General features: G+C 45.2%; 1 protein-coding gene across 1 annotated transcript; it reads left to right on the forward strand.

The window, feature by feature from the left end:
• Positions 1 to 8,894: 8,894 nt before the first annotated feature.
• LOC104305590 (zinc finger protein 131) lies at positions 8,895 to 33,087 on the forward strand. The gene is given in 7 exon segments (XM_009906454.2): positions 8,895 to 8,975; positions 10,974 to 11,075; positions 15,884 to 16,028; positions 17,129 to 17,486; positions 17,589 to 17,811; positions 29,243 to 29,373; positions 31,888 to 33,087. Coding segments are annotated over 5 exon segments (1,482 nt in total). The 5' UTR covers positions 8,895 to 8,975; positions 10,974 to 11,075; positions 15,884 to 15,894; the 3' UTR covers positions 32,524 to 33,087.
• The last annotated feature ends 39,002 nt before the right edge of the window (positions 33,088 to 72,089 follow it).

The raw sequence follows: 72,089 nt of genomic DNA on the forward strand, positions 1-72,089 counted from the left end.
GGCTTTCGCACAGGCCACACTGGACTGTTGAAAGGTGAATGAGTTTTGCTGATGACTTCCTGACTCTCCAACTGACGAATCAGATTCTGAATGGGCAACAAAGAGTCACGGTTGGTTCTGTATTGTCTGTGATGCACAGTCCGAGAAGCAACCGGCAATTTAATGTCCTGAATCTTGTGTTGTCCCACAACTGCAGATTCATCAGAAAGCTCAGGTCTAGCAGACAGTTTCAGTTTTTGTCCATCAATTTCTACAGAAGCTACTCCAAAAGCCCATTTGTAACCTTTAGGGTCCTTGAAACGCCCTTCTCTCAGAAAATCAATTCCCAAAATACAAGGTGCATCAGGTCCGGTCACAACTGTATGCTTCTTCCACTGTTTACCAGTTAAACTTATATTAACCTCCACCTTACTTAACTCTTGAGATCCAGCAGTGACTCCCAGAATAGTTATAGACTCTGATCCCTGATAATTTGATGGCATTATGGTGCACTGAGCTCCTGTGTCAACCAAGGCCCTGTACTTCTGAAAGTGTGAAGTGCCAGGCCACTGGATGTACACATCCCAATAGATTCTGTTATCTGTATTACCCCTCTCCTCCCCCTGGCGGGAGGCAGGGCACCCCTAGTTATGGGGAACATGTCCACAGGTGCAACGAGCACACTGTGCAGTGTTAGAACTGGAGCCACTGTTGGAGCTATTAGAGTTGTCCTGGGGAACTGTAGAAGTAACAGCTACCCTTCTGGTATTGCTACCTCGGGTTCTGCCACTTTGCAGTTCTCTCAGTCTCCTGAAAAGATTAGAAGTTGGTTGACCATCCCACCTGTTCATGTTCTCACCAAACTGATCACGCAGGGTAATCCAAATAGTCCTACGTGATTGCCTTGGTGGTCTGTTTTGGTTTGGCCTGTTTTGGAATGACCTCCTTGGAGGACGTCTATTCCTCACAGCTGAAACCTGCACCCACCTGGAGGAAGAATTGGAATTATCTCTTTGTGCCAATTGGGATATGGTATTTTTAAATTCATCCTTCAGCTCTTTCATGCAATTCTCCAGTTTTCCAGAGAGTTTCAATGGCTGAAACCAAAGAAACACGTGTCATGCTATCATCCAATTGTCTCAATTGATCAGTGAATTGGCCAACTGTAGGAGGAGCTCCACCATAATTTCTTGCTACAATTCTGCTTGCCAGAATGTTTGCATAATTAGAAGGTGCAAGCTTGATGAGCTTTTTAGCAAGACCATTTCCTACAGGATTCAGAGATTCATGTTCACCATAGAGTATCTCTCTAACAGCAAATTCTCTCAGACGCTTAATTCCCTCATCTATGGTAGTCCAGGGCTTAGGATTCCAGGGAAGATTATCTCGGGAAGGGTATCTCATGAGAACCGCCATTAGAAGGCGTATCCACCAATTAACCTTACTGAGAGCCTTGCCTAGATGTCTATCTATTCCATTATCCTTCGAGAGAGTTCCTAGCTGGGCTGCTGACTTGTCTCCAACAATTAGAGCTGGAGCACCTGTATCATAACATCTACCAAGCCAAGCGAGAACTGGCTCCTTATCTGCTCTGAGATAGTCTTTTCTTACATTTCGTAATTCCTCACGTGGTGAAGAGCAGTCGGTTATGTCATCTTGTTGCTCCTCTTCCTTTGCCTCCTCTTCCTCAACTTGTTGTCCAAACAACCTTTCTGTCACTCTCTCAAGGATCCCTTTAAGCTGAGAAGCACCACCACTAGCTGCTGTCCTACCAAGAGATGCATCTCGATCCTCTGATGATCTCAATAACTCAGCTATATTTTTAAGACAAATTTTCTCTTCCTCCCCAGCAGAAGAACCTTGCTGTGCATCCCCGTCAACTCCTGAATCAGCTTTAGTCTTACCCCTCCTTGTTGTTAAAACTGCTACTTGCTTTACTGGAGCTGTGTTTGGGTTTCCAGCTGCCTTATTATCAGAAGCTGATAAGCTTTGAGACAGATTAGCTGCTTTGGAGGACGCTTCTGCTCCTGCCATGGAAGAAGGAGGAAATGACTTTGCCTCGTTAATGGTGGCTGCCGGGGACACGGGAGCCGCCATGTTTGGGGCAACTGCAGCCCCTGGCTGCTTGCCAGAATCATCAACACTGCCATTCAGAGCTGCCTTGCCGATTGACTTTTTAGCTTTATCTTTAACTGACACAGATTCCCCATTATCATCCTCACTGGATGTTCCTGAAACAGAGCCAGGGTGGTGTTTTCGTCTCTTTGCCCTCCGTTTAATAACAAAACATGCCTTAGAAACTTTTCTCTCCCGGTACAGTGTTACCAGCAAATACACATTACTTATCACCAGCAGCAGGATTACACACATCGAGAAAATCAGCTTTGGATCCCAGCCATCACTTAAAATTACCCTTTCACCGAGCGGAATCTTAAACTCCTTTATCTCAATAGGGAGTGTTCTAGATGTTACATTCCTGTATCTTTTCACCCAAAAGAATTTCAGGCACCGATCATACAGGAGTTGCATCTTGTACTTAAACCACAAATATAATTTTTGCATTATATATTTACCTATCTGATCGATAATCATACCCAGGCAATACTTGTAGATCAATACACCAAAGACCGAGAAGAACAGACGCTCTAAAAGCCAAAATACCTTCATGTTTGCTCGTCTGACTCAAGCTAGCAATAAATCAAACTAATTTGTCACCAAGCCCCGAGTTGGGCAGCCAATAATGTGGTAGGTTGAGAGAGGGCTTAGCTCTCCCTCCTCCTCAGAGTAAGAAACCACAACTAGCCCAATCGAAGAGCAAGCTATATATTTACAAGCATATATGGAAAGCAGGTTATATATAACACAATATATACAGGTATTTACAATATATACGCAGAAATACACAGCAAAGACAAATAACGCAACGAAAATCCCTCCCCGAGGGAGGGATCCCCTCCTTGGAACCCCCTCTCTCCCCCCCCTTCCTCCCTTTCTCCCCAAAAAGGGGTTAGAGAGAGAGAAAGGCAAGTTACTAAGGAGAAGAGTTGTTAGCAAGCTTCAAAAGCCCATGCAGGATTAGTGTTTGCTTATTTGAAGGCCAACTCCAGCAGTTCGCAGAAGAAGCAGGCAGGGAGAACAGGCTGAAACACCAAACTCCCCCAACTCCCAAACCAAACTGAACTGAGGAAAAAAAATTTCCAACTGCTCTACAATCTAAAGCTGCATTTTTGTTTATCAACCAATGAAATTCATTTAGAATATCAGAATGTTTTGGTTCTATTACCGAAAACATTAGCCAGTGTGTTCCAGCAGTGTTTGTTCTTAAAGGCACAGCCTCAAACGACCACACACCCTCAGCAAGTTTGCTGATGACACACTATCACAGTATCACAGTATCACAGTATCACCAAGGTTGGAAGAGACCTCAAAGATCATTGAGTCCAACCTGTCACCACAGACCTCATGACTAGACCATGGCACCAAGTGCCACGTCCAATCCCCTCTTGAACACCTCCAGGGATGGTGTCTCCACCACCTTCCTGGGCAGCACATTCCAATGGAGAACGACTCTCTCAGTGAAAAACTTTCTCCTCACCTCGAGCCTAAACTTCCCCTGGCGCAGCTTGAGACTGTGTCCTCTTGTTCTGGTGCTGGTTGCTAGAGAGAAGAGACTAAGACACCAAGCTGTGTGGTGCAGCAGACATGCTGGAGGGAAGGGATGCCATCCAGAGGGACCTTGACAGGCTGGAGAGGTGGGCACAAGCCAACCTCATGAGGTTCAACAAGATCAAGTGCAGGGTCCTGCAGCTGGGTCAAGGCAATCCCAGGCACAAATCCAGGCTGGGCAGTGACTGGCTGGAAAGCAGCCCTGAGGAGAGAGACTTGGGGGTGCTGGTGGAGGAGAAGCTCAACATGAGTTCTCAATGTGCACTTGCAGCCTGGAAAGCCAATCAAGGGGCCTACAAGAAGGCTGGGGAGGGACTTCTTAGGGTGTCAGGTAGTGATAGGACTAGGGGGAATGGAATGAAGCTGGAGGTGGGGAGATTCAGGCTGGATGTGAGGAGGAAGTTCTTCACCATGAGAGTGGTGAAGCCCTGGAATGGGTTGTCCAGGGAGGTGGTTGGGGCCCCGTCCCTGGAGGTGTTTAAGACCAGGCTGGACGAGGGTCTGGCCAGCCTGATCTAGTGTGGGGTATCCCTGCCCATCGCAGGGGGGTTGGAACTACATGATCCTTGTGGTCCCTTCCAATCCTGACTGATACTATGATACTACTATGAAAATCTACACTTTACAATGTAATGCAATGAATATGTACAAAATATACAGTATTTACAATATTATAGAAATATTTACAATTAGAAAACAACACGAAAACTCCTCTGGTCAAGAGCCCCGGCAAAGCCGTTCCACTGCCCCTCCACCCCCTGTCCTTAGAGAGAAAGGAGTGGAGAGAGAAGCAGTGGGTTAGACTTATCCAAGGTCAGCCAAAGCACACAAGTTACATCTCCTGAGCAAAGCAAAACCAGCCGAGATCAGAAGAGAAGAGAAAAAGGCAAGAATTGTTATGGTACAGCTCGTCTTATTCCAGATATTTACCCAATGAATTTGTTTAGAATAACTTTTTATTTTCCTTTTTACACCCAATAGTGAATTATTTCTATTTTTCTACTTTTCTGCTCGAAATCTGTAATTAAAGTTTAAAGGCATAGTCTAAAACCACCACATGGAGTAACCATATTATAACATGCCAGTAACCAACACAGCAATGGCATAGCTTTAATCCATTCCCTTGACATGATAAGCACCATCACAGGGTGCACGTAGAATACAACTGCACATTGGCCCCAGCCAACCCCTGGTAAGCAAATGCATCAACATAGCAAACATACCATGGGGAAAAAAACAAACATACAGAAAACTCTTTTAACAAGCCTTAATTAAACCCTCTCATTATCTTGCTTCTTGTTATCTCAACCCTTTTTGTTAACAAGTCTCATTATCTTAACCCTTTTGCTGCATGTTGGGACACCAAAAATGGACCTTTCTCAGTTAACACAGTCCACTCCCATAAGCCCTCCCTCACACAAAAATCCCCCTGGGTTGAGATAAGGAGTTTAATGAGATGATGTAACACACAATTATCTTAGCCTGTTTTTCAGTAAAACACCAAAAGTAGAGGCGGCAGCAGGTGCCAGCAACTCCCTTTCCACCCCCCAACCTTCAGCCAGCCCAGTGGAAAAGCCCAACATCCCAAAACCAGAAACTGGAAGCAGCAACTGGAAACAGGAAGCCTTTCATGTTACAGTCTGAATTTTGAGCCCTATGATACCTTGCTCCAGCTAGCACTTTCATTTCAAAGCTGGCATGATGTCAGTATGTGGTTAGTACACATAAGGAACAACAGGCTTGTGCTCAGGACTTTCCAATTGCACATGTTGCATCAGAAGATAGCACCTGCTATCTAGTTTCATCTAGCACCCTGAAGATAACTGTTTATTTGCCACACCAGAATTTTCCATCTGTATATTCAGTGTTTGATTCAATACTAGCTGCTCTCTTGACTTTCTTCCTTTCATCCATACTAAGTGTAGTAATATAATGAAGGATATGTCTCCAATTCCTTTACTACTCATTCAAACCTAATCACTGTCTTCTCTCAGAAACCATATGCTCTTCAAAGTGAGTTAGACTGTGAAAAGGAAAAAAAGTTTCAATGTAAGTGTGACTTTGAAATGTCTTTGCTTTTTTTGTGGCATTCTCATCGTGAGAGCCATGTTAATGTGGGAATTGAAGATGAGTGCTGCTGCACAGATCTGACATTGTTTTGCCTGGAATGTTTTCATTTAAGCACTTGGACTCTCCAGAGATTCTTTTACATAAGCAGCACACTAACATCTGTGTCTTGTCCACAGGCACAGAATTCTGCTAAATCTCTTCAGGTTTGAGAACCTCTGCAAATCCTACTCTTAGCTATGTTTGTTGTATAAATAAGGGTGGAAGAGCCATCAGATTACAAGCCTACATGTCTCTTTCAAAAGGTTGGCAAAGAGGGGAGAAGTCTAAGAAGACTGGGTGCATAAGCAGCTCATTGCTCTTGAGTGTGACAACATATTAAACTCTTATATACTCAGAAGCTGAAAAATGCTGCTTTATTACATCTTTATTTAAAGGAATTAAACATTTTGTGTTCACTAAATGCAAAATGTGACTTAAGCATGAAATTTTTTGAAACCATTCTTTCACCAAGTGGATTGGTAACTTTATAAAGATACTGACATTATTTGTCTTGGATTCACCAAGGGCATATCATGCTTGGCAAAACTGCATTCTATGACAAAGTAACCTGCTCAGTTGATGCAGGATGAGTGGTGGACATTTTCTACCTGAATTTCTTCAAGGCTTTTGGTATGCTTTTTCACAGCCTCCTCCTGGAGAAACTTATATCTTAAAGTTCTAGACAAGTGGTATATGTGGTAGATGGGGAGCTGTTTGACAGGCTGTACCCAGAGGAGGATGGCAAATAGCTCTTTTTCAAACTGGCAACCTGTCACAAGTGGGTTCCCTTGGGGATTGTTATTGGGCCCAATGCTGTTTAATATCTTCATAAGTGATCTGTATGGTGGGATCAAAGTTTGCTGATGATATCAAACTGAGTGGGGAAGTGGGCACTTCAGAAGGGAGAGCCACCTTGCAGGATGGAAGAGTGGGCTAACAAGAACTTTTATGAAGTTCAACAAGGACAGGTTTAAGGTCTTGCAACTGGGAAAACATAATCCAGGAGTGCAGCACAGACCAGGATCTACCTGGCTAGGAAGCAGCTCTGTAGGACCTGGGGTTCCTGGTGGATAACAAGATCAATATGAGTGAACAGTGTGCTGCTGCTGCAGTAAAGAAAGCCAACAGGATGCTGGGTTGCATCAACAAGGACATCACCAGTAGAGACAAAGACTCAGTGCTTGTCAGGCCACACTTGGAATACTGTGTTCAGTTTTGGTCCCCACTGTACAAAAAAGATGTGGACAGGCTGGAGAGGGTCCAGAGAAGGGCCACAAAGATGATCCAAGGACTGGAAGCCTGCCATATGAGGAAAGGCTGAGAGAACTGGGTTTGTTCAGCCTTGAGAAAAGAAACCTTAGGGGAGACCTTTTCACCATGTTCCAGTATCTAAAGGGTGGCTTCTACTTTTTACAAGGAGTCATATAGAAAAGATAAGGAGTAATGCATACAAGTTACTCCTGAGAAGATTCCAATAAGACACAAATGTGGTGGTGAGAGTAAGTTCAGTTCTCCCCACACACACAAAGAAACCACGGCTAACTCAGTCGGAGGAGCAGAAATGGATAAGAGTTATATTTACAAGCAGGATGAAATGCAGATGGATATATACACAATATACAGTATTTACAATATATACAGAAATATACAGCAAAGAATGTAATACAGAACAAAACTCCTTCCTCCATCCAGGAGGGTCCCCCCCCCCCGTACCCCCTCTCTCCCCCTACCTCCCTTTTTTCCCAAAAAGGGTTAGAGAGAGAGAAAAGGTAATTATTAAGGAGGAAATTTTGTTAGCTCAAAGCATATGCAAGAATTAGTTTCTTATCTGTTCAAGGTCAACTCCATCCAGCACAGCTGTTGCTCAGAGAGAGACTGAAAAAGACAGGCTGAAAAAGACAGAACTGACTGAGACTCAAACTGAACTAAAACTTAAAGTTGCATTCTACCTATCTACCAATGAAATTCATTTATAATATCTTGTTTTCATTATTTCACCAAAATGTTCAGCCAGACTGTTCCAGCAACTGTCCCTTTCTTAAAGGCACAGCCTAAAACAGTCACACACAAGGAAAATTTTTCACAATGAGAACAACCAGATACTGGAATAATCTCTCCAGGGAACTGGTGATATGTGAGCTGGCACAGGCAAGATGCAGGAACAACTGCAAAGCCACAGATGAAATGCAAAGAGTAGATATTCTCATTACTTCATGAACTGAGGGATCTCCACAGCAACGTTCAGATGGAGGTATACAAACAAGGACACAGGCATTGTGGAGCTCAGTCCTTGATAGAGAGCAAAAACCCTTTCAAACATTCTGCTTTCTTCTGTATATCAAGGATTCTTGCAGGCATAGTTTTCCACTGTGCTTAGATCTTCCCCACAGCAGGGTAGGAATCTCAAGCATGTTCAATAAGCTGCCTCCAAGTCCTTCACAGACCTATATTATCTAAACATAGATGTTTTATGTACTTGTCAAGCACACAAACTAAGCAACAATTAGTATATGTGGGTTTTAATATCCCAGGTGCAAGTCATTTCAGTGTGTTTACAATCTTCCTCACCATTTTTCCATTATTTTCCTACAGGTGGATTCCCCAACATTGGACACTTCTAAGATTCAGCTGGACAGGGTGTTGGGTCATCTTGTCTAGACCATGCTTTTTCCAAGAAAGGTTGGACCAGATGATCCTTGAGGTCCATTCCAACCTGGTATTCTATGATTATGCTGCTGAGGTGGTGTAGAATAGTTAGCTATGGAGATGTTACATCCCTGCAGTATTTGCTTTGAAGGAGGTGGGTCCCTGCTGAATCTGCAGAATAAAGAAATGCACTTACACACTTTGACTATTTGTTTTTTTCCATATGTATGAATAAGGCCACACTTCATGAACCCTAACATTTACCTGCCAGCTAAAATTGGGTAAACCTGTTACCAAGACAGTGTGGTATTTCTATTGGGTTTATAGTCCCTGAAAAGTGCTAATTAGTTTGTGTACTAACCTGACTGCACGTATGCTGACTGCACATGTTACTGAGTAGTACAATATTCTTAGTGTCCTACCACATCTTTTGCAGAGTAGTCCTTTTGCTACGGAATCTGAGAAAATGATGGAATGTATCCAGGAATTCCCTGAACACTATAAAGTTATTTTGGATAGACTGAATGAACAACGTGAGCAGGACCAGTTTACGGATATCACTCTAATTGTCGATGGTATGTGCAAGCCTGAGAAGCAGTTGGTATACAGAGAATTCTGAAAGCTGTGCTGGGAAGCTGTTGAGTTTGTCATGGGTCAGCTGTCAAACTGGGGTGCTAACAAATTCTTGGTTCTGTATTAGTGTGTGAGTTGCTTGCAGAGTTTAATTTAAAATCTTGGGCTGAACAGAGTCTCCAGCAGTGATTAATAATTTTGCTTCTGCTTTTCCAAACAAAGGGCTAAATGTTTTCAGGTAGAAGCCCACTTTGAAACTGTTGTATATGTTTAACATGTTGTCTATGGATTTCCAAAACATTGTAAAAATATATATCTTTCCCTAACTTGAGCTGACTGTTTGCATGCAGTGAACTTATACAAATATTGATGGATTGTTTCGTTTGATTGGGTTTTTTTAAACAAAATCAAAAAAAGACCCCAAAAAAACCCAAACTCAGCTTGAAATAAGATTACCTTCTTACTTCTCTGGTATCTGCCTGCTATTTTAATATTTATTTAAACCAGGGTAGAGCTATTCTCTCTCTTTTACATTTTCCTTTTTCTGTGTGCTCTAAAGATGGAAGATGGAGATATAAGTGTTTATTATTTCATTAGAAAATCATAGAATCAGTAAGATTGGAAAATACCTCAGAGATCATTGAGTCCAACCTGTCACCCAACACCTCATGACTAACTAAGCCATGGCTTCAACTGCCATGTCCAGTCCTCTCTTGAACACCTCCAGGGATGGTGACTCCACCACCTCCCTGGGCAGGACATTCCAATGGCCAGCAACTCTTTATGTAAAGAACTTTCTCCTCACCTCAAGCCTAAACTTCCCCTGGTGCAGCTTGAGACTGTGTCCTCTTGTTCTGGTGCTGGTTGCCTGGGAGAAGAGACCAACCCCCACCTGTCTACAACCTCCCTTCAGGTAGTTGTAGAGAGCAATAAGGTCTCCTTTGAGCCTTCTCTTCTCCAGGCTAAACAACCCCATCTCCCTTAGCCTCTCCTCATAGGGCTTGTGCTCGAGACCTCTCACTAGCCTCGTTGCGCTTCTCTGGACAGGTTCAAGTGTCTCAATATCCTTCTTAAATTGAGGTAGTGTCTAATTGATCGCCTAAGATCGCTTCTTATCCCAAACATGTCTTAGAACGTATGAGCTCTTCAAGGAAGATAGGCAGTGTCTCATTGGATGGACCTAGCTAATGGAGTACCACCTGATCCTTAAAAGGATAGCAAGAACTCACTTGAAGGAAAAGTGTCTTACAGAGTCTGGATTAGAGACAATTACGCAAATTAAGAAAAAAATTACTCTTCTGGAATTGACGGTAGTTTCACTGACAACACTTGCACAAAATTTATCCTGAATGTTTTTTCCTGCTCTAGTATTACTGAATCCACGTGTTGAGCTCAAAATTGGATTGTTTGGGGGTGGGTTTTTTTTGGTGTGTGTAACCATGTAGTTCTAATCCATGTTGCTTCTCTTACCTCTATTCCATGGCGCATTATGAACATTCATGCCTACACCAGGGAGAAGCCAACACAATGATGGGAAATAGTCTAAAAAACAGGAGGAACAGAGCAGATCTACTTCTGTTCTGTGGGGGTCTTTATGCTGACAGACGTAATGATAAAATGCATCTGTATGTAAGAACACAAATCCAAACAGAGCCTGGATAAAACCTGAGAGCTGAGCCCAAGGCATGCAGGAAAAAGTTTGCAGAGGAGCTTCCCATAACATAAATATCCAAAAAGTTAAATACACTGGAGTGAGTTCTCCAGCTGATTGAGTTGCAGAGCTTCAGCAAGGTCAGTGATGTCAGCAAGGGTCTACATGAGAGGGGACAGGCTAGCTGAAGTAGTATCCCATGTTACAGAGAGACATACTAAGCGACTATATGCTGCTGGAATAGATTTGTAGACTGGGTGGTTATGCAGCTGTTCTCTGCATCTGTACTTATTCTGCACTATGAGTATGGAAGGTGTTATCCTAAGCCAATTTTTTTCCCTCTTTGTAGGTCACCATTTCAAAGCTCATAAGGCTGTTCTTGCTGCCTGTAGCCAGTTCTTCTACAAATTCTTCCAAGATTTCACCCAGGAGCCCTTGGTGGAGATTGAAGGTAGCCCAATTCATGTAAATAGAAATCTTCAGAGTTGTGTGCCCAAGCTCAAAATGAATGTAGTAGCCTTGGTATGGGTTTAAATGCATGCTTGGTCATATTGATTAGTTTTCTACATCTCAGCTCTTGAGTTGTTCTGAGATAATGTCATGGTTTAACCCTGGCCAGCAACTAGGCAGCCAGGCTCATTCTTTCCCTACCAGTGGGATGGGGAGAGAATCTGAAGGGTAAAAGTGAGAAAGAAACTCATGGGTTGAGATTAAAAGAGTTCAAAAATTAAAAAGAAATGGTTTTTTATTATTATTGTAATGGTAAGGAAAAGAGAAAAAAATAACAGAGAAATAACAAAAAAAACAAGAAAGAAAAGCAATGCAGATGAAAACAGTTGCCTGTTGCCAACTGACTGATGCCCAGCCAGTCCCTGAGCAATGGCCCCTTGGCTCACCTCCACACCTGTCCCCCAGTTTTATTGCTGAGCATGATGTCATATGACATGGAATATGCCTTTGGTCAGTTGGGGTCAACTGTTCCAGCTGTGTCCTCTCTCAACTTCTTCTGCACCTCTCACCTATTCACTGACAGGGCAGCATGAGGAGCAAAAAAGCCCCTGACTCTGTGTAAGCACTGCTTGGCAATACAGGGATGTATTAGTTATTGCTCACACTATTTCAGCACAAATTCAAAACAGCCCCATACAAGCTACCATGAAGAACTTAACTCTGTCCCAGACAAAACCAATACAGGTAGCTATTGTCAGTGGAAGAAACTTCTCCTGAAGAAAAATTAAAAAAAGAAAAGAAAAGAAAAGAAAAGAAAAGAAAAGAAAAGAAAAGAAAAGAAAAGAAAAGAAAAGAAAAGAAAAGAAAAGAAAAGAAAAGAAAAGAAAAGAAAAGAAAAGAAAAGAAAAGAAAAGAAAAGAAAAGACCATGTTGGAGGAGACCTTCAAGATCATCGCGTCCAACCCATCAACTAATCCAACCCACCTAATCAACTAACCCATGGCACCAAGCACCCCATCAAGTCTCCTCCTGAACACCTCCAATGATGGTGACTCCACCACCTCCCCGGCAGCCCATTCCAATGGGCAATCACTCTCTCTGTGTAGAACTTCTTCCTAACCTCCAGCCTAAACCTCCCCTGGCGCAGCCTGAGACTGTGTCCTCTTGTTCTGGTGCTGGCTGCCTGGGAGAAGAGACCAACCTCTGCCTGTCTACAACCTCCCTTCAGATAGTTGTAGAGAGCAATAAGGTCATGGCTTGGCTGGGGTACAAGAACAGGATACTTACTTGTTAGTCGAGAAGCAATTTTCTGGAGCAATACTTCAGCTTCCACTAGCCTGCTGCTCAGAGGTCTCTTGAGAGAGAGATCACATTTTTATGTTTAAATTTATGGGTTTTTATTTTTCTATATAAACAGTTTTTTGTCCATCTTATATTTCCTTTTATCTTTGTTGTGGCATAGAATACAATCATAGAATCATTAAGGTTGAGAAAGACCTCTAAGACCATCAAGTCCAACTGTGAACTCACCACCACCCTGTCCACGAATGGAATGGAATGGAATGGAATGGAATGGACCAGACCTTCAAGATCATCGTGTCCAACCTATCATCCAACACCACCTAATCAACTAAACCATGCAACCAAGCACCCTATCAAGTCTCCTCCTGAACACCCCCAGCGACGGCGACCCCACCACCTCCTCAGGCAGCCCATTCCAATGGGCAATCACTCTCTCTGTGTAAAACTTCCTCCTAACCTCCAGCCTAAACCTCCCCTGGCACAGCCTGAGACTGTGTCCTCTTGTTCTGTCACAGGATGCCTGGGAGAAGAGACCAACCTCTGCCTGACTACAACCCCCCTTCAGGTAGTTGTAGAGAGCAATAAGGCCACCCCTGAGTCTCCTCTTCTCCAGGCTAAGCAACCCCAGCTCCCTCAGTCTCTCCTTATAGGGCTTGTGTTCCAAGCCCCTCACCAACTTTGTTGCCCTTCTCTGGACACCCTCCAGCAAGTCAACATCCTTCCTAAACTGAGGAGCCCAGAACTGGACACAGGACTCAAGGTGCGGCCTAACCAGTGCAGTGTACAGGGGCAGAATGACCTCCCTGCTCCTGCTGGCCCCACTGTTCCTGATGCAGGCCAGGATGCCGTTGGCCCTCCTGGCTGCCTGGGCACACTGCAGCCTCATGTTCAGCCTACCATCAACCAGCACCCCCAGGTCCCTCTCCACCTGGCTGCTCTCCAGCCACTCTGACCCCAGCCTGTAGCTCTGCATGGGGTTGTTGTGGCCAATGTGCAGAACCCGGCACTTGGATGTGTTCAATCTCATGCCGTTGGACTCTGCCCATCTGTCCAGCCTGTCAAGGTCCCTCTGCAAAGCTCCTCTCCCCTCCAGCAGATCAACACCTGCCCAAGTGCAACATCATGAAATACCACATCCTGAAATACCATGTCTACATGTTTTTTGATCACTTCCATGGATGGTGACTCCACCACTTCCCTCGGCAGACTGTTCCAATGGGTGACCACTCACTCAGTAAAGAAATTTTTCATAATAGTTAATCTAAACCTCCCCTGGTGCAACTTGAGGCCATTTCCTCTAGTCCTATTGCTAGTTACTTGGGAGAAGAGACTGACCCCCCACCTCATTAAAACCTTTCAGGTAGTTGTAGAGAGCAATGAGGTCTCCTCAGCCTCCTCTTCTCCAGACTAAACAACTCCAGTTCCCTCAGCCATTCCTCATCAGGCTTGTACTCCAAGCTCTTCACCAGTTTCGTTGCCATTCTCTGGACATGCTCCAGCACCTCAATGTCCTCCTTGTAGTGAGGGGCCTAAAACTGAACACAGTATTTGAGGTGCAGCCTCAGCAGTGCTGAGCAGAGGAGCAGAATCACTTCCCTACTGCTGGCCACACTATTTTTGATACAGGTCTTCTTGGCCTCCTGGGTACACTGCTGGCTCATGTTCAGCCAGTCGTCAACCAGTGCCTCCAGGTACTTTTCTTCTGGACCACTTTCCAGCCACTCTCCCCCAAGCTCATAGCATTGTGTGGGGTTGTTGTGACCCAAGTGCAGGGCCTGTCACTTGGCCTTGTTAAATGTCATAAAACTGACTTTGACCCATCGAGCCAGCCCCTCCAGATCCCTCTGTGGAGCCTTCCTACCTTCAAACAGATCAACACTCCCACCCAACTTGGTGTCACCTGCAGACTTACTGAGAGAGCACTCAATCCCCCTGTTCATATCAGTGATAAAGATGTTAAACAACATTGGCCCAAAAAGTGAGCCCTGGAGAACACCACTTGTGACTGGCCACTAACTGGGCTTCATTCACTAGAACTCTCTGATTTTGGCTGTCCAGTCACTTTTTTTACCCAGCAAAAATACACCTGTAATCCATGAGCTGCCAGCTGTGGGAGACAGTGTCAAAGGGTTTACTGAAGTCCAAGTAGGCAATATCCACAGCCTTTCCCTCATCCACTAAGTGAGTCACCTGGTCATGAAAAGAGATCACATTGGTCAAGCAAAACCTGCCTTTTATGAACTGTGCTGGCTGGGTCTGATCCCCTGGTTATCTTGCATGTGCCATGTCAGTGCACTGAAGAGGAACTGTTCTGTAATCTCCTGTACTGAGGTCAGGTTGACAGGCCTGTAGTTCTCTGGATCATCCTGGCTCTTGTAGATGGCCAGCACGTTGGCAAGCCTCCAGTTGTCTGGCATATTCCATGTTAACCAGGACTGATGATAAATGATGGAGAGTGACTTGGCAACCTTCTCTGCCAGCATCCCTGTGACCATTTGACGCTGTGCCTTTAAGGAAGGGGCACACTGGCTAAATGTTTATAAAATATTTTGGTAGTCTAAACGAATTTCATTGGTAGAATTGTGGGAGGTGAGATTGGACCCAGGGGAGCTGGGAACTTTCTCTCAGTCTTCCTTCCTTCGCTGTCCCTTTCGGCTGGATCTGCTTCTGGGCTTCTTGCCAAGAGATAAGAACTAACTCACTCCCTGTAACAGACCTGTCCGCTTCTTCCCCTGTCCTGCTAACCATCCTCGTCTCTTCTTCTACCTCTTTGGGGGAGAAGGGAGGTAGGGGGTGAAGGGGGGCACAGGGGGAAGCCCCCTCTGTGGGGGGTCTGGTTTCTGGTTGAGTTCATTTGCTGTATATTCCTGTACATATTGTAAAATACCTGTATTTGTTGTGTTACATATAATCTGTTTCCTTGTAAAATATAATCTCATTTCTCCGACTGGGTTTAGCCGTGGTCTCTTTCTCAGTGGGGGAGGGAAAGCAGAGCCTTTCCTTTCAAACCACCACAATCCCTCAATACTCTTGGGTGGATCCCGTCCAGCCCCATAGACTTGTAAGTGTCCAGGTGGTGTATCAGGTTGTTAACTGCTTCCTCCTGGATTATGGGGGATTTATTCTGCTCTCTGCCCCTGTCTTCCAGCTCAGGGGGCTGGATGCCCTGAGGATATAACTGGTTTGACTATTAAGGACTGAGGCAAAGGTGGCATTAAGTACCTCAACCTTTTCCTCCATGATGGCCATGTTCCTCCCCACATCCAATAAAGGGTGGAGATTCTCCTTGACTCTCTTCTTGCTGTTAATGTAGTTGTAAAAATATATTGGTATGACTCTGTAGTTGTTCTGGATTCACATGCTTCTATAGTAGATTTTTTTTAATTCCAGTATGAGCCTACCTCTTCATGAAACTGGCTGTAAAAGAATTGTGAGCAAAATGATGAGCAGACAAGTGTGCAAGACTGAGGAATTGCTAAAAAAGCAGTTTTTCTTGCTTGTGAACAGGTGTAAGTAACATGGCTTTTCGTCACCTAATTGAGTTCACCTATACAGCAAAACTAATGGTCCAAGGTGAGGAAGAAGCAAATGATGTTTGGAAAGCAGCTGAATATCTACAGATGTTAGAAGCAATCAAAGCACTTGAAATCAGGTAAATGCACAAGCCTCTTTTTCTTCCCAATGCTGAAACAGAGTTTTAAGAATCCTTTTATGAGAGCTGACTGCCAGTATTTTGCAGTGCTGTTCTTTATCCTGGAACCTCCTAGACTTGCGTGGGACCATGTACTCTTCTACTATAAGATATGGCTCAGAATTATAAAGGCTAAAAAAATTGAGTATCACATTCTTTGGGCTGGAACTCAATGACAAGTAACATGGTTGGTAAATGTTGCAGACATTGTAGGGCTGTGACTTTGTAGTAACTAATGCTACATCTCTTTTGTCTGATTGCCCACACCTGATTGAGAGCTAAGTGTACAGTGATGATGTCACATTAACAAGTTTGTGCTGGTGTTTTGATTTTATGCAGCTTTCTGTTTTCAAGAGAATAAGCAGTGATTTTAAAACCTGGTGCAAAATTAATCTCTTAAACTTCTTAAACAAATGTAATTGTTATAGTCTTTTTTGTATGGGATCAGTACTTAATAAAATGTTGCTGTGGCACCTTTTATCTGCCCATAAAATTAAACCAGAATACTCTTTCCACATCCTGGTGGCTTTTTTTGTTTCCTCAGCTGTTAGCTGTATGCTTACTTGAAGAAGGAGATGTTATAATAATCATTGTGTGAAGTCACAGCTGTAGTGTTTTCTGACAAGCTGTAAGCACTGCAGGCAATTGCACATACTCCAAAACTTAAGAGGTGAAAAGCATAGGAAGAACATGAATCTTATTTCTGAGTAGACAGTCCAAAGAACTTCCTTTGGGGAATTTTTCTTTCCAAGTACAGAGTTTTGCAAGTTTCTTAAGCCTATATCATTAGGCTAACTGGCCTTTCTTCTTGATGTGTATATCATTCAAGTGGAGCTGTTTAAAACACTTTAGTAACCTTAATTCAAAGGCTCCACAATTTTAACCATGCTATTTTACAGCTCTAAGAAGTATAGATTAAGGATAAATTACCTTCTGAAATGCATGCAGGTTATGTGGTCATTCAGCTTCTTTGAGAAACAACTGCAAGTGTTTAAGGCAGGAGCTCAGTATCAGGCAGAAATTGTTATAAACACTTATATGTTTATGCAAATACTTTGCAGGAACAAAGAAAATTCATCACCCTTAGAATCAAATCAAATGCAAGGTAAAAATAAACCAAAAAAGAGGAAGATAGCTGAGACCTCTAATGTTATCACAGAAACACTGCCATCTGCAGATTCGGAGCCTGTTGAAATTGAGGTTGAGATTGCTGAGGGGACAATTGAAGTGGAAGATGACAGCACTGAAACACTTGAAGTATCTTCTGCAGAGCAATCTATAAAGTACCTACAGGCAACAGGTACATCAGATGAATCTGCCTTGGCTCTTTTGGCAGATATCACCAGTAAGTATCGTCAGGGAGAGGCAAAATGCCAGATTCAAGAAGGTGACGGTGCAACTGATCCCTCATGCAAACAGGTAGAAGGTATTGAAATTGTGGAACTTCAGCTGTCACACATGAAGAATTTATTCCACTGTGAGAAATGTAACCGTTCATTTAAATTGTTTTACCATTTTAAGGAACACATGAAAACACACTCTACTGAGAGTTACAAATGTGACATATGCAATAAAAGGTACCTACGAGAGAGTGCTTTGAAACAGCACCTTACCAGTTACCATCTAGATGAAGGTGGTGCCAGCAAGAAGCAAAGACCTGGCAAAAAGATACATATATGCCAGTATTGTAATAAGCAGTTTGACCACTTTGGACATTTTAAAGAGCACCTCCGGAAGCACACAGGTAAGAGCACTGCTATGGTCCTGTACTTGTGCCTTTGCCTCTAGCATTTTGGGGTTTTGCATGGTTTGACAAAATAGAAAATATATTGAAGGAAACACAAGTACTAGGAATATTTGGCTTCTGGTTACAACTAAAATGCTGGGGGGTTTTGTTTGTTTGTTTCATTGAGTTTTGTTGGTTTGTTTAACTTTTTTCCCATTGATATATACTTTAAGAATTGGGGTAGTTAAAAATAGCCATCTAAACCCAGAAAGCACTACTGAAGCTTCTCTCTGAAGTCTATTAAATTTTAATTTTTTTTTCCCAAATTGTTTATTTGAAAGTACTAAACTGAGGAGCTACTTATATTTTCATATTTTTACTAGTAAATATTTCTTTTCAAACATCATCTGAACTGTGAGATTCTCAGTGGAATACACAGTTCAAAGGGTTCCTTTAACAGAACTTCTGAGCAAATACCTATTAATGCATTAGGCATAAAATACTCCCCTAACAACTCTCTCTTGTACCATCTTGTTTGAAAGTTTCATCCTTGCTTTTGACATCTCATCTATGATTTCATTTTCTTTGTTAATTAACATAGCAAAACAGTTCTAGTGACTATAGTAGGCTTTGTTACTGTAAATTCTTCCCCTCAAATCTGGATAGCTTCTTTTGAATACAAAATTACTCATGCTCCTTCTTCTATATAATATGGGAAGTTAAGATGCTATTTCTTCATCTCACTGAAAAGTCTGTACTATCTGAATACGTACTGATAATTATATAGATAACTCCCTGAATATAAAATATATATTTTCCTGATCTTTCAGATGTTTTTTTTTTTATGTTGGTTGAGAGTCATCAGTAAGAATTTAATGGAGTGTAGCAGTCCTATTTCTTTTGTGGCTTGTTGTTTTGCTAAAGCCCTTTAATTGGAACTTTTTTGCAACTGTGTATGGGACTGCTGAGTATTGATACATGACACCATAACCAGTCTACTCCCAGTAGCCCCTTAAAAGTTGCATTTATAAAAAGTCATTGGAAAATCCTTATTCCCTATGAAGTAGGGAGTTTTTCTCCATTATGCTGAAGCCAAATACAAGCTATTTAACAGAAGTAGCTTTCTTTTGAAGTAGCTTTTTATTTTGAGATAAAAGGTTGTGGCAGATTAACAGAGTAGCCCAAATATCACAGTATGTTGGTTGCTGTTGTGACAAAGGATTTTGGTGATGAAGCAACCTAGCACATCACAGGAGATACAAAATAATTTCTAAATATTTATTAATATTAGAATAGAATAGAATAGAATAGAATTAATCAGGTTGGAAAAGACCTTCGAGATCATCCAGTCCAACCTATCATCCAACACTATCTAATCAACTAAACCATGGCACTAAGTGCTTCATCCAGTCTCTTCCTAAGCACCTCCAGTGATGGTGACTCCACCACCTCCTCGGGCAGCCCATTCCAATGGCCAATCACTCTTTCTATGAAGAACTTCTTCCTAACATCCAGCCTAAACCTCCCTGGTGCAGCTTGAGACTGTGTCCTCTTGTTCTGGTGCTGGCCACCCGGGAGAAGAGACCAACCCCCACCTGTCTACAACCTCCCTTCAGGTAGTTGTAGAGAGCAATAAGGTCTCCTCTGAGCCTCCTCTTCTCCAGGCTAAGCAACCCCAGCTCCCTCAGCTTCTCCTCACAGAGCTGTGCTCCAGACCCCTCACCAGCTTTGTTGCCCTTCTCTGGACAACTTCCAGCAACTCAACATCTTTCCTAAACTGAGGGGCCCAGAACTGGACACAGTACTCAAGGTGTGGCCTAACCAGTGCTGAGTACAGAGGCAGAATGACTTCCCTGCTCTTGCTGGCCCCACTGTTCCTGATCCAGGCCAGGATGCCATTGGCCTTCTTGGCCACCTGGGCACACTGCTGGCTCATGTTCCACCTACTATCAACCAGTACTCCCATGTCCTTTTCTACCTGGCCACTCTCCAGCCACTCTGACCCCAGCCTGTAGCACCGCCTGGGGTTGTTGTGGCCAATATGTAGAACCCGGCACTTAGATGTGTTAAATCTCAAGCTTAAAATGAAACCAGCAACTTGTTGCCCAGCCTATATTTATGCTTGGGATTGCCCCAACCCACCTTGTACTTGGCCTTGTCTAACTTCATGAGGGTCACATGCGCCTACCTCTCAAGCCTGTCCAAGTCCCTCTGGATGGCATCACTTCCCTCCAGCATGTCAACCAGACCACACAGCTTGGTGTCATCTGCAAACTTGCTGAGGGTGCATTCAGCTCTACTGTCCACATCATTGACAAAGATGTTAAACAGCACTGGTTCCAGTACTGACCCCTGAGGGATGCCATTTGCCACTGGTCTCTATTTGGATATTGAGCCATTAATGTCAGCTCTCTGACCGTTCAGCCAATTACTTATCCAGTGAGTGGTCCATCCCTCAAGTCCATGTTTTTCCAGTTTAGTGACCAGTATGTCATGTGGGACAGTGACAAATGCTTTACACATGTCCAAGTAGATGACATAATTTAGAATAGAATAGAACAGAATAAACCAGGTTGGAAGAGACCTTCAAGATCATCGTGTCCAACCTATCATCCAACACCACCTAATCAACTAAACCATGCAACCAAGCATCCTGTCAAGCCTCGCCCTGAACACCCCCAGCGATGGCGACCCCACCACCTCCTCAGGCAGCCCATTCCAATGGGCAATCACTCTCTCTGTGTAAAACTTCCTCCTAACCTCCAGCCTAAACCTCCCCTGGCACAGCCTGAGACTGTGTCCTCTTGTTCTGTCACAGGATGCCTGGGAGAAGAGACCAACCTCTGCCTGACTACAACCCCCCTTCAGGTAGCTGTAGAGAGCAATAAGGTCACCCCTGAGTCTCCTCTTCTCCAGGCTAAGCAACCCCAGCTCCCTCAGTCTCTCCTCATAGGGCTTGTGTTCCAAGCCCCTCACCAACTTTGTTGCCCTTCTCTGGACACCCTCCAGCAAGTCAACATCCTTCCTAAACTGAGGAGCCCAGAACTGGACACAGGACTCAAGGTGCGGCCTAACCAGTGCAGTGTACAGGGGCAGAATGACCTCCCTGCTCCTGCTGGCCCCACTGTTCCTGATGCAGGCCAGGATGCCGTTGGCCCTCCTGGCTGCCTGGGCACACTGCAGCCTCATGTTCAGCCTACCATCAACCAGCACCCCCAGGTCCCTCTCTACCTGGCTGCTCTCCAGCCACTCTGACCCCAGCCTGTAGCTCTGCATGGGGTTGTTGTGGCCAATGTGCAGAACCTGGCACTTGGATGTGTTCAATCTCATGCCGTTGGACTCTGCCCATCTGTCCAGCCTGTCGAGGTCCCTCTGCAGAGCCTCTCTACCCTCCAGCAGATCAACTGCTGCCCCAAGCTTGGTGTCGTCAGCAAATTTACTGATGATGGACTCAATGCTCTCATCCAGATCATCAATAAAGATGTTAAAGAGCATGGGGCCCAGTACTGATCCCTGGGGCACACCACTAGTGACTGGCCGCCAGCTGGATGTGGCACCATTCACCACCACTCTCTGGGCTCGGCCCTCCAGCCAGTTCCTAACCCATCGCAGTGTGCTCCCATCCAAGCCATGGGCTGACAGCTTGGCCAGCAGTTTGCTGTGGAGGACAGTGTCAAAGGCCTTGCTGAGGTCCAGGTAGACTACATCCACAGGCCTCCCCACATCCACCAGGCGGGTCACCTGATCATAGAAGGAGATCAGGTTGGTCAGGCAGGACCTGCCCTTCCTAAACCCATGCTGGCTGGGCCTGATCCCTTGGCCATCCTCTAAGTGTTGTGTGATTGCACTCAGGATGACCTGTTCCATAATCTTGCCTGGCACTGAGGTCAGGCTGACAGGCCTATAATTCCCTGGCTCATCCAACCGGCCCTTCTTGTGGATGGGCACCACTTTGGCCAGCTTCCATTCCTCTGGGATGTCTCCAGTGAGCCAGGACTGCTGAAAAATGATGGAGAGTGGCTTGGCCAGCACATCTGCCAGCTCTCTCAGCACCCTAGGATGGATCCCATCTGGTCCCATGGACTTGTGGGGATCCAAGTGGCTAAGCAGATCACCAACTCCCCCCTCCTTCAGGAACAGAGGAAGACTATGCTGCTCCCTGACTCCTTCTGCCAGCTCTGCAGGCCAGCTGTCTGGAAAACATTTTGTCCTGCTAGAAAAAATTGAGGCAAAGAAGGTGTTAAGTAACTCTGTCTTCTCCTCATCCTTTGTTACAACGTTCCCTTCCATGTCCACCAAGGAGTGGAGGTTGTCCTTGCCCTTCCTCTTGCTATTAATGTATTTATAGAAGGACTTTTTGTTGTCCTTCACAGCAGAGGCCAGTCTAAGCTCCAAATGTGCTTTTGTCTCCCTAATTTTCTTCCTACATGACCTAGCAACATCCTTAAACTTTTCATGGGTTGCCTCACCTTTCTTCCAAAGATGATTCACCCTCTTTTTTCCCTTAGTTCTTTTAGAAGTTCATTACCCATCCAGGCTGGCCGTCTGCCCTGGTGGCTCATCTTCCGGCACACTGGCACAGCCTGTTCCTGCGCCTTCAAGAGTTTCCTTGAAGTAGTCCCAGCTCTCCTGGACCCCTTTGTTTCTAAGGGCTGTTTCCCAAGGAACCTTCTGAGTTAGTTCCTTGAGTAGCCTGAAGTCTGCCCTACAGAATTCCAGAGTGGAGGTCTTCTTGCTGCCTCTCTTAGCTTGACCAAATACTGAAAATTCAATTATCTCATGGTCGCTGGCCCCTAAACAGCCTCCCACCACCACATCACCCACCAGCCCTTCCCTCTTGGTGAAGAGGAGGTCAAGCATAGCCTTACCCCGGTAGGCTCATGCAGCACCTGGGATAAGAAGCTGTCCTCCATGCACTCTAAGAACCTCCTAGACTGTCTCCTCTCTGTTGTGCGGAGATCCCAGCAGATGTCAGGCAGGTTGAAGTCACCCATGAGAACAAGGTCAGGCGATCTTGAGACAGCCTTAAGCTGCCTATAGAATGCTTCATCAACATCTTCTTCCTGGTTGGGTGGTCTATAACAGACTCCAACCAGGATGTTAGCGCTGTTGGCCTTCCCTCTAATTCTCACCCACAGGCACTCAACCTGATGATCCCTGATCTCCAGCTCAATGGCATCTAGTGCCTCCCTGATGTACAAGGCCACCCCTCCACCCCTTCTTCCTTGCCTGTCTCTCCTGTAAAGCCTGTGGCCATCAATTGCAGTGCTCCAGTCATGTGAGTTGTCCCACCACATCTCTGTGATGGCAACTACATCATAACTTTCCTGCTGCAGCAAGGCTTCCAGCTCCTCTTGTTTGTTGCCCATAGTTCGTGCATTAGTGTACATGCACTTCAGCCAGGCTGCCGGTTTCACCTCTGGCTCTAGCTTATCACCCCCAGACTCCTGCCTGGGGGGATTGGTTTCAGCCCCTTCCCCCTTCGAATCTATTTGCTCTTCCCTTATCTACTGATGCTGTAACTCCATCATAAAAGGCCACCAAGTTCATCAGGCATGATTTGCCCTTGGTGAAGCCATGTCAGTGTGGTAGTGAGAAGAGTTCAATTTCCCCCCCCCCCCAGAAACCACGGCTAACTCAGTCAGAGGAGCCGATGGAAAAGCTATATTTTTACAAGCAGGATGAAATGCAATGAATATAGAATACATAGAATACATAGAATAAACCAGGTTGGAAGAGACCTTCAAGATCATCGCATCCAACACATCAACCAATCCAACACCACCCAAACAACTAACCCATCGCACCAAGCACCCCATCAAGTCTTCTCCTGAAAACCTCCAGTGATGGCGACTCCACCACCTCCCCAGGCAGCCCATTCCAATGGGCAATCACTCTCTCTGTATAGAACTTTTTCCTAACATCTAGCCTGAACCTCCCCTGGCGCAGCCTGAGACTGTGTCCTCTTGTCCTGGTACTGCTTGCCTGGGAGAAGAGACCAATATCTGTCTGTCTACAACCTCCCTTCAGGTAGTTGTAGAGAGTAATAAGGTCACCCCTGAGTCTCCTTCTCTCCAGGCCAAGCAACCCCAGCTCCCTCAGCCTCTCCTCGTAGGGCTTATGTTCCAAACCCCTCACCAACTTTGTTGCTCTTCTCTGGACTCGTTCCAGCAAGTCAACATTCTTCCTAAACTGATATATACACAATATACAGTTGTCGCAGTTTGAGCTGGGTGCCCCCCTGGTGTGTTTATTTCATGTGTCCAGAAGTCCAGCCCAGAGGGATGGACGCAGGAAATTGTGTGTATTTCCTACCATAATTCTTTGCACCACTATAAGATCCAGTGCGGGGTCTAGCACTTTCTCTTTTCTTCCTCCTCCGTCAGCCGGTAACTGGGGGAGATGTCTGCTGGCTTTGGGCCTGGCTAGGCCCAAGGCCACGGGGGGATGGGTAGTCTCAGGTCTGGCCAGCTGAGACTAGCCCAGCAGAGGGAGGGGGAAGAAGGAGCCCTGAGGGTCTCGGGTGTACCCTCAGGTGGGAATGGGATGCCTCTGGGTTTGCTTTTGGGATCTTTCTTTGTCACTGCGCTTTGGGTTTTCTGTAAACATTCACCGCTTTCTATTTAAACTTTCATCACTTTTGCAATCCGTTTGTCTGAGTGTTTTTATTCCTGCCCGTGGTGGGGAGAGGGGGCTGCCTCAACCCAGCACATTCTTGGTAGCAGAGGATGGTTGTGCTGCTGTTCCTCAGTAGCTTTGCTCTTAGGAATGTGAGCATCAATGCTCAGTATATACAAAAATATACAGCAAAGAATGTAACACAGAAAAACTGCCCCTCCCCTCAATAGAGGAGGGTCCCCCCAAAAACCCCTTTTCCCCCTTCCTCCTTTTTTCCCAAAAAGGGTTAGAGAGAAAAGTAATTGTTAGGGGAAATTCGCAGTATCACAGTATCGCCAAGGTTGGAAGAGACCTCGAGGATCATCAAGTCCAACCTGTCACCACAAACCTCATGACTAGACCATGGCACCAATTCTGTTAGTTTTAAAGCGTATGCTAAGGGAAGAAAGGAATTAGTTTCTTATCTCATTAGTTGAAGGTCAGCACCAAGCACAGAAAGAGAAACAGCTGTCTGGACTCAGACAGAAACAGACTGAGAAACAAACTAAACTTAAAGTTACACTGCTACTGATCTACCAATGAAATTCGTTTAGAACTATCTTTGTTTTCCTTTTTACACCAAAACATTCAACCAGATTGTTTCAGTAGCTGTCCTTTTCCTTAAAGGCACAGCCTAAAACTGTCACAGTTGGTTACCACCAATCACCTCTTCTTCATTTTCCATATGCCTTAGCAAAGCCTTCAGGAAGATCTGCTCCATGATCTTGACAGGCAGAGGTGGGACCGACTGGCCTATAGTTTCTGGGATCTTCCTTTTTTCTCTTTTTGAAGATGGGGGTTATATTTCCCCTTTTCCAGTCAGCAGGAATGTCACCAGACTGCCATAACCTTTCAAATATGATGGACAGTGGCTTTGCAACTTCATCTGCCAGTTCCTTCAGGACCCACAGGTGGATCTCATAAAGGCCTCATGGACTTGTGCACCTTCCAGTTCTTTAGATGGGCTCAAACGTGATCTTCGCTTATAGTGGGTGGATCTTTCATTTCCCAGTCCCTATCTGCCTTCTGGAGCTTGGGCGGTGTGGCTAGAGCCCTTGCTGGTGAAGACTGAGGCAAAGTAGTAACTGAGTACCTCAGTCTTCTCTGTATCCCTCATGATCAGGTCTCCATTTTGAGTCCAGAGAGGCCCCACATCTTCCTTAGCCTTCCTTTTGCTGAAGAAATTCTTCATGTTCCCCTTTGTCAAACTTGAATCTCTGTGCTTTTGCTTCCCTAATCTGATCCCTGGCTGCTTGGAGAACAACTTTGTAATTCTGCCATGTGGCCCATTCTTGCTTCCACTCCCTATAGACTCTCTTTTTGTGCCGAAGTTAAGTCCAGGAGCACCTTGTTCATCCATGCCGGCCTTCTAGCATTCTTGCCTGCATTCTTTTTGATTGAGATGCACTGCTCCTGAGCTTGGAGGAGATGGTCCTTGAATATTGACCAGTTTTCTTGGACCTCTCTTCCCTCCAGGGCTTTATCCCATGGTACTCTGTCAAGCAGATCCCTTAAGAGGATGAAGTCTGCTCTCTTGAAGTCCAGAATAGTGAGCTTGCTTTGCACCCACTTTGATTCCTTGAGGATCTTAAACTCTACAATTTCATGGTCACTGCAGCCAAGGTTGCCCTTAAGTTTCACATCACTCACTAGCCCCTCCTTTTTGGTGAGGACAAGGTCCAGGATAGTACCTTTTCTTGTGGATTCCTTTACCTCTTGGAAGAGAAAGTTATCAGTACACTCCAGGAACCTCTTAGATTGCTGGTGCCCTGCTGTGTTGTCCTTCCAAGAAGATATCTGGGTGGTTGAAATCTCCCATGAGGGACAGGGCTTTTGTACACAAAGATGCTCCTATCTGTTTATAGAGGGCCTCATCCACTGAGACTGTGTCCTCTTGTCCTGGTACTGACTGCCTGGGAGAAGAGACCAATATCCGTCTGACTACAACCTCCCTTCAGGTAGTTGTAGAGAGTAATAAGGTCACCCCTGAGTCTCCTCCAGGCTAAGCAACCCCAGCTCCTTCAGCCTCTCCTCGTAGGACTTGTGTTCCAAACCCCTCACCAACTTTGTTGCTCTTCTCTGGACTCGTTCCAGCAAGTCAACATCCTTCCTAAACTGAGAGGGGCCCAGAACTGGACACAGTACTGTGGTAGGTTGAGAGAGGGCTTAGCTCTCCCTCCTCCACAGAGTAAGAAACCACAACTAGCCCAGTCGAAAGAGCAAGCTATGTATTTACAAGCATATATGGAAAGCAGGTTATATATAACACAATATCATAGAACTACACCAGATCCTTGTTCATCCCCTTGTGCATCACCACCCTCACCCTGGGGCAGCCAGAGCCATGGGACTCTTAGTCCCAGTCACAGACCCTCAGCTCTTGAGCCCAGCCTATCTCAGCACACCTTGCTTAGCAACAAGCATTGCAAGCCTTAGTTCAAATTCTAATTGCGTAGTGTTCACTGCCAAAAATGCCTGCTCTTTGGCCACAACTACAGCTTCTGTGGCTTCAAGAATTGCTCATTCATTCTTCTAACCTTTTATTAGACCAACCTGTAATATAATCCAATAGACATTTACTGGTTGCTCTGACTTAGCAGTATTCTGTCTGGCAGAGCACAAAAGCTTCAGGCAGAGAAAAGGCAAATACCCATATATAACTAGCAGTTAACTAACTGTTTACTTCTATACATACATCCATACTACCTGCTTATTGTAACAGCTACTTTTCAGGGCATGGAAGAGCTCATTCTGTGAACAAGGACAACCAAAACAATATCATCATTCAACTGTTTACTGCTATGTAACAATTGTTATTATTTAACAGACTAGCATCTGGATGATGTTAAAATTTCAGATTAAACTAAAAGGGACAAGTGCTGCCTGCTTGAATTCAAGCTATTTCTGCACCAACACTGCTCTCTCACTTTGATTGGGCACCACAGCCCTTTAAAAATACATAGAGGACAAACATTATCTTTTTAAAAGTAGGTTTGATAGAATCAGTGACAGATGTTTGCCACCTAAATTATAAAAAGATGGCTTCATTCCATCCCAGTGCATGTCAGAACTGTCTCTTTCCTTTCTTCTTCTATTTTCCCCTCCTCTCTCTTTTTCCCTTCCCTTTTTTGCCTTTTTCCTTTGTTCTACCCAAACTACTGTGGTTCACAGAACAGGCCACTGCAAAGATGAATCACTATTCTGTGTTTTAAATAATGAAGGGGAAAACTTAAATACAGTTATATACAGGTATTTACAATATATACACAGAAATACACAGCAAAGAGAAATAACACAACAAAAATCCCTCCCTGAGGGAGGGATCCCCTCCTTGGAACCCCCTCTCTCCCCCCCTACCTCCCTTTTTCCCCAAAAAAGGGTTAGAGAGAGAGAAAGGCAAGTTACTAAGGAAAAGAGTTGTTAGTAAGCTTCAAAAGCCCATGCAGGATTAGTGTTTGCTTATCTGAAGGCCAACTCCAGCAGTTCGCAGAAGCAGCAGGCAGGGAGAACAGGCTGATACCACACTCCCCCAACTCCCAAACCGAACTGAACTGAGGAAAAAAAAAATTCCAACTGCTCTACAATCTGAAGCTGCATTTTTGTTTATCAACCAATGAAATTCGCTTAGAATATCAGAATGTTTTGGTTCTAGTACCGAAAACATTAGCCAGTGTGTTCCAGCAGTGTTTGTTCTTAAAGGCACAGCCTCAAACGACCACAAGTACTCAAGGTGCGGCCTACCTGTAGCAGAGAGTCTCCAAAAACATAGACTTTGATAACAGTTAAGGAAAATATTCCTGCCATTTAACATTTTTCTGTGGCCTTTAGGTGTATGTGAGAATCATAGGCTACTTGTGGATTTCTTTTTTAAGCTAGTTATGCACTTCTCAGTTTCTTTATTTCTGAAAATACAGGTTTATTTGCTTTCCATCTCAGGAGTCAGTAACTGCTGCATTCTTGAAAATGTAAGCTCTTAATCTAGCTAAAATAGATTCTTATGTTACTCACAGAAATATCTCGGCCTCTTTTGGAGTTCATTAAGTAGTTTGTTTCAATAGTTATGTTGGTATTGGTACCTCCACAGATTAATTATCAGAATTTCAGAAGGAACACACTATTTGCAATTTCTTTAATTTCCTTGCATTTCATTGTGTTTGTGCATGATGAAATTAGTAAACAGAGACCCTAGCTACTTTTTGTTACTATTTGATGATGGAAATAAAAAATATACTACTTCAGATGAAATTTTTGAGGTTTGTTTTTAACACTAATGCATTGCTACTTCATGGTCAAGGAAACTTTCTGGAGCTCATTTTCATCTCTCAAGCATAAGCTGTTATTGTTTTTGAAAATAAAACTTTATTATTTAAATACTTTCTTCTTTACTGTGTCACTTTGTATATACTAATGTTGAGTCTTTCATTGTTAATATCATCAGGTGAAAAGATAAATAATGGATATTTCTTTAAGATATTTCATCAGAATAGTAATCTAACTTCCATAAAAACCTAAATGTACCTTAAGTTGCACTGGGAATTATATTACATTGTTGTCTGTTTATGGGGTTTTGTCTTTTATAAAAGAGAGTCATGCTTCCCGTTATGTTTTTGCCCTTTTGTTTACATAAATAAAGTTTAAATAGAATGTCTTTCTCTTCTGTAGAATAATCCAATTGGACTTACCTTTACAGCATAATCATCAACCTACACAAAAGGGAGAAGGGAAGAAGGGAGATCTGACCAAAAACTCACTGGCTTTATATGCTCACAAATCCCTGTGTCTGTCTTAACAGGTGAAAAACCATTTGAATGTCCAAACTGCCATGAACGTTTTGCTAGGAATAGCACGCTCAAATGTCACCTAACAGCCTGTCAGTCTGGAGCTGGAGCTAAAAAGGGAAGAAAGAAGCTGTACGAATGTCAGGTGGGTAATGAAAGTAGCAGAGTCTGAGACTAGATATCTCCTCCTTGTGCTGAGGGAGTACTGAGAAGGAAATGTAATGAGAGTAGGCTTATACCTCCAGTAACTACTTTTAGTAATATAAATTATAAAAATTGCATTCAACCACAACATGAGGGTAAATTATTTTATCTAAATAGTTCTATTTAAAATATAGAATTACTGCTATGGAACTTCATAATACCTTGTTTATCAGAAAGATTCTTCTGGGTAGGTGTTCATCTGCATCTTACTGATCTTTCTGCTTCCTTTTCAAGGTTCTTGATGCACTGACCTAGGCCTTTTGTGCTTGTGAGCATGCTTCACTAAAGTCCAAAATACAAAGAACTTCTGATTAATACCAATAATATTGACTTTGTCTGGGAAGTCATTCCAATTTATGATGACAATCTGCAATGTCTTTTAAGCAAATATAAATGCTGTAGATGGATAGCTAGAATACTTAGTCACTATATGTAGCTGACATTTGAAAAGCTATTCAGAAGAATGTTCCTTAGATTTTAAAAGTTGATTCTGAAAAGCTAGAAAATATGAGAGCTGAGGTTGATTGTAGCATTTTTTTTTGTCATTTTGCTGCTCTACTGCTGTGATAGTCATAAATAATAACACACTTCACACTCTTCCTCTCTTAAGGCTTTCACCTTATTCAGTTCACAGGATGGCTGTGGTTCAAGGTTAAATTGAATTGTGCAGTAAAAACTGCTGGATATTTGCTTTATTTGTTAAAAAATCCCAGTGATCATATTCACAGGAAGCAATTAATACAGCAGGAGATGAATGAATTCTGTGTTGCTAATCAAATAATTTAATCAGAAGTTTCACTGATGCTGTTGCATCATTTAGCAGTTATGCTAGTCTGAAGTTAATTCTTGGAAGCATAGCTTGAACTTAAATATAAGTTTTAAACATGAGAACTACTCTATAACACAAAATTGTCCCTAGTAGCTTCATTTGAAGATACTGTTTTGTCTTTGCAACTCTTTGGTTTAATTGCTTCACCTCACCACAGCTTTGTTACAGATATTGTGAATGTGAGTTAGTGTTATTTCAGCCTACTACAACTCTTGGATAATTTTTTCTTAATTTTTTTCTCTTTAGAACTAAATTTGAATAGTGTTGAATATATAAAATCTTGACTCACTGAACAAAGAGAAGAAAACAAAACTGCACTTGCTTGATGAGCACTTTTGGTGCTCTTCATTGTACGCCTTGAGTACTGGATTAGGCTATATGTGGCAAGAACAGTAATTATGTGCTTTGACATTACTGATCGTCATTAAATTTATGTATGAATAAGTAATTTTGAGTGCTTATCTATGAGGTTAGTATTTTAAGAAGTGTATGTTGTAACTTCTTTCTAAATCATGAGCACGGGGGGGGCAGACAAAAAGCACATTGTTAGCATCACAAACGTGGCTTTAAGACTTCAACAGCAAAATGGGGGATATTCAACTCTGTTACACAGAGTTATTTCCTGCCAGATACTACATCATTCTTCTGTTCTGTTACTGAAAATTGAGATGGAATGTTATGTTTCAAAAGTATTTGCCAACAGTGAAATGCTTATTTCTGCAGCTAAGAACACTTGCATGGACAAAGACCCCTGAGCCTGTTTCTTGACTTCAAGCTTAACTCTACTCTTTTCTCTCTTCTACCCCAGCATCTGATTCATTTCTGCAGTCCTCTGTGTGTTGTTTTCAGACTACTTACCTCAGTGTCAGCTGAAGGGAAGGCAGTGTACTCAAGTGCTTTGTGAAAATAGTATGTCTGCAGTGAAAGCAGTACTTTTATCTGGAAGAGACTTAAAAGGGATGGAGTTTTAAGAGATTTGTATCTGCTGAAACCACTCAAGTATTTTTTTTTAATGGCAAAATTGAGACTTTAGTATAGCCAGATAAATCTTACAATGCCATGAACAAATGAAAGCTGATAAGAAAAACATTGGCTAGTAGGACTGCATCTAGAACTTCAGTAAAAGGGTGGTTTGTACTACACTTTCATCATACAATATTATTGCAAAAATAGTTTTTTACACAAAATTGTAGTACCAGGCATCTATGTGGGCATGAATCTGTATGCAAATTTCACATAAGGTTAAAATAAGAAAACTTTCAAATGCTGTACTGACTCATAAATTTTGTAGCTATCCTATGTATGCACAACTCTCAAATGGCACAGTGATTCTTAAAAATAAATAAATATTAGGTCTTTTGTTCATCTGAAGCTGACTTCTCAGGTTTTATCTGTAACATATGTGGGGTTTGGGGGGGTTGTTTTTGTTATTGTTTGAGGGAGAGGGGGTGGTTTGGGTTTTGGGGGGGATTGTTTGGTTGGTTGTTTTTGTTGTTGTTGTCGTTTGTTTACTTTTAAATCCAAGTAGCAATAAGCTACACTATACAAATCTGTGATCTGAAGTAGGCACTATACTTTGTCATGTTTCTGTTGACACTGTTTGACATACTGTATATTTTGTTTCAGGTTTGTAACAGTGTGTTTAACAGCTGGGATCAATTTAAAGATCACTTAGTAATACACACCGGTGACAAACCCAACCACTGTACCTTATGTGATTTGTGGTTTATGCAAGGTAGTGAGCTGAGAAGGCATCTCAAAGAAATGCACAATATTTCAGAACAAATAGTGACAGAACAGGTTCTTCCAGTGGAAGCTGAACCAGTAACATCAATGACTATAATAGAACAAGTGGAGCAAGTCCATGTCCTACCAGTAATTCAGGTACAAGTGGATCCTGCACAGGTAACTGTGGAACAGATGCATCAGGATCTCATGGAGAACAGTCAAGTGAAAGACACACAGATGGAGGAACTGCAAGAACAGGTGCAAATTAGTTACTTGGAAGTTGAACACATTCAGACTGAACAAGGTGCTGAAGTTCACGTGGAGCAATTACACGTTCAGCATGTAAATCAAATACAGATGGAAGATGTACAGACAGAACTTGTAGGTGGAACAGACCTGGAACAAGTAGAATATGAAAGTATTGATCAAGGAGAAGCAGAAGAAAATAAAATTGATCAAGTAGATAATATAGATAAGGAAGATCATGAATAAGCTGAAGACTTAAACTCAACAGTTAGTGGACACACAGAATGAAAAGGTGGATGACTAGGACAAATAACCACACTGCAGGTTTAGGAATAAAATACCTGATTATTTTTGTTTGCTTTTAAATTGGTTTTTGAACTGTCAGTGATCATCTTTCCAGTATGTTGTCCTTAGGAAGCTGGACAAATGGACCAAAGTTATCTTTCTTCATGTACAACCAAACTTCTCTCATGTGTGAAAAATAACTTTCCCATTTATGTAATACCATGGAACAGAAACTACCATGGAGTTGGACAGCTTTGTGAAGATTTTAATGATGAGTAGCTTGTATCACTGTTACACCATTCCTGGGTACATGTAAGAGTAACTTCACCTCTTTTCCTCTTGCCATAGAAGCAAACTCTTGTTATATATTTACAGGGTATCTGTGGCAGAAGAATCAGTAAAATTAGGTGGATTCTAATATAAGTGGACAATCAGATGCCTGCCAATTTTCTGAGCAGACAGTTTGCTGTTTCCTATCAGTGGTACCTAACTTTCAGGCTGGGGAAAAAACTGTTGCTGGAGGTCTTGGAGAACAAAAAACCTGTGCCTTTTCAACAGTCTGGTTAAAATGTCACAAAGCTCCTAGAATGTTCAGAACTTAGTTCATGTAACATGCAGATCATTTTGTTGTTATTTCTAACAACTTTGTTCTTAAATGATAGTGTTTGCAGATAGCAAATAATTTAAGAATCAAAGCAAGCTGTTTATAATGAAAATGTGAATCGTTTGTATCTTGTCAAACATTTGGCAGCTCGGGCAGGTCAAACAGAAGCTGGAGCCCTTTCCTGACTCACCAACTCTCATCTAGTCTAGTTTCAGTAATTTGTACCATTAAAAGAACTGAAACTAGGAAGAAGGTGCGTAGCCTGTAGCTTCTAGAGTGCAGGTCTCAAAGGCAGGGACGGGAGAAGCTAGAGAGTATAAGTGGGGTGCTAGGAGCTGTGCCTGGCAAATGACAGCCAGGCGTGGGATCACAGCCCACCGCCACCAGGCCTGTCCAGCAAAGATAAGCAAGGAAGGTTTTGCAGCAAAGGCGGTGGCGATCCATCAGCCCGGGCTCCAGACCCTCTCAGCTGGAGCGTCGGGAGTTGCTCAGGGCCCCCACCTTCCTGAGGGGAGGCAGGGAACAGGGTGAGGCAGGGAGGTCCATCCCCGTTACATAAGGGGATTTGAGATGGGCAAATGATGGGCTGCATCACAACAGCAAATGGTGGGTGGTTGGCAGGGGCTGCGGCAGTGCTAAAGCCCGTGATCTGGTGGGAAACTGCCTCTGCCCATGGGTTTGTCTGCTGGGAGCCGGGAAGGGGCAACGAGGGTCTGCGGAGCCGGGACTGGAGGCGTGTCCCGAATGGACAAAAAAGCCTCAAAATTGCCCTGAATCAGACAATGAGGCAGAAGTTAGTAGATCTGGTTCTTTAGGCTTGCCTGAACATGTTTCAGAGCCAGAATGAGCCAGGCGGGCGTGCTTTTGGCCACGTTTGGGGAGAAGGCTTTCTATAGGTTGCAATACCAGGGCTTTACCCCTAGATCTGTGTTGCTACTGGCCATTATTGCCTCGGGAAATCTATAAGTATCAGCCCAAAGAGCCAGAGGGTTGTCTTGCAATTGTCCACACTCTGGAAGGAACCACAAGCTTCGCTTGGAAGCTGAACTGTATTTCAGTTTACCCAGACAAGACAACAAAGACCCCTCGCTGCTTCAGCGTTGTAAAGCCCAGAGGACAAACATGCGTCTTGACGGGCCGGGAGGCGAAACCCCAGAGGAGCTGAGTCCCCGGGACAGTTTCGTTTGGCTGGAGCAAGGAGCGAGCACTGCTACAAAAGGATTACAGCCGAGAAACCTCCTCTCTACAAAGCTTTCAGCTACAAATCTTTTGGGAATAAAGCCTGCCTCAGTAATAAGCTGCAGACACCAACAGAAAGTGAAACAGTGCTCCTGCAGCTTCCACATGGTCGACGCCATTTTGGTTTGTCTAGATCTTAACGTGTGCCAGGAGGTATCAGGATCAGTGAGTAATTACAATATCTGGTTTTTGTAAGCATCTATTGAAGGTCTGTTGCCCTAGGGAATTCTGGAGTTCCCCCCCCCCATTGTGGGCAATCGCCGGCTTCATTGCCGAAGTTCCTTTTCTTTGCAGTTTAAAGTGCTGTTTGTTTCTGGATTTTTGTACATATTGTTTAAATTGTTACTTGTTCCTGCTGGTGAGGTATCTGTTCCACAACTGAACACCTTGAATCTGTAAATAGGTTTTAATTAGGGTTTTTTTGGTGGGATTTTTGTGATTAATAAAATTATTAATATTTTAATGAATTGCTCTGCTTATTGAACATTAATATATCCTTTTATAGACCTCAAGAAGGTGGTAGGAGGGAGACAGTTTTTGGGTACAACTGTGGCCTCCAGTGGCAGCTGGCTGTGTCCCCATGCTCGGGCGGAGATCTGATCCCTAGTGGTGGCACTGCCTCAGCTGAGAACCCCAGGGTGGTCCTTGCCAGACTCCACTGGTGGATCACTGTGGGAAGCTGAGACTGAGCCACTGCCCGTCTTTACACCCATGGATGCTGAGTTTTATAGTTCTGGTGTTCTTCCTGCATAGCTCAGTCTTATAGCCTTTGCCAAGATGTGGTGTGTTGACCCTGGCCGAATGCCAGGTGTCCAGCAAGCCATTCTATCACTCCCTTCCTCAGATGGACAGGGAAGAGAAAATATAAAGATTGTCTGCTCACTTTTACAAATACTGAAGAACCATCCCCTAAAAGTGTGAGAAATTGCAATATTTGGCTTTCGCAAGGGGAATTGCTGGGAACTGTGGGGTTCGATCTTTGGGCTGATTGGTTGGTGTAGTCTGTGTTGTGTGGGGTTCGATCCTTGTGTACTGGGAGAGAAAGGAGAGGCGCCAAGATGTCTGAAGACTGGCCAGGTCAAAAGTGCAGGTTTTGTCCCAGGGCTGATGCAGAGGGGTGGGAACGTGCTGGGGAAATATATGAATATGTATGTTTGACATTTATATAAGTTCAACTCGTGTTGTTATGGTGTGCCTCTAGCAAACCTGCTATGCACCCAGTGCTCTTTTGCCTTTATTTTATAATAAACTGTTTGTGTTTAAAATTTTGCAGTGAGTTCGTTTCTCACAATTTGGTAACCCGTACATGATTACCCTGTCTGCAATGGCTTTCAGGACCCTTCAGAAGGGGGGGGCACCCCCACTGATTTCAGTGGCCCAGAAGGACGATCCTGTAAGCCTCTCAAAACACGGGTAAACGATTCAGCAAATATTATAAGATAAAGGCAAGGGAAGGAGCTCCCAGTTGCAGCAGTTGCCTGTAATTCTAGTGCACCAAGATCCAGACAAGAACAGGACTGTAAGTATTATTCGGTTTGGCGGGAATTGAGGTTGGTGAATGTGTGCGTGAGCCAGATTCACGAAGCGAGTGTAGAGTCCTGCTAAAGGGACAAAGCGGTTGGTTAGCAGTTGGGAAGAACAGACCTCAGGAAAATGGGGCAGGGGTCAGGTAAATAGACCAGCCCCAGGAAACATGGGAACAACAAGGGTATGGAATGGGCTGCCCAGGGAGGTGGTGGAGTCACCGTCCCTGGAGGGGTTCAAGAGGGGATTGGACATGGCTCTTGGTGCCATGGTCTAGTCATGAGGTCTGTGGCGACAGGTTGGACTTGATCTTTGAGGTCTCTTCCAACCTTGGTGAGAGAATTGGTCTCTCAACCTACCACAAAGTTTTAGGGGCAAAGGGGAAAGGGTTTAAAGTCCCGGTAGTTAAAGATGTTAAATTGGAGACTGAAGCTAGAATTGGGCTAGGGTAATGTAATTTACTAGGGAGAGATAGTTCAATTGGACATAAGGGTAGTTCCGGAAGAGGCGCAGATGACGGTCAGAATATTACAGTTAAACATTCAGGATGAGGCAGAGATTAACCCAGAAGTATGGGCCAGTGAAGAAAATAGAGGGAGTTTAGTTGTAGATAATCTGTTGATCTCGGGAGAAGGGGCAATTGAAGTTGGAAGGAAGGGGGATTGTGTCTCTTCAAGCCCCCAAAACAAAGATTATTGGGATATTGTAGATTGTGGATCAAGGGATATAGTCAGTTAAGTTTTTATATGAAGGATTAGTGGGGGATGGTGACTTCATTTGGACAGGGGAAGACAAGGGATTACTGCTCCAGTTTTGAGCCTCCCTTCCCTGAGTACATGGAGGGAGGGGTAGTTTATGGAGTGCTGACTCAAGAATGGAGAGGGTCATGTAAGTCAGTAGCACCTGAGGCTGGTCGGTGTGTATTCAAGCATTGGCAGCCACAGCATTAATGGTGGATGTCTTCACGTTAAATTCTGGCTTGCAAAGAGCTCCTGCTGTGCTGGCTCCAGGTGATGCTGCCTCCCCTGCACTGCCTCTGCATGTGTCCACTCAGGAGTGGGGACGTGTTCCTGAGGCTGTAGCTCTGGGTTTCTGTGAAGAGCCAGCAGCTCAGTGAGTGCATTAGCGCAGAGCCCCGAGAAGCTGAGCTGTTCAGTGTGCCGGCTGTGTGTGCGGATGCTCTGCTGCCGCTTGCGGAGCCGCGGGTGCCTGCCCAGGGCTTTAGTGGGGATTAAGGCAGAGTGTCCTCTCCACACGTGCAGAGCAGGCCTTAGGAGGGCGAGGCAGGCTGCACCGGGCCCCCTGTCCGTGCTGGGGCTGCTGCTGCTGGGGGCCCCGCTGGGGCTGTGGATGGTGCTGTGCAAGGCCTTTCTTCCTTTCCTGCCCTGTTAACCGTCCACATCTCTTTTCTACCTCTTTTGGGGGAGAAGGGAGGTAGGGGGGTGAAGGGGGCACAGGGGGAAAAAAAAAAAAAAAAAATTGCCACCCCTGTATTTCATACCATAATCTTTGCACCCAAACACATCATCAAATCAGAAATCTTCTGATGACATGTCCGGCGAAGTCCACATCTTCATCTGGGCGTCCACTCAAACAGTCTCTCATTCAGGCTCAAGTGTCAGTCCATTCCAGTTGTTCTTCCTCATATGATGGAACCTCCCAGCGACGCAGTCCTTCTCCTGCAGTGTGAATTCCTTGTGGACTCCTTGGGACATCCTGGTCACCTGGAAATACCTCACAACTTCTCAGCTAAGCCTTTACTCTCATATTCAGCGGCAAATTCTCCACCCCTGGGGCAGGCCAGTCGGAACAATCTAGCTCCACGACTGCCTTTTTCAATCCATCCAGGGTGCCGCAGCCAACCGCTTTCACGCGGACCAAAACTACACGGATGCATGTCAGAGGCACTCCGCACCCCCCACTGGGCGCTCGCGTACCGAGGCAGGACAGCATCCGGCTGCACAACCTCCACCCCCGGAAGAGGGAGGAGCTGCGCCACAGCCCACTGAAGAAGCAGGGAGGCGGAGCCAGGTGCTCGGCGCCATTTTCGGAACACGTCCAAAAACACCAGGGAAAGATTTACAGCTGCCGCCGCCGCCTGAACTCAGCCCGGCTCGGGCGGTGCCGCCGCCGCCGCTTGAACGCAGCCCAGCCCGGCCCCCGCCGTCTCTGTCGCCACGATGCAGAGTCCAAGTCACCTCCAGCAGTCGCTTGCCCGCTCGCCGCGGGTGTCCACCCCCCGCAGCGACCGCGGGCCGACCACGCTCTGCTTGCCGCTGCCCCTCCTCCGCTCCCCGCCGCTCCGCAGGGAACGAGGAGAAGGCAGGTCTCGCCTTCTTAGGCTACTCGAGCAATCTTAAGCCACCCTGGGCAGAAAGTCACAGAAAGAACCACCCCTCGCTGTTCCCAAGCAACAGGAGGGACTTCCATGCCATCAGCCACGCACCAGGTATCCTTCTGCAGTCCACAGGAGTTCACACAGTTGCCCCGGTAACACAAAACTTGAGCCCCAACTTCTCAAACCCAAACCGACGCCCAGAACTAAATTTAAACTCTCCATCTTTTGCAATCGATCTGCAGAGTGGGCACAACAGCCAGCCCCACATTGGGCGCCAAAATGTAATGGGTTGAGGCAGATCCCCTCCCCACCACAGGCAGAAATAACGACTCAGGCAAACGGATTGCAAAAGTGATGAAAGTTTAAATAGAAAGCGGTGAATGTTACAGAAAACCCAAAGCGCAGTGACAAAGAAAGATCCCATCCCCACCTGAGGGTGCATCCAAAACCCCCAGGGCTCCTTCTTCCCCCTCCCTCTGCTGGGCTAGTCTCAGCTGGCCAGGCCTGAGACTGCCCATCCCCCTGTGGCCTTGGGCCCAATCAGGCCCATGGCCGGGAGATCTCTCCCCCAGTTACCGAGTCTCGGAGAGGGAAGGAAAGAGGAAGTGCCAGACTCCGCACTGGATCTTATAGTGGTGCAAAGAATTATGGTAGGAAATACACAATTTCCTGTGTCCATCCCTCTGGGCTGGACTTCTGGACACAGGAAGTGAATGCACCAGGGGGGCACCCAGCTCAAACTACAACATGCGGGAAACGGTGGCGCTGCCAGAGCCGGAGTCATGCCCACTGGGGCCTCGGTGGGTCTGGAGCCGCTCCCCAGAGGAATTGACTTAGAGAAAGACAAGAGACTCAGTAAGTTTCTTGTATTATGCTTCTATTTTCAGCGCCCGACACAAGTTGGATATCTCCAAAAGACTTCAGAGAGTTTTGTGCAGGCATATATACAAAAGGTAATCTGTCTAAAATGACAGAGGTATGTTAATATTTCATGGAAAAGCCCAGATGTTTTCTATCTATACAAAGTTTATCTATCTAAAAACAACAGAAGTATACAAAATGTCCAGATGTCTTCTATCTATACAAAAGATTATCTAAGACTAACAGACGTAAACTACAGAAAAATCCTGTTATTTATTATCTATGCAAATGCTATCTGTCTGTGAGGAATGAACTCACTGCTGAAATTTATAACCAGTTTATTATAAAATAAAGGCAACGCAGCACTGGGCGCAGAGCGAGTTTGCTAGAGGCACACCACAACAACACGAGTTGCCGTATAGACGGCAAACATACATATTAATATATTAAAACGTACATAGTCATATATTCCCCAGCACGCTCCCACCCCTCTCCATCAGGACTGAGACAAAACCTGCACTTTTGACCTGGCCAGTCTTTAGACCTGTTAGCGCCTCACCTTTCTCTCCCAATACCCCACACTATACAGACCATAACCAACCAATCAGCCCAACAATCAAACCCCACAGTCCCCAGTAATTCCCCTTGCAAAAGCCAAATATTAAAAACAATTTCTCACAATCCCTCCCCTTCTTTCTACTACATTTGGCTTGAGCCATAATAACCTAACTTCCATAACAAGCAAAAGGATTCCAATTTCAACTTCCTGGTAAAAGGAATGGGATAACAACTGATGTTCCTTGCCTGAAAATATTTCCTCTTTTACTTTAATAGGCACCATACGCTGGGAGACTTCGTCAAAGTCTTCTGGTCCACTTCAATTTAAAACAATTTCATTCCAACTGCTTCCTTTGTTCTCTTTCCTTGTCCAACAAAAAACCACAGGCTTTTCCAATGCTCACCCTCCCCCCTTCCTTTTCAACAGTAAGCACAACCAACATTCCCACTGACCTCTAGCTCTGCCTCTCAAACTTTCTCAAACACTTCATCCTACAGGTCCACCCAGTTGTTCACAGTGTTTTAAAATACAGCCTAAAGGGTACTTTTTCAAGCTTTCTCCTTGAGATTGTCCTGTCCCCATTTAAAATGGGATCAAATTGTTAACCATTTTGGCAGAAAATAAACTCACTTGCGTTCCAGTTTATCCTCAGATATCATAGGGGCTGGGGACAGCTGGGCTTAGATTCTGAGTGATGTTCAATTCCACATAGTTGTAACTTTAACAGTTACTTAGCTTTCATATACATGAGAATCAAAACAAAATTGATACATTCAGACAGTAATAGTTTTCCAACAAACAAAATACAAGATATCAAAGAGCCAGATTATCAGAACCAAAAGGGACCTCTAACCCCAGAACCAGAAGAATGCCTTTCTTCATACAGCTTAAGCAAAATTTCATTTTGCAAATCTTATTTTTCTAGCTCAATTTAGATTTCATACAGAATTAAGTCTTGATATTCCTTTAGACTCTCCAATTCATTTGCTTTATCAGAATTCCATTTCATATCCTCTCTGGGGAGATATAACGGGGAGGTGGTAGAGTCACCATCATTGGAGGTGTTCAGGAGGAGACTTGATGGGGTGCTTGGTGCCATGGTTTAGTTGTTTAGGTGGTGTTGGATTGGTTGATGGGTTGGATGCGATAATCTTGAAGGTCTCTTCCAACCTGGTCTATTCTATTCTATTCTATTCTATTCTATTCTATTCTATTCTATTCTATTCTATTCTATTCTAATGTTTCTGAGCCACTCTCTCTGCTGCCTTATCCCAGAAATAAATTCCAGCAGAGCCTGTATATTTCCTCAGCTAGGACTGTAAATCATCATTACAGCTCAAACAGCACTAAATATGCATATACGCTAGTTTTCCCAAGTTCTTCTCAACACCGGACTGACAAATGCTCCCCATCCCCCCAGAATCACAGAATGTTAGGAGCTGGAAGGGACCTCGAAGAATCTAGTCCAACCCCCCCCGCCAGAGTGGGATCACCTAGAGTAGATCACACATAAACGCATCCAGGCAAGTTTTGAATATCTCCAGATGTGGTGAAGAGATTATTAATTTATGAATTATGAAATATGAATTATGGAAAATATTATTTTTATTAATATTATAAAATTGTTAATAACCGATGAATCACCAACTTATATACATGTTCTAGTGCACGTTCATGAAATATATCCCATAACTGGCTTAGTATTATGATTAGAACTTATTTGAACTAATTACAAACTATTTCTGTATTTATATGCAAGAAGGGTGCAGTTCCACCGCTTGGCCACTAGATGGCGACTCGACGGGACGTGCACGGCTTCTGGTCGAGCTGAGACGAAGCTCAGTTCTGTGCGGGGCCGGTTCGAGGTTCAGTCCTCGCGGAGTTGGCTTGCACGAAAGGGCGGGCTGGCAGGGCTGGCCCGGAGACAGGCTGGCCCTCAGAGTTGACCTGTACCACAGGGCGGGACGACGGTCGCCAGCAGGCGTGCCCGGGGACGCAGTGGCACGCGGATCTGTAGTAGTTGGACCAATAATCTATAATAGTGTGATGTGTGGTCACTCATAGGGAACCAATGAGTCCATGCCAACAAGGCTCTCCGAGTTTATATAAGTTGTAGAAGTTCCCTTGCTACACACTTCTGCCTTTCCTTTCCCTTCTTCTTCTTTGCTTTACTTTACTGTGCTATACTCACATTATACTGGAACAATAAAGGAACAATACTTGATCATATTGATCAGCTGTATTGACTCCAATCTCCATCCCATTATTCAGTAGTTTTGCCAAAGCAGGGATGCTTTCGGCTGCTGGCAGCTTCTACCCAAGAACAGGCTGCCCAGGAGGGTTGTGGAGTCTCCTTCTCTGGTGTGGTGAAGGCACATTATGCCAAGATATTGAATCTTGCCCCAGCATGTGGGTGAGCTCCCCCTCGTTCAGGAGGAAGAGAAAAGCCAAGACAAAAGCCAGGCTGGCATGCATCTAGTGCATGCTGTGCTCGTGCATTCGCCATATATGGAAGAATTCTAGCTTCATGCTTTCCCATAGGCTGAGACCAGTTGTTTATGAGAATGCCCACTGGTCAAACCTAGCCTCGAGGGATTCTATAAGTATTACCCCAGTGAGTAAACAAGTCCCTTCCTCCTCCATTCCGTCTCTGTGCTCGCTCGAGAGTGTAAGTCCGAGCCGCAGCCTCTGCAATTGAGTTTATTGTTGTCTAGTGTGACTGTTTGAGGCTGTGCCTTTAAGAACAAATGTTGAGGAATGGCTTGTAAAGACATGGTTCTATGGAATTATGGTTTGAACAAGAGCATGTAGGCCGGACTCCATCTTGTTATTTACTGCTCACAGTAAGCTAGTGTGTTGATGCAGCCAGGCCACTGTGGCCTTGTAGCTGTGCTTGCAGCTGCCTGCAAAGGATAACAGGATACCAAAGCAAGGTCACTACGCCCTTACAGGCGATAACAAGTAAAGAAGAATGTAAAACAGAATTCTTGTGATTATCTCATCAGGATGGGAAAGCAGGATGTTTAACCGCAGAAGGTGGGGTTGTCAGCTAGGCTACTGTATATAAGAAGTGTCTGATGCTCAATAAAGTTGGATTTCGTGGATCATATTGATCGTTTGCGACCCCTTCTTGCGGCAAGTGGCGCCTTGAACAGGGACCTTCCTTTGGAACGACACTTCCGAAGACAGAGAGCGGCGTTCACCGAAGCCCAAGTCGTAAGATTACCGGCACCGGTTCTGGCAGCACCGGCGGCGAGCTCGGGGAGCACGCTCGGGGAGCGGAGCCGATCGATCACCAAAGAAGCTCGGGCAAACGCAGAGCGGGATTGATTGCTGAAGACGCTGCAAAGTCTGGGAGACTGCCATACAGTCCGGGAGACTGCCTGTGCGCACAGGTACCCATGCAAAATGGGAAGGCAGGCGGCGTATGATTTATTTAAGTGTTTTTCAGAAAAACGCAAAGTATCAGGCATTGATCTGAAAAAGGAATTAGAAGGGTTATTGTGTATAGCGTATCAACGGGGTTTTTTTAAGGATCCTAATGAGGTTTTGAAAGAGAAGAGTGGAGGAAACTTGGGACTACATTATGGAACAAAAGAGCAGGATAGTAATATTACAACGGGAGAGGACAGACAAAATTTGCTAGCGGAGATAGTTATTCTGATGAAACTTATTTGGAGAGACTATGGAAACAGACTGTGGGACTGGGTCACTACCAAGCTGCAAAAGCCGTGGCGAGAATGCATAAACTGTATTAAGAAATATCAACTAGAACACCGAATGGCTGCTGCAGTTACAGCAAAGTTCTATCTGAGTTGCAGCCGGACGATGTGTTTCAAAGTATCGACCGATCGACCGGGGCTGCCCCCGATACATCTTACGGCGGCCACATCGCGTTTTGCTAGCCAGCACTACTGTCTGCACCCAGCGGGAAAAAGCCGAGAAAAGGCAGCTCAGTGCGTTCGGTCTCGTTCATGAACACCTTTCTCTGATATCGCCAGCGAGGGCTCGGACTCGGAGGACCACAACACCGACAGCGAGGAATTCAAACAGGGCCGACTTTGCTTAACGGCCCCTCTGAGTAACAGCGGAGCGCTTGGGGGCTCGTGGTGACGGTGTTCTTACCACCGCACCCTACCCGCCAGCCCTGCCGGCCCCCGCGGATACCGACGGCTCCGACAAAGGCAGTACCAGCTGACGCACCACTGATACCGGCAGCACTGACAGCAGCAGCAGCTCAGCGGCGGCCGCTTGCTCGGCCCCCACTCTTTCCCCCGCAGAGGCTCGCACCAGCGACCCCCCTTCCCAGTGGCTTTAGCCGCGACTCTGCTCTGATTTAAAGCAACAGTGCTAATTTTCTCATTTCTGGTTGTAATGTCTTTCAGAGATTTGCTATTTAGAGTTTTGCTAAGTTTTTGTAATAAGAATGATGATTGGTACGCATTTGGCACTTGTGGGTGGTTATTACATAGCCATTGTGCTAAGGTGTGAAGATTTGTTATTTAGAGTTTTGCTGGGTTTTCCTGGTGAGCATAGTGAATGGTATGCATTTAGTACTTGTGGGAAGTTAATGCATGGTGGTTGTACTGAGGTGTGAGTACTTGGTGATGAGTTCACCTTGTGAGATTTTCTTTTGGTTCGAACCTTCTTGTCTTTGTTTTTGTGTCTGCCTAGGCATTTCAAAGGAGCTCCATGTAATATTGTAATAATGTTAAGGTTTGTAGTGAATAGGTATTCATTTTCTAAGGTATTCTTTAGCTAATGTAAGGTTTTTAGATTTCTTTCTTAGACATAGACTAAAAAAATTTAAAAAAAAAAAAAAAAGGGGGTGTGAACAACAAAGGTAACAAGTGCAAAGAACAAAAAATTTTAAAATGGTAAACAAAAAGGTGACAAGTGCAAAGAAAAAAGTTTAAACATACAAAATGTAACAAAGGTATAAAAACTTTGGATACAAAAAATAGAGTACTAAATAACAGAATAATAAACAATAGAGTATTAAATAACAGAGTAATAAGAAGAGCAACAATAAAATTAAAATATTAAAAACAAAATGACACACTAAAAAATCATAAGGATTGCTGACAAAATAGCTGTTAACAAAAATGTAAGAATTGCTAGTAATAAATAAAAAATAAGGATTATCAAGACTACTAGATTAAAACAAAAACTCTATAAGAAGAAGACATCAAGGAAGTTAAAATGCACAATAATAATAAAAGGAATTAATAGAAAAGCAGGTTACAAAATATAATAAAAAGGCAAAAATACAAATAAAAATAGAAAATAGATTAAATGAACTAAACATGCAAAAAAAAAACCAATTGAAGAATATAAGATCAAACAAAATAAAGGATTAAATACTGGATTAGAAAAAAAAAAGGGGTTAAAAATAAAAGGTGATTAGAATAACAAATTAAAATACAGATTAAAAACTGCAGCAAAATGCAAATAATAATTAGGAAAGTAAACAAGAAATAAATTTTAAAAACAGATGACAAGTAGGTCGCCTCAAGCCTTCTTTCCTGCTACCTGTGATCATCGCAATAAACAACGGCAGAAGAATCAAGACCGTGAGGAAACTGCATTTCCCATGAAGCTGAACATCGATCATCTGGGATCACAAACGCCATTCAGAAGAATGTACCATGGCACCATGTGAATTAGGACTGAATATTATGGTTGTTTGATAACTTTGTCTTCTCTCTTGTTAACTAGGGATAAAGTTTCATCTTTACATTTTGCCAAACAAAAACTGAACCAAAACAAAATCAAAACAAAAAAAAAGGGGGAAAAGAGAGAATACCCCCATAGTAAAAAAAAATTAGCTCATGGTTACCTTAGAAGTGCTGTAACCCTCTCACCACAAGACACACAGCACAACTGTCATGAAAATGACAATCAGCAAACCTGCTTAGCGCTGACCTCAATGACTCACGATGACCCAAGATGTCAACAGAAAGCATCTAACTTCTAACTGAGTGTCGTGACTGCTTAACTGTTGCATGGATGTTAAGAGATCAGAATTACTAGGATGAGCAAAACACGTTATTTTGTGTAATTTTATATTGGGCAAAGCAATGAAGCTCTTTTTGCTCTTGCTGTTTTCCTGCAGATTTCTGTCTGTGAAGCTAGAGCCTGGCCAGATCTACCTTTACAGATTAAAGAAATCTTGCTGCCATTAAGCAGTTGATGATTTTTGACCATCCTAGAGAAAATAAAAATGCAACATACCCCTAAAGCAGATTGTAAAAGATAGTGCTAAGGATTGCATTTGTGTCTTAATCTGTGTGCAATGTGTTCAGGCATAATCAAGTCTTCTCTGTCAATAAGTGAAATGTAAAGATTGGAACTATTAAGATCTAAGTTCTTCTTTACAATGTCTGTTATCTTTAACCATGTGTTATGCCAACGCTGTTAGAACATTCTAACTAGTTCAACTTAAGCACCGTGCCTTGCATGGGTGACATGGGCCAACGTGACAGGCAGTAACAAATTTTGTTTGAGCTTGTAGACAGTGGGTTATACAATTGATAGAAGAAGTTTTAAGGTTTTTAGGTATCATTGTATTAATTTTGATTATTGATAAGCCTGAATGTATTGTGTAGAGTTATATAAGGCCTTATTTCTATTAAAGAAAACGGGGGAATTGTTGAAGAATGGCTTGTAAAGACATGGTTCTATGGAATTATGGTTTGAACAAGAGCATGTAGGCCGGACTCCATCTTGTTATTTACTGCTCACAGTAAGCTAGTGTGTTGATGCAGCCAGGCCACTGTGGCCTTGTAGCTGTGCTTGCAGCTGCCTGCAAAGGATAACAGGATACCAAAGCAAGGTCACTACGCCCTTACAGGCGATAACAAGTAAAGAAGAATGTAAAACAGAATTCTTGTGATTATCTCATCAGGATGGGAAAGCAGGATGTTTAACCGCAGAAGGTGGGGTTGTCAGCTAGGCTACTGTATATAAGAAGTGTCTGATGCTCAATAAAGTTGGATTTCGTGGATCATATTGATCGTTTGCGACCCCTTCTTGCGGCAAACAAACACTGCTGGAACACACTGGCTAAATGTTTTAGGTACTAGAACCAAAACATTCTGATATTCTAAATGAATTTCATTGGTGGATAGACAAAATGCAACTTTAGATTGTGGAGCAGTTGGAAATTTTTTTTTTCTTCAGTTCAGTTCGGTTTGGGGAGTTGGGGGAGTGTGGTTTTCAGCCTGTTCTCCCTGCCTGCTCTCTCTGCAAACTGCTGGAGTTGGCCTTCAGATAAGCAAAAACTAATCCTGCATGGGCTTTTGAAGCTTACTAACAACTCTTTTCCTTAGTAACTTGCCTTTCTCTCTCTCTAACCCCTTTTTGGGGAAAAAGGGAGGTAGGGGGGGAGAGAAGGGGTTCCAAGGAGGGGATCCCTCCCTGAGGGAGGGATATTTGTTGTGTTATTTCTCTTTGCTGTATATTTCTGTGCATATATTGTAAATACCTGTATATATTGTGTTTTATATATAACCTGCTTTCCATAAATGCTTGTAAATATATAACTTTGCTCTTCGACTGGGTTAGCTGTGGTTTCTTACTCTGTAGAGGAGGGAGAGCTAAGCCCTCTCTCAACCTACCACATCTAGCTTCTGTTACATACATGCACACATATCAAAGCATCTGCATGTGAGAAGCGACTGGAGGAATTATTTCCACAAGAGGAAGGACACCACGCTGAACTGAGGAGCCAGCGTCGTCATAGCCAGTCACACCGACCGGGAGAGAGACCCCCGTCGCCACCGTATGGACTGGACCAACCCCCGAGGGTAAGATCTGCCCAGTTGCCAGGGAAGAAGGGACTTGACCGAGCCAGGTCGTCCGCACAATTGCTTAACCCCACTGTAGTGGGAAAGAAGAGCACTACGTGCCACTCCGAATCCTGTTAAACTCCAGGGACTACTCAACAGTGTTCGTGCTTATACTGCACCGAACCCTGGGACTGCTCCGGGTAGCCTGCTGTTGCTTTAAGCCCAGCGAACGAGAAGCCGCTGCCCGGGAACCTGCCGAGCCGGGCCGACTCCTGCCGGGCCCTTCTGCAGGGATATGCAGAGGCACCGCTACTGTTCTGGCAAGCTTTTCAAGCGATACTCTGAGAATTTGCTTCACCTCCAGGGATCAGGTTACTGCAGTGTGTGACAGGGAAACAGGAGGAGGTAGTGGAAGAAGCCACGGTGGAATTGCTTAATTTTCTTGCTAAAAAAAAAAAGGGGGGGGGTGTGAGAGACTAAATGAATCAGATAATGGAGAATGTGCAAAAGGCTGCATGCCTGCAAATGATATATGAAAGAGAACTAAAACATCATTTTGAATCCCCCCTTTCTCTCCTGGTGGATGCAAACAGAATGACTCCTTTGGTCAGGGGTCTCCCTGACTCGCTTAAAATAAGAGGTATCTTTAGCCAGATTTGGCCAGATTTAGCCAGACTTGGTGGCGACAGAGGTCCTTGGAATCAATACGGCTGATCAATATGATCGGTACTGATCCTTTATTGTTCCAGCATTGCAGGCCTATGGCTCAGGCCTATGGTGAAAGCATGGCACAGTAAAGCATGGAATGAGGAGAGATAGGACAGGCAGAAAAAGAAGTGCGTAGCAAGGAAACTGCTACAATTTATATAAACTTGGTGTGCCTTGTTGGCATGGACTCATTGGTTCCCTATGAGTGACCACACATCACACTATTATAGATTATTGGTCCAACTACTGATGGCACGTGAGGTTTGTTGATGCAGGTGCATGTCCTGTTGTCCCAAGATAACTCACTATGTTTCTAGCTACCAGCATCTTGTTTTAGTTACAGTGCTGCAGGCACAGCACTGTTTTGGCATACTGGTAGCTGGCTCTGCACTTCTGCTGAGCATGGCCTACCACCATGTCAGGCTCTAGGCCTGCACTGCCAGGTTGCTCACACTGCTCGTAGCTGGCATTCCCACAGGTATCCAGCTCCAAAAAGAAATAGATGATACCCCACTTTCTTCCAGGATGCAAGCTGTCCTAAGGGAAAGTTCAACACCCAGAGGGAGCCAGCCTGACTTGAAGCCATGGACATGGGAACAAGTGGGAAGGGAGTTACTAGACTATGCCAGGCAGTATAGTATACCTGAGGAAATTTAAAAACCTCAAACTAGAGGCTTGAGGCATGTGAAAATTATTCACCCACCAAGCCCCCAGGGCCAGTTGTGCGGTATTCCTAGTAGGCACCTGGCTAAGGGCAGGGAACACTTGAATACCGGGCAATATTGGTGGGGGAGGGTCAGAAGAAAGGTATTCCAAAAGAAGTGATTGATGTGGTATCCACGAGGCAATTAGAAATCATTGTGAAATGCTGGCCTGAGCCTAAAAAGAGGGCTGAGGCCACTGCTCCCCTCTTGGTGGGACCATTTGGTGAGGGGAGGGGTATGCCCCCCAGGGCAACTAAGGGCTTCACTTCTCAGTGGTGAGTGGGGGGGTGAAGCATGATTCAGGAGATCACAAAAAAAAAATGTACTTGGTTTGGGAAAAAGCTTTTGTTTATGTTTAGCTTGGCTTTGAGGGAACCTGAAACAATCAACGATACTTACAGGCCCATTCAAAGTAATTAAGCGAACTCTTTCGGGGACATCAATTGAGAGGGTGGCTCAGAGAACCTCTGTATGGCAACCTGAAATACCAGTTTTGTATGTTTTGAGGTTGTGTTTCTTATTTAAGTTCTAACGCTGAAGATTACCTGATGTATTGTCAGAAGGACTTGTCTTAGAATAGAATAGAATAGAATTAACCAGGTTGGAAGAGACCTTCGAGATCATCATATCCAACCTATCATCCAACACTACCCAATCAACTAAACCATACAACCAAGCATCCTGTCAAGCCTCGCCCTGAACACCCCCAGCGACGGCGACCCCACCACCTCCTCAGGCAGCCCATTCCACTGGGCAATCACTCTCTCTGTGTAAAACTTCCTCCTAACCTCCAGCCTAAACCTCCCCTGACACAGCCTGAGACTGTGTCCTCTTGTTCTGGTACTGGTTGCCTGGGAGAAGAGACCAACCTCCGCCTCACTACAACCCCCCTTCAGGTAGTTGTAGAGAGCAATAAGGTCACCCCTGAGTCTCCTCCTCTCCAGGCTAAGCAACCCCAGCTCCCTCAGTCTCTCCTCATAGGGCTTGTGCTCCAAGCCCCTCACCAACCTCCTTGCCCTTCTCTGGACACGCTCCAGCAAGTCAACATCCTTCCTAAACTTGAGGGGCCCAGAACTGGACACAGTACTCAAGGTGCAGCCTAACCAGTGCAGTGTACAGGGGCAGAATGACCTCCCTGCTCCTGCTGGCCACACTGTTCCTGATGCAGGCCAGGATGCCATTGGCCCTCCTGGCTGCCTGGGCACACTGCAGCCTCATGTTCAGTCTACCGTCAACCAGCACCCCCAGGTCTCTCTCAGCCTGACTGCTCTCCAGCCACTCTGACCCCAGCCTGTAGCTCTGCATGGGGTTGCTGTGGCCAATGTGCAGAACCCGGCACTTGGATGTGTTCAATCTCATGCCGTTGGACTCTGCCCATCTGCCCAGCCTGTCGAGGTCCCTCTGCAGAGCCTCTCTACCCTCCAGCAGATCAACTCCTGCCCCCAGCTTGGTGTCATCAGCAAATTTACTGATGATGGACTCAATGTCCTCGTCCAGATCATCAATAAAGATGTTAAAGAGCATGGGGCCCAGTACTGATCCTTGGGGCACACCACTGGTGACTGGCTGCCAGCTGGATGTGGCACCATTCACCACCACTCTCTGGGCTCGGCCCTCCAGCCAGTTCCTAACCCATCGCAGTGTGCTCCCATCTATGCCATGGGCTGACAGCTTGGCCAGGAGTTTGCTGTGGGGGGACGGTGTCAAAGGCCTTGCTGAGGTCCAGGTAGACTACATCCACAGCCTGCCCTGCATCCACCAGGCGGGTCACCTGATCATAGAAGGAGATCAGGTTGGTCAGGCAGGACCTGCCCTTCCTAAACCCATGCTGGCTGGACCTGATCCCTTGGCCATCTTCCAAGTTCTGTGTGACTGCACTCAAGATGACCTGTTCCATAATCTTGCCAGGCACTGAGGTCAGGCTGACAGGTCTATAATTCCCTGGCTCATCCAACCGGCCCTTCTTGTGGATGGGTACCACGTTGGCCAGCTTCCAGTCGTCTGGGATGTCTCCAGTGAGCCAGGACTGCTGAAAAATGATGGAGAGCGGCTTGGCCAGCTCATCTGCCAGCTCCCACAGCACCCTGGGATGGATCCCATATGGTCCCATGGACTTGTGGGGATCCAAGTGGCTAAGCAGATCACCATCTACCCCATTCTGGAACAGAGGAAGACTATGCTGCTCCCTAACTCCTTCTGCCAGCTCTGCAGGCCAGCTGTCTGGAAGACATTCTGTCCTGCTAGAAAAAATTGAGGCAAAGAAGTTGTTAAGTAACTCTGCCTTCTCCTCAGCCTTTGTTACAACATTCCCCTCCGTGTCCACCAAGGAGTGGAGTCTTGTTACAATATAGACCTCTCAAGTTTTGCATCACAAAAGACATCTCTTCAAGGACTGTACTTTCCATAGCCCTGCAGATGCATTCAGATCTGGAAGGAAGCTCTCACTTAAATTCCAAACTGAAGGACTGATGGGGTGGGGGTGTGTGACCGTTTGAGGCTGTGCCTTTAAGGAAGGGGCACTGTGGCTAAATGTTTGTAAATATTCTGTATTCTAAACGAATTTCATTGGTGAATTTTGCGGGAGTGAGATCTTGAGACCCAGAGCGGCTGGAACTTTCATTTAGTTTCCTTCCTTCGCTCTCCCTTCTAGCTGGACTGCTTCTGGGCTTCTGGCCAAATAACAGATAAGCATTAATAAGCTACTAACCCCCCTGTACCTAGGCCTTCTCGGCTCCTGCTAACACCCCTCAGCTCTTTCTACTCCTTTTTGGGGAAGAAGGGAGGTAGGGGGGTGAAGGGGGCACAGGAGGAAGCCCCCTCTGTTAGGGGTCTGGTTTCTGATTTTGTTTCTTTGCTGTATATTTCTGTAAATATTGTAAATGCTGTATATTTGTGTACATAAATTCCCTGCTGAGCATTGCTTTTGTAAATACAGCATCCCCTTCGCTTTTACTAGCTGGGCTAGTTTGTGGTTTTTTCCCTTTACTTCTTCTTAGTGGGGGAGGGAAAGCGGGGCCTTTCCTTTCAACCCACCACAGGGGGTATGGGCTTGTTCTCCTGGCTTCCAGGAGGGAGAAGGATGCTTTCACCTTTTGTAATTACCTGTTTTAATTTTGTTCTATTTTCTTAGCATTGTTACTCTTTCACCTTGTGTAAGTCCCTGTTGTATAAAGTGATTCAACATGTAGTGTCCAATATGCAATTTGTGTCTAATGATGGTGTACAACAGATTTGTGCCTGTGGTGGGTTGAAAGGAAAGGCCCAGCTTTCCCTCCCCCACTAAGAAGAAGTAAACGAAAAAAAAACCCACAACTAGCCCAGCCGGTGTAGTGAAGGGAATGCTGTATTTACAAAGCAATGCTCAGCAGGGAAATTATGTACACAAATATACAGAATTTTACAATATTTACAGAAATATACAGCAAAGAAGCAAAATCAGAAACCAGACCCCTGACAGAGGGGGCTTCCCCCTGTGCCCCCTTCACCCCCCTACCTCCCTTTTTCCCCAAAGAGGAGTAGAAAGAGCAAAGAGGTATTAGCAAGGCAGACAAAGGCCTAAGTACAGGGGGGTTAGTAGCTTATCTGTTATTTGGCCAGAAGCCCAGAAGCAATCCAGCTAGAAGGGAGGTGAAAGGAAACGAAACTAAACAAAATTTCCAGCTGCTCCGGGTCTTAAGATCTCACTCCCCCATAATTCACCAATGAAATTCATTTAGAATACAGAATATTTACAAACATTTAGCCAGAGTGCCCCTTCCTTAAAGGCACGGCCTCAAACGGTCACAGTGCCATTAGATAATCAAAATTTATGTCTATTGTAAAAATTGTTTAAAACGCCTCGCCTCGCCTCGCCTCACCTCGCATCTTTGATTGACGGGGTGGTGTGAGAGACTAAAAGCTTGTCTCTCCAGGTGTGACTCAACAAAGATAAAATCACTTGCTGCTTGCCCAGACAATAGTTGATGTGTGTTGGGCAGAGCCACTGGAAGGACTCTTGGAAGGTGCAAAGATAACATTGCTCACTGGATCACAGCTGGCCTCACAACAATGGACCAAGGCCACCTTTGGGAATATGCATAAGACAAGATAATCTCCACCCATCAAGTACCCTGGAAAGGGAGGATGGTGAGACAATGGATTCACCACCTGTTTCCTGATGTGGAATGAGTGTGTGGGCAGGTAGATGGAGGAGGAGGCAGAGGCCCCCTCCCCTCCATCCAGACCCCTGCCTGAACACACAGGGATACACAGAAAGATTTCCTGGGGAATGATACCTGGATACTTACCTAAGGATGATTTCCTGGCCCTGGATTTCCTGAGGGACAATGCTTGGACACAAAGCTAAGGACTAAAAAAACTGTATAAAAGACTTGAGCAACTACTGGCTCAGTAGAAGAAAAACAGAGAACCAAAAACACAGATGAAGGAAAACACAGGAGAAGGACAATTCTGCTGAGAAAGAAAGCACGAGAGAAGGAAAAGCCCAGGACAATGTTGCTCCGAATAAAAGAGGCCATGGAGCCTGGAAGAAGCAGACTGAACCCTCTCTCCGTGTCCTAAGTTCCGCCTGCTGAAACTCATGGAGCTGAACAAGCTGCTCAGAGGACCACATCGCTTCTACAGCCAAAGCCTCAGCACCATTTCACAGTATCACAGTATCACAGTATCGCCAAGGTTGGAAGAGACCTCGAGGATCATCGAGTCCAACCTGTCACCACAAACCTCATGACTAGACCATGGCACCAAGTGCCATGTCCAATCTCCTCTTGAACACCTCCAGGGATGGTGACTGCACCACCTCCCTGGGCAGCCCATTCCAATGACGAATGACTCGCTCGGTGAAGAACTTTCTCCTCACCTCGATCCTAAATTTCCCCTGTCACAGCTTGAGACTGTGTCCCCTTGTTCTGGTGCTGGTTGCCTGGGAGAAGAGACTAACCCCTTCCTGGCTACAACCACCTTTCAGGTAGTTGTAGAGGGCAATGAGGTCACCCCTGAGCCTCCTCTTCTCCAGGCTAAACAATCCAGCTCCCTCAGCCTCTCCTCACAGGGTTTGTGCTCAAGGCCTCTCACCAGGCTTGTTGCCCTTCTCTGGACACATTCAAGTGTCTCGATGTCCTTCTTCAACTGAGGGGCCCAGAACTGGACACAGTACTCAAGGTGCGGCCTAACCAATGCAGAGTACAGGGGCCAATACAGACCCAATATCTCCTGCAGCACCTTTCCTCCACAGACTCAAACTGTCTTGGGGGGATGAGGGGTGTGGTAATAATTCCTCTTCTCTCTCTCTCTCTCTTCTCTCTCTATTTTCTCTCTCTCCCCTTCTGATACATTCACTTTATTTATGTAATAAATAGTCTAGCTGTTGATATTTTGGCCTCATTTGTGCCTCTAATTTCACAAAATGGGAATATTCAAAAGAACTGAGTCTCTTTCCCCCTCTGGACTGAGGCAGGGTGGGGGGGGCTTAGAGTATCTTAAAAGAAGGAACAAATGGTGGAGGAAAAAAGTTAAATATTTGGGACATATTTTGACTGAAGGTTTGCAGTGTATTGATATGGAAAGGGCCTGAGGAGTTTCAGAAAACTAAAAAAAAGAGAGCTGTTACCATTTTTAGAACTAATAAGATATTGCAGGACCTGGACTGAGGATTTTTCTATTCTAGCCAGACCTCTGTATGACTTTTTGACACAAGGCAACCCTGATGTTATATTGCAGACACCAGAAGGGAGGCAGAGATTTAAAGTGTAAAAAAAAAAAAAAAGGCAGGATAACCAAAGCTCCATCCCTTGCCTTTCCAGATGAGGAAAAAGAATTTGAATTATATGTGGATGTTAAATGGGATGTGATGTAATGAAGAGAAGGGAGCTGCAAGAGAGAGGGAAGCTACCCTCTACATGGTCAGCACAGACAGCAGAATTGTATGCTTTAATTAGAGCCTGCAAATTGTATTAAAGGAAAATAGTAAACATATTTACAGTTTCAAGATATGAATATGGGGTGGCTCATGTTTGGGAAATTGTGGGAGGAAAGAGAATTACTAACAGAGGAAATATGTTAGATCGTGAGGATTTAATTGTTCACCCAAGGCAGTAGTAATAATACATGTCAGGGTCTATCAGGCAGGATACTCAGAAGAGGCAATCAGTTGGCAGATGAAGAAGCTTGGGAAGCAGTACTTCTGCCAGAAGTATCTAAGATTCTCCCTTTGCTCCCAGTGGTTCAGCCACTGCAGGAGGTGCCTTTTCTGCCAGAGGAGTTGGAGATAATTAAGGATAGTGGGGCAGAAAAAAGAAGAGATAATTAGTTTACAAAGGATGGTAAACTATGGGTCTTGAAGGCTTTGGCCCTACAAACACTGAAGCAACTCCATGAAGGGAGCCATTGGGGCTCTCAAGAACTGGCAGAAGCTTTCCTCAAGGGGTATGCTGCCATGGGTTTTTCTGATATAGCAAAAAGAGCTATTGAAGGATGGTTGATTTGTGCCAAAGTCAATAATTGGGTTACAAGTGAAGTTGCCAGGGAAAGGTGACCCTGGGCTGTGCGCCCATTGCAATGATGTCAGATGGATTTTACTGAAATGCTCTGAGTGGGAAGGTTTAAATATCTTTTAGTGATAGTATGCCAACTAACAGGGTGGCCAGAATCTTTCCCAGTTGTTTCAGCAACTACTGGATCTTTAAAAAATAATTTTAGAAGCCAAAATGTCATGGATATGGCTTCTACCCTTAGCTTTGGTCAGAATGTGGGCCAGACCTAGGGGACATACTCTGCTGTCTCCCCTTTTGAATTAGTGTTTGGACTTCATTACCCTACACACTCTGACCCAGTGAGGAGATGGAAATAAGTGATAGGTATTCAAACCAATATGTGGCCAGGATACTGTCTCTTGTTAAAGCTCTACAACAGGAAGATCAGTTGGCACAGACCCAGCATTTAGACTTTACTGTTCATAACATCCAACCAGGAGATTGGGTCCTAGTTAAGGAGTGGAAGGAAGCACCATTGGTATCAAGGTGGCGTGAACCATACCAAGTCAGGGAGCAGTACAGTACCCCTGGAAATAGTTAGAGACATGCTCAGCCACTTGGATCCCCACGAGTCTATGGGACCAGATGGGATCCATCCTAGGGTAATAAGAGAGCTGGCAGATGAGCTGGCTAAGCCACTCTCCATCATTTTTCAACAGTCCTGGCTCACGGGAGAGGTCCCAGATGACTGGAAGCTGGCCAGTGCAATGCCCATCCACAAGAAGGGCTGGAAGGAGGAGTTACAGACCTGTCAGCCTGACCTCAGTGCCAGGCAAGACTATGGAACAGGTCATCTTGAGTGCAATCACACAGCACTTACAGGATGGCCAAGGGATCAGGCCCAGTCAGTATGGATTTAGGAAAGGCAGGTCCTGCCTGACCAACCTGATCTCCTTCTATGGATCAGGTGACCCGCCTGGTGGATGTGGGGAAGGCTGTGGATGTAGTCTACCTGGACCTCAGCAAGGCCTTTGACACCATCCCCCATAGCAAACTCCTGGCAAAGCTGGCAGCCCACAGCTTGGACAGGTGCACTCTGCACTGGGTTAAGAACTGGCTGGAGGGATAGGCCCAGAGAGTGGTGGTGAATGGTGCCACTTCCAGTTGGTGGCCAGTCACTAGTGGTGTCCTCCAGGGATCAGTGCTGGGACCCATTGTCTTTAATATCTTTATTGATGATCTGGATGAGGGCATCGAGTCCATCATCAGTAAATTTGCAGATGACACTAAGGTGGGGGCAGGTGTTGATCTTTTAGAGGGTAGGAGGGCTCTGCAGAGGGACCTTGCCAGGCTGGATAGATGGGCAGAGTCCAATGGCATGAGATTTAACATGAGATTTAATCTATGTGCTGGGTTCTACACATTGGCCACAACAGCCCCATGCAGTGCTACAGGCTGGGGTCAGAGTGGCTGGAGAGTGGCCAGGCAGAAAGGGACCTGGGGGTACTGGTTGATAGTAGGCTGAACATGAGCCAGTAGTATGCCCAAGTGGCCAAGTGTGGCCAGCAGGAGCAGGGAGGTCATTCTCCCCCTGTACTCAGCACTGGTTAGGCCACACTTTGAGTACTGTGTCCAGTTCTGGGCCCCTCAATGCAAGAAAGATGTTGAGTTACTGGAATGTGTCCAGAGAAGGGCAACAAAGCTGGTGAGGGGTCTCGAGCACAAGCCCTATGAGGAAAGGCTGTGGGAGCTGGGGTTGTTTAGCCTGGAGAAGAGGAGGCTCAGGGCAGACCTTATTGCTGTCTACAAACTACCTGAAGGTTGGTTGTACTCAGGTAGGGGTTGGTCTCTTCTCCCTAGCAACCAGCACTAGAACAAGAGGACACAGTCTCAAGCTTTGCAGGGGGAAGTTTAGGCTTGATCGTAGAAAGAAGTTCTTCACAGAAGGAGTGATTGGCCATTGGAATAGGCTGCCCAGGGAGGTGGTGGGGTTGATGTCTCTGTAGGTGTTTAAGAAAAGACTGGATGAGGCACTTAGTGCCATGGTCTAATTCATGAGCTAGGGTTGGGTGATCGGTTGGACTTGCTGATCTTGGAGGTTTCTTCTAGCCTGGTTGATTCTTGGATTCCGTGAAGTGTCATTAGCCACACAAACAGCAGTCAAGATGGCTGAACATGTGTGGACTCGGACTGAGCCAAGCTTTCAAAGGCCCCAGAATATTTGGCTTCTATGTTGGGAGATTGCGGTTAACTCTTTGCAGAAGTGGAAGAGACCAGTGATCAGCAGGTTGACATTGGGAGGAGTCCTGGGTGTTTACCCACTGGTCCTCTGCTAAATTGGTCTGTAAGGACATCCCGCCTTTTTAATCTCCAGTAACTGTTGGGCTGATGCTAAGTCACGCTGTCATTGTTGCCTTGATATTGAATTGTTTCTGTGTATTCATCTGTCACACTTAATGTACAGAGAAAAGTGGCAGTTAAGCTTAATTCTAGCAGTAAAGATAGCCAACATATTCAGTCTCAGTAACTGTTTGGTATGTGGTGGACCAAAAGGGTTTGAAGAATGGCCATGGGTGTCTTAACCAGTTGAACCAAAATGGTGGATGACTGACTTAAGCATAGTGCATGGTGGGACTGGTCTTTGGGAAGAAGAGAGAGGTCCATGGAGAATACAATACCCAGGAAAGGGAGTTTGTTGCTTGAATAGAACCAAATTAGGAGGGAATGTCTTGGGTTTGGCTGAGCTGGAGTTAATTCTTTTCAGACCATCTTTCTAATTCTGTGTTTTGATGGTGCTGTAGCTGGGTGTTGATAACACACCATTTTTTTGGCTACTGCTGAAGGAGCACCCAGGATGTGCTTCTCCAATACTTCCCTGCCCCAAGAGTATGCTGAGGGGTGGACAAGATCTTGGGAGGGGACACAGCTGGGCCAGCTGACCCAAACTGACCAAAAAGGTATTCCATGCTGTATGACATCAGCTCAGATATATAAGCTAAGTAAAAAAAGGAAGTGGGGGGATATTTGTCCACGGCATCTGTCCTCCAGAACAACTGCTTCCAGAGTGACTGAGCACCATCTGCTGATGGGAAGTAGAGAGTACCATCTTTTGTTTGCTTTTGCTTCCGTGCACAGCTTTTGCTTGTGCTTTGCATTATTAAATTGTGTCTATCTTATTACTGGCCTTTTGTTATATTTTCCCCTTTACCCTGTCCATCTAAGAAGGGGAGTGATAGAGTGGCTTGGGTAGGCATTTTGCACCCAGTCAGGTCAAACTATCAAAGTCCTTTTTGGTGCATTGGTGAGGGAAAATAACTACAGCTTTGCTTTAAGCTTGCTTTAGTTAAGGTATAAGCTCCTGTGCTGGTCACAGAGCTTGCTGGTAGCACTGCTTTGTTTTGGAATATTTCCTTTGTTTTGGAACAGTTCAAGATAGATAATGGCTACATGTTTCTTCCTGGTATTGGTAGCCCTGCTGTTCTGTGGGAGCTATGTTAGGGAAGTGTAAGAGACTAAATCTTGTCTCTCTTGATGTGAATCAACAGAGATAAAATCACCTTTGCTCCTCACCCAGACAACAGCTGCTTGACTGGCAGATTTAGTCATGGACTCTAATGTAGTGATTGAATGCATCAAAGACACTTTATTAACTCATCTGAGGGTATTTATATATCCCCAAAATGGGTGATGTAACATGGGCAAAGATACAAAAACTACAGCTGTGCTAATTAAATCATTTTAACAAGCACACATTCTTTTACTATTCAGGGTCATCTCTATTTCCTCATCTACAACGTCATGGCAGCCACAGGACAGCTGCCTCCTTTAGATACCAGAAGGCTTTCATCCCACACTTTTGAACTTACAAGCACAACATTTCTTTGTTACCTGCCTGGTCTCTTAAAGGGGACTTAGATCCTGCTGGTCCAATCCCTACATCTCCCCCTTTTTTATTAATAAAAAAGACCTGGTTAACCATATGAGTTATCATACCCTGCACACATCAGAACACACAGGGAACACATATTAAGATACATACACACATCAATATCACAGACACATCAAACCAATCTTCAGCATTGTCTTTACAATTTGCTTCAAAAGCATGAATGTTACACCTTTGGCTTTTCCTAAGATGGTTCAAAATCATAGAATTGTTTGGCATCAACATGGGTCATATGACCAAGGTTACAGGGTCCTCCCTTGATCCATGAGGGTAAGGCTGGCCAGGCCCTATCCTCACAGATAAGGAAAAAGACCTGCAGACAGCGAGGGTGAGTAAACCTCTTCTCTGGTGTTGTGACCGTTTGAGGCTGTGCCTTTAAGGAAGGGACACTCTGGCTGAATATTTTGTAAATATACTGTATCCTAAACAAATTTCATTGGTGGGATTTGTGGGAGTAAGACCTTAAGATTTGGTACAGGTGGAGCTTCTGGTCAGTTTTTGTTTCCTTTCCTTCGCTCTCCCTTCTAGCTGAACGCTTCTGGGCTTCTGGCCAAATAACAGATAAGCATTAATAAGCCTAACCCTCCCGTACTTAGGCCGATTCTGTCTTGTTAACACCCCTTTGATCTTTCTACTCCTCTTTGGGGAAAAAGGGAGGTAGGGGGGTGAAGGGGGAGCAGGGGGAAGCCCCCTCTGTTAGGGGGTCCTATTCCTGTTTTGTTTCTTTGCTGTATATTTCTGTATATATTGTAAATTCTGTATATTTATGTACATAAGTTCCCTGCGTTCCAAAATTGCTTTTGTAAATACAGCATTCCCTTCGCTTCACCAGCTGGGCTAGTTGTGGTTTTTTTTCCCTTTACTTCTTAGTGGGGGAGGGAAAGCTGGGCCTTTCCTTTCAACCCACCACAGGTGTGCTTTCAGTTTGATTACACCATGCTCTATAGTTTTTATATTCCCTCCCTGCCAGAGTGACATCCTGAATATACATAGTTCTGTCCGATGTAAAATTAAACATAACACAATAATCAATTTTTACTGATCCTAACAGACTAATCTCTTGATTGGTGGTCCTTCTTTTGTCCAGCAATTAACAAAATTAAGAACATAACATACTTTAGCAATTCTTTCTTGTGGTGTCATACATGCATTTCCCTTTTTTTGATTTATAACATAAAAATGAAAGTGTCTTTTGCCCTATAATCAATTTTAACCATCCCTTTAACCATTTGAGATTATTACTTAACTATGACATTCTGGTGAGTTAACATACAAACCCATGTGGACATGCTGCCTAATCACACAGCAATTAAGCAATCGTGATATTCAGTCCTAATTCAGACATCTTTTGGTGTTGTTCTTGTGTGATCAGCCTTGGATCGATGCCATCGGTCTCAGTTTAACATGACAGTTATTGTGATCAGTCTCAAGCCTGCTGGCTCTCAGCTTCATGGGCACTGCTGTTTCACCCCTGCATTGATTCCTGTGTTGTCAGCTGAGATGTTTGCAGAACTGAGTTGCAGAACAGATCTCTCCAACTCAAGAAATGGGTTGACTTTTCCTTGTTGGTGTCACTAAACACCTATAGGTGACAAAATATACATCCCTTTCCTACACTAACAAAGCTATTTGCATTTTCCTAGGGTAAACCTCTCTGTATAATGTATCGGATGTTTTTTTCCATAATTTTGTATATTTCTTATATTCCTTATCTTAAAGCACTATTACTAATACAAAAAGAACCCCTGTGGTGGTGAGAAAAGTTCGATTCTACACACACACAAACCACAGCTAACTCAGTCGGAGAAGCAAAATGGAAAAGGGCTGTATTTACAAGTGGAATGAAATGCAATGAATATATACACAATATACAGTACTTACAGTATATACAAAAATATACAGGAAAGAATGTAACACAGAAAACTCCCCCCCAATAGAGGAGAGATCCCCCCCAAAACTCCTTTTCCTCCTTCCTCCTTTTTTCCCAAAAAGGATTAGAGAGAAAATGGATATTAAGGGAAATTTTGTTAGTTCAAAGCCGTTGTTAAGGGAAGAAAAGCCGGAGAGGTGGGCACAAGCCAGCCTCATGAGGTTCAACAAGACAAAGTGCAGGGTCCTGCATCTGGGTCGAGGCAATCCCAGGCACAAATACAGGCTGGGCAGTGACTGGCTGGAAGGCAGCCCAGAGGAGAGAGACTTGGAGGTGTTGGTGGATGAGAAGCTCAACATGAGCTCTCAGTGTGCACTTGCAGCCCAGAAAGCCAATCAGATCCTGGGCTGCATCAGGAGAAGTGTGGCCAGCAGGTCAAGGGAGGTGATTCTCCCCCTCTACTCAGATCTGGTGAGACCCCTCCTGGAGTACTGCATCCAGTTCTGGAGCCCCTATTACAAGAGGGAGAAGGGCCATGAGGATAATCAGAGGGCTGGAGCACCTCTCCTATGAGGACAGCTGTCTAAGCTGTCAGCGCATGGCTTGGAACACAACACACTGTGCTGGGTTAGGAACTGGCTGGAGGGCCGAGCCCAGAGAGTGGTGGTGAATGGTGCCACATCCGGCTGGCGGCCAGTCACCAGTGGCGTCCCCCAGGGATCAGTGCTGGGCCCCGTCCTCTTTAACATCTTCATTGATGATCTGGATGAGGGGATTGAGTCAGTCATCAGCAAATTTGCAGATGACACCAAGTTGGGAGCAGATGTTGGTCAGTTAGAAGGTAGAAGGGCTATGCAGAGGGACCGCGACCAACTGGACAGATGGGCAGAGTCCAATGGCATGGCATTCAATAAGTCCAAGTGCCGGGTGCTGCACTTTGGCCACGGCAACCCCATGCAGAGCTACAGGCTGGGGTCAGAGTGGCTGGAGAGCGGTCAGGCAGAGAGGGACCTGGGGGTGCTGATTGACAGCCGCCTAAACATGAGCCAGCAGTGTGCCCAGGTGGCCAAGAGGGCCAATGGCATCCTGGCCTGCATTAGGAATAGTGTGGCCAGCAGGAGCAGGGAGGTCATTGTGCCCCTGTACTCCGCATTGGTTAGGCCGCACCTTGAGTACTGTGTCCAGTTCTGGGCCCCTCAGTTTAAGAAGGACATCGAGACACTTGAACATATCCAGAGAAGGGCAACAAGCCTGGTGAGAGGCCTTGAGCACAAGCCCTATGAGGAGAGGCTGAGGGAGCTGGGATTGTTTAGCCTGGAGAAGAGGAGGCTCAGGGGTGACCTCATTGCTCTCTACAACTACCTGAAAGGTGGTTGTAGCCAGGAAGGGGTTGGTCTCTTCTCCCAGGCAACCAGCACCAGAACAAGGGGACACAGTCTCAAGCTGCACCAGGGGAGGTTTAGACTCAAGGTTGTTGGGGATTGGTTTGAGCAAGCGGGCAGATGGGTCCCAGGAACACCTGTGCAAATTAGGCCTTGAAGGATTTTCTGTTATTAATATAGCAATGGAGTAGGAGTTGTGGAAAAGTTCTGATTGCTTGGTATGCTGAAGTCAAGCTGCCCCTGGGAAGGGAGGCAAACAAGATAAGGAGTAGGCAAAGAGCTGGGAAAAAGAGCAATTAGACTGAGTAGAGAATTTCCACAGAGTAGTGAAAACAATGATGTAACCTTTTAGAGAGAAACCAATAGTGTGTGTTAAATTAGAATAGAATTAACTATGTTGTGACTGTTTGAGGCTGTACCTTTAAGAACAAACAGTGCTGGGACACTCTGGCTAAATGTTTTTGGTACTAGAACAAAAACATTCTGATATTCTAAATGAATTTCATTGGTGGATGGATAAAATGCAACTTTAAATTGTAAAGCAGTTGGAATTTTTTTTCTCTCAGTTCAGTTTGGTTTGGGAGTTGGGGGAGTGTGGGTTTCAGCCTGTTCTCCCTGCCTGTTTCTCTGTGAACTGCTGGAGCTGGCCTTGAGATAAGCAAAAACTAATCCTGCATGGGCTTTTGAAGCTTACTAACAACTCTTTTCCTTAATAACTTGCCTTTCTTTATCTCTAACCCCTTTTTGGGAAAAAAAGGGTGGGGGGGGGGGAGAGAGGGGGTTACAGGGAGGGAATCCCTCCTTGGGGAGGGATTTTTGTTGTGTTATTTCTCTTTGCTGTATATTTCTGTGTATATATTGTAAATACCTGTATATATTGTGTTATATATAACCTGCTTTCCATATATGCTTGTGAATATGCTTTGCTCCTCCGACTGGGTTAGCTGTGGTTTCTTACTCTGTGGAGGAGAGAGAGCCAGGCCCTCTCTCAATCTACCACACTATGTATAATGTAAGACTATAAATAATGAAGTGTGGAACAATAAAGTTGGATGATTACTATCACTCATATTGAGTGCTGTCGTCCCTGTCTCCGTTCTCGTCAAGTGGCGCCTGAACCAGGGACCTGATTCTGCGGGTATTCTGAGCCGTGTCAACGGGGACAACAGTGGAGACCGCACCCGGGAATTACGGGCGAGCCGACCGCGGAGGAAGGCTCGGGCGGGCTAGTCTTGGAGGGCCGATATTAGCAGGCCTGTGGAAAGCGTCGGCGGGCTAGAATCGGCGGGCTGACGGCAGCTTGGATGGGCCAGTATTGGCGGGCCCGAGGAAAGGATCGGCAGGCTAGACTTGGCGGGCCGGCAGTAAATTCGGGCGGGCCGGCAGCGGCGGGCCTGAGGAAAGGAGCAGCAGACACCGGCGGGTAACGGATCGCAGCAGTGAAGTTCGCAGACGTCGGTGAACATGGAAAAAGAGGTAGCGCTCTCCTTATTTCAATGCTTTTTAGAAAAGCGTAAGGCGCAGATATCGCCCAAAGTAATTCCTGGGCTTGTGGCCCATGGATCTGCTTTAGGGTGTTTCCCGAGCGGAGATAGTTATTTTGATGAAACTTGTTGGAGAGAATATGGAAACAACCTGTGGGACTTGGTGATAGATGGTGATAAAACTGCTATAAAGCTACAAAAGCCATGGCGAGAATGCATAAACTGTATTAAAAAATATAAGTTAGAACAGCGAATGGCTGCTGCAGTTACAGCAAATTTGTCAGAGCGAGATGCAGTGGCAGTTGTATCTGAATTGCAACCGAACGATGCCACCTCCGGCACAGTGCACAATACCGCTGCCGTGCCCTGCAAGACCTGAGTTTTCACCTCCACCCACACCGACGGAATTCAGTGCGGCGCCTGATGACCTAGCTCCAGGCGCAGCCTGCCTGGCTAAGGGAGCGGGAGCTTCGGCTGAACTGAGCAACAACGTAGAATTGCAAACTGAGACAGTAAATCAGAGGGAGGCACCGTTATCTATTTCTCCAGATCAGTTAGAAAAGTTAGTGGAGCGTATGTGTCAAAAACTGATTTTGGAAAGTTCCCAGGGAAGAGAAATGCTATCAGAAGATAAAGGGGGTAAAACGGAGAAGAAACCGAGCTCGAAAGCAGTTGTGTGAATTAACTGGAAAGCAATTGTGCAGGAGGCTGTGAAAACTGGATGTTATGATGTGGCTGCTGAGTTGTCTGATGTACTGTGTTTTCCTGTAATGTATGATTATGCTAACAATCAAGGCCTCTATCAGGTTTTGGACTGGAAGATTTTGCAGCAATTGAGAGCAATGGTAGCCGAGAGTGGGCTACATAGCGAGCCTACCCGTCAAATGTTGCAGTATATTTGGGGTAATGATTTGTTGATTCCAGAGGATATTAAGGCACTGATGAGAATGATCTTGACTCCTTCTCAGATGATTATGTTTGATAAGTTTTGGGGTCAATTTTGTCAACTCTCAGAGAGTATACAACGGCAGCAGGGGGATCCTTTGGCTGGAGTCACGGCGCAACAATTAATGGGAACAGGACAATGGTTTGGTGTTGAACGGCAAGTTTGAAGTGATCCTGCGGTCTTTCAGGAATTGATGGAGTGTGCCCAAAAGGCATTAAAAAAGTTCGGGAAACGGCTGGAGCAGCACGAAGAGCTGCCGTGCCAGGACACAAGTGGCAGCTCAAGTGTATTACCAACAGGACGCAGGAACGATAATGACACCTCAGCCTTACAACCAGCAACCAGAGGGAGCATTGGCTTGGACGTGGCAACAGCAGTAGATGTTACCTTAATAGATAATCGGCCTATTAAAGTGGAAACAAATGTAAAGGGGCCTATATACATCACTGGTCAGCCTGTAGGAGCATTGTTGATGGGTCAATCATCTATGGGTGTTAAAGGGGTAATGATATTGCCAGGGGTAATTGATGCGGATTACAGTGGTGTTATTTGTGTTGTGATGTGACTATGTATCCTCCAATTTTTGTACAGCAAGGCAGCCGTGTAGCTCAATTGGTACCCATTCCAAATTTAGTTGCAGAAATGGCATACGATCGGCCTGTACGAGGTGACAAGGGCTTTGGATCCACAGGGGGACTTGCTCTCTTAACTATACCAATGGGAAGACGACCAGTTGCTAGTGTAGAGTTTGGGTATGGGTCTCAGCATGTGAAATTAACCTGTCTGCTAGATACTGGTGCTGACATCACAATCATGAGTAATATACACTGGCCGGAACACTGGCCTTTAACACCAGCAGTAGGAGAGGTAGAAGGTGTTGGAGGAACCCAAGCAGTAATGCAAAGTAGTCACAAACTTGTAGTGAAGATTGAAGGAAAACAAGCTTTAATCACAGTTACCGCGATGCCATTACCTAATGGAGTCAATGCTCTGGTGGGACGAGCTAGGATGCAGCAATTGGGTGTGGTCTTAACTTCAGAAAAACATTTTTAATTGTGGCCATTGGCGGTTACGGCATCTTTACGACCACAACCCCCCCCCCCCAGCGGCTTCAGCTGCGCTACACCCCCCCCTCCCCCCCTTTCCTTTTCTGGTGTGACTCTGCTCTGATTTAAAGCAAAAGTGCTAATTTTCTCATTTCTGGTTGTAATGTCTTTCAGAGATTTGCTCTTTAGAGTTTTGCTAAGTTTTTCTAAAAAGAATAATGAATAGTAAGCATTTGGTATTTACAGGTACTTAGTACATAGTAATTGTGGCAAGGTACTTGCTGAGCCACTTGGACACCCATAAGTCCATGGGACCGGATGGGATCCATCCTAGGGTGCTAACAGAGCTGGCAGATGAGCTGGCCAAGCCACACTCCATCATTTTCCTCCAGTCCTGGCTCACTGGAGAGGTCCCAGATGACTGGAAACTGGCCAATGTGGTCCCCATCCACAAGAAGGGACGGATGGAGGAACCTGGAAACTACAGACCAGTCAGCCTGACCTCAGTGCCAGGGAAAGTGATGGAACAGATTATCCTGGTGGCAATAACTGCGTACCTGAAGGATGGCCAAGGGCTCAGGTCCAGCCAACATGGATTTAGGAAGGGCAGGTCCTGCCTCTCCAACCTGATCTCCTTCTATGATCAGGTGACCCGTCTGGTGGATGTGGGGAGGCCTGTGGATGTAGTCTATCTGGACTTCAGCAAGGCCTTTGACACCGTCCCCCACAGTAAACTGCTGGCTAAGCTGTCAGCTCGTGGTTTGGACCGCAACACTCTGTGCTGGGTTAGGAACTGGCTGGAGGGCCAAGCCCAGAGAGCGGTGGTGAATGGTGCCACATCCGGCTGGCGGCCAGTCACCAGTGGCGTCCCCCAGGGATCAGTGCTGGGCCCCATCCTCTTTAGCATCTTCATTGATGATCTGGATGAGGGGGTTGAGTCAGTCATCAGCAAGTTTGCAGATGACACCAAGTTGGGAACAGATGTTAGTCAGTTAGAGGGTAGAAAGGCTCTGCAGAGGGACCTTGACCGACTGGACAGATGGGCAGAGTCCAATGGGATGGCATTTAATAAGTCCAAGTGCCGGGTGCTGCACTTTGGCCACGGCAACCCCATGCAGAGCTACAGGCTGGGGTCAGAGTGGCTGGAGAGCTGCCAAACAGAAAGGGACCTGGGGGTGCTGATTGACAGCCGCCTAAACATGAGCCAGCAGTGTGCCCAGGTGGCCAAGAGGGCCAATGGCATCCTGGCCTGTATTAGGAATAGTGTGGCCAGCAGGAGCAGGGAGGTCATTGTGCCCCTGTACTCTGCATTGGTTAGGCCGCACCTTGAGTACTGTGTCCAGTTCTGGGCCCCTCAGTTTAGGAAGGACATCGAGACACTTGAACGTGTCCAGAGAAGGGCAACAAGGCTGGTGAGAGGCCTTGAGCACAAGCCCTATGAGGAGAGGCTGAGGGAGCTGGGATTGTTTAGCCTGGAGAAGAGAAGGATCAGAGGTGACCTCATTGCCCTCTACAACTACCTGAAAGGTGGTTGTAGCCAGGAAGGGGTTGGTCTCTTCTCCCAGGCAACCAGCACCAGAACAAGGGGACACAGTCTCAAGCTGTGCCAGGGGAGGTTTAGACTCGAGGTGAGGAAAAAGTTCTTCACTGAGCGAGTCATTCGTCATTGGAATGGGCTGCCCAGGGAGGTGGTGGAGTCGCCGTCCCTGGAGGTGTTCAAGGGGAGATTGGACGTGGCACTTGGTGCCATGGTCTAGTTGTGAGGTCTGTTGGAACAGGTTGGACTTGATGATCCTTGGGGTCTCTTCCAACCTCAGTTACTGTGATACTGTGATACTGTGATACTGTGAAATAATGAAGTGTGGAACAATAAAGTTGGATGATTACTATCACTCATATTGAGTGCTGTCATCCCTGTCTCCGTTCTCGTCACAAGGTGAGGAGAAAGTTCTTCACCGAGCAAGTTGTTTGTCATTGGAATGGGCTGCCCAGGGAGGTGGTGGAGTCACCATCCCTGGAGGTGTTCAAGAGGAGATTGGATGTTGCACTTGGTGCCATCGTCTAGTCATGAGGTCTGTGGAGACAGATTGGACTCAATGATCATTGGGGTCCTTTCCAACCTTTGTGATACTGTGACAGACTGAAGGAGTTGGGGCTGTTCAGTCTGGAGAAGAGAAAGCTCCGAGATGACCTAATTGTGGCCTTCCAGTATCTGAAGGGGGCCTACAAGAAGGCTGCGGAGGGACTTCTCAGGATCACATTATCACAGTATCACAGTATAACTAAGCATTACGGGATGTTGCTGGAATGCATAGATGACACCTTCCTCCTCCAAATGGTAGAGGAACCAACAAGAAAAGGTGCTATGCTGGGCCTTGTTCTCACCGATAAGGAAGGGCTGGTGACCAATGTGAGGCTCAGGGATAACCATGGCTGCAGTGACCACAAAGCAATAGGATTTAAGATCTTCAGGGCAACTAGGAGGACATATCCCAAGCTTGAAACCCTGGATTTTAGGCATCCAGACTTTGATCACTTCAGGGATCTGCTGGCTAAAGTATTGTGGGACAAAGCCCTAAAGAGAAGAGGGGGCCAGGACAGCTGGTCAGTATTCAAGGATCACCTTCTCCATCCCCAGGAGCAAAGTATACCCACAAAGTAGATCTTCAACTGCAGCACACTGAGGCAGGACCCCAGGCACCAGCCCCTGCAGAACGGCACATCCCCCCCATCCCCCCGAGCCAGCTTTGCTCTCCTGAGAGGCTGGTGCAGTATGGGTGGAGACTTGCTGCAGCAGCACATTTAAATCCCAGGCAGACAAGTCAGAGCAGATCTTCAACTGCAGCACACGGAGGTGATATATGGAAAAAACTCCACAACTCGAAAGTTGTAAAGTAGGTATGTATTTATTCAGCGCAGAGATGCATGGGGATAACTCCTCCAAAGCATGTGCAACTTCAGCCAAGCAGCAATCTGCTCTCCTGGCTGGTGACTATAATCCTTGTGTATGTCTCTCAGTTCTGCTGAGGTTAAGGACCGAGTAGTCTCTGCTTCTTGTTTAATCTCACTCACTTCCTCTAATTTCCCACTTGATGGACCAGCCTCTTGATCAGTCTTCCTCATCCCTTACCAGTTGATGAGAGGGACCTGTTGACCTCCTTGTCCACTGCTTCTTTTTTACGACTGGGGCAATCTCTCTGGTTGCTGTTTGGGTCCCCATCTCCACCATGGTATCCTCAGGTAGTGTTTGGGTGCCTGCCTCAGCCATAGTCCTCATAGAGTATTGAACTGTGGCTCAGTAAGCACAGGCCAGGCCCCAGTAGAGTGCAAGAAGTTGTTTGTTCTCATTGGGATAAGCGAGGCACCCTTCTATCAGATGGCGAGTCAGTTTAGTGGGATCACTCGCCTCTTCTGGGGTAAAGTCCCAGGCTATGGGAGGTGATAACCATCCTAGGAATCTGCCCAAGTCCTTCCACACACCCTGCCACCCAGGGACTGACCGCTTCAAGGCACACTTCAATATATCCCCACCCAAAGACTGTCTCCTTTCATGCCATGATGGAATCAAACTCCACAAAACCCACAACATGCCAGTAATGTTGATTAGCTGTACTAGAGAGTGCATGTAAGGATGGATCAAAATCTTGGGGGTCTGCATAATAAAATTATTTACATTCATTTCAGGTGGGGAGACACAAATGATGACCTTTCTAGCATAGCTCCCACAAAGCAGCAGCCCTACAATCAGGAGAAAGAAACACATAGCCATTATCTGCTTTGGCATGTTCCTAAACAAATGAAGTATTTCCAAAACAAAGCAGAAGTTACCAGCAAGCCACGTGACCAGCACAGAAACCTGGATCATAAGCAAGCTTATAGAAAAAAACTGCAGAAACTACAGCTAGTTTCATTATATTTTGTTTCCCGGTCAGGGAACCAAAAAGGACTGTGGTGGTTTGACTCTGGCCTGGAGGCCAGATGCCCACCAAAGCTGCTCTATCACTCCCCCTCCTAAGTGAACAGGGGAAGAAGGGAAAGAAAATATAACAGAAGGCAGGAATAAGATAGGAGCAATTTAATAACACTAATAAGCAAACAGCAATAGACTGCACAGAAGCATAAGAAAGCAGAGAGAGAGATGTTAGTGTCTGCTTCCCATCAGCAGGATGGTGGTCAGTCTCAGGAAGCAGGGCTCTCTAAGCTTGGTGGTTCCTTGGGAGGATAAATGCCATGGACGAATCCCCACACTTCCTTCTTTTACTTCATTCTTATACCTGAGCTGACATCATATGGTATGGAATACCTCTTTTGCCAGTCTGAGTCAGCTGGCTCAGCCATGTCCCCTGCCAAGATTTTTCCCACCCCTCAATGTACTTCTGGGGCAGGGAAATGTTGAAAGGACACAGCCTGGATACTGGATTCAGCCATAGCCAAAACACTGCTGTGTTATCAACTACTGCTGCAAAAACCACAGCACTAGAAAGATGCTGTGAGGAGAATTAATTCTAGCTCAGTTCAACCCAATCCACTTAAATCCTTTCATTCTGTTCTGTCCCTCCTGCAGTAACAGCCCAACCCTCTTAGGGCTTTCCCATTCAAATGCAAAAATTTTCTGGCTGGCTTCATGGAGAGGGAGGCAAAAGAAGGGTCTCTCAGATCTAGAACGGTAAACTAAGTTAGGTCTGGTTTTAGACATGTTAACAAAGTGTATGGGTTTGTCACTACGGGATAAAGAACCTCAGTTATTTTGTTGTTGGCTCGTAGATCCTGCACTACCATATGACCCATCTGATTTTCGAACAGGTAAAATAGGAGTGTTGAAATCAGATTGACATTCTTTTAGTAACCCTAGCTGCAAAAGGTTTTCAATTACCAGACTAATTCCTTCTATATCTTCCCTATTCAAGGGGTACTGTTTTATCCTAACTGGTTTTCCTTCCTTGAGCTTAATCAGTATAGGCGTTGCATTTTTCACCCTTCCTGGTACATTAGAAGCCCATACTCCAGGAAACACTTGGTCTGTTATTTCTGCATTAATTCCTTCTTCAATTTCAGTGGTTGTTAGTATTAAGCTTAGCATTTCTATATACGGTTGGTCATTTACCTCCAGAGTAACTTCCCCATTTTTAAATGTTATGGTTGCTTGTAATTGTTCCAGCTTCCCAAGCTTGTATTTTAATGGCTTACAAAAATATGCTTTTTCAGATTGGCCAGTTGCCCCTTATCTCTTTCCTTTTGTCTGTCTGTCTCTACAAACTTTCACACACACTTTACCCTGTTTGTTTTCCAGTGTTTTAAAATAAAACCTAAGGGGCACTTTTTCAAGATTTCTGCTTGAAATTGACCTGCCCCTAAATCAAATCATTAACCAATTTGGCAGAAAATAAACTGCCTTGTGTTTCAGCGTACTCTCAGATATCAGAGGGGCTGGGTTTAGATTCTGAGTGTTGTCCAATTCCATATAGTTATAACTTTAACATACATAGAATACATACATAGAATAAACCAGGTTGGAAGAGACCTTCAAGATCATCGTGTCCAACCCATCAACCAATCCAACACCACCCAAACAACTAACCCATGGCACCAAGCACCCCATCAAGTCTTCTCCTGAAAACTTCCAATGATGGCGACTCCACCACCTCTCCAGGCAGCCCATTCCAATGGGCAATCACTCTTTCTGTATAGAACTTTTTCCTAACATCTAGCCTGAACCTCCCCTGGTGCAGCCTGAGACTGTGTCCTCTTGTCCTGGTACTGGCCGCCTGGGAGAAGAGACCAACATCTGTCTGTCTACAACCTCCCTTCAGGTAGTTGTAGAGAGTAATAAGGTCACCCCTGAGTCTCCTCTTCTCCAGGCTAAGCAACCCCAGCTCCCTCAGCCTCTCCTCGTAGGGCTTATTTAACATTTAACTAATACGCTCAGACAATAATCTTTTTCCAATAAACAAAAACCAGAATATCAAGGATCCAGATTCTCAGGACCAACAGGGGCCTCCAAGTCCAGAACAAAAAAACAATTTTTCCACATCAATTTACATTTCATACAAAATTAAATTTTGGTACTTCTTTAGACTCTCCAATTTATCAGCTTTATC

The sequence above is a fragment of the Dryobates pubescens genome, chromosome W (genome assembly GCF_014839835.1).
Source record: "Dryobates pubescens isolate bDryPub1 chromosome W, bDryPub1.pri, whole genome shotgun sequence".
Classification (NCBI taxonomy): domain Eukaryota; kingdom Metazoa; phylum Chordata; class Aves; order Piciformes; family Picidae; genus Dryobates; species Dryobates pubescens.